Raw genomic sequence first — 72,089 nt, 5'->3', positions numbered from 1 at the left:
TACCACACTGTCTTCTTATTTTCAGGTGCCCTTGACGATGACCTTTGATCACCATATTTCTCTAGAAACAATATCTGAGTTCACATTTGAATTAGACATGGTACCGACAGTCAAAGAAAAATAATTCCCAGGGAAGTCTGCCTCTTGGTTGAGTACATGATATAAGTCTTGGTTAGAGGCATTGAGAAAAGAGAGGCTTTTCTATTTCACTTGCAAATAGAAGAAAAGTGCAAAAATCAGATGTGGCATTCAAATTACGTTCTTCTTTAAACACTGATGGGGTAGACTAATTGGTATATAATTTCATATGCCTTGCTAAAATTAATATGGGTTAAAGAAAATCCATGTGAGTTTTAAATTGTGTGTGTGTGTGTGTGTGTGTGTGTGTGTGTGTGTGTGTGTGTGTGTGTGTGTGTGTGTGTGATAGGGGATTTTTATACATGTTTGCAAGTGCCCATAGAGGACAGAGGAGGGCACCAGATCTCCTGGAGCTGGAATTTCAGGCAGGTGAGAGACACCTGATGTGGGTGCTGAGAACCAAACTTGGGTTGTCTGCAAGAGCAGCCTGCATTCTTAACCTCTTACAAGTTGCAAGTTGAAAAAGAAATTTCAGGAAAATGCCCCTGCTTGAGCTTATTCAAGCAAGACACATAGCCATCCATACTGGTTCACCCACTCACTCAATTTGCTCTCCTGTATTTTAAGAGACATGTAGTGAATGCCTTTGAGCTTTGTCTCATAAGAGAATAAGTTGTAAATTATCCATAAAACGTTCTGACACTTAAGCTAGAGTTATCAAATTGTTAATAAATCTAGTGCTTATTATTTGAAAGGTAAATTATAAGAAAATGAATGAACTGTTTTATCACAACAAAACAGCATTAGTAACTCCATCCCCATAATGGCCTCTAATAAAACCTGTTTAATCACCTGCTGAGAACAGGAATTTCCTTTGGGCAATTTCTACTCAGAACAAAGGAACTATTTTACTTTCTCCTTTTAATACCTTCTGTCAGCCTGTCCTCCCATCTTGTAGAATTGGCAGCCAGTGACATAGGTGATTTGGAAAGGGGAGCAAAGCTATCCCTGCCTTGGAGCTTGGCCCTGGGCTCTTGGCCCAGGTCACTGAAGAGTGGTCACGGCTGCCTCCCTTTTGTCTCTAAAGTTCATCCTAAAGAAAAATTCAGAGTCTGGTGGTTAGAGTAAGAAGATCACGTATATTCATGGGCATTTTCTAAAGGGGAACGGAAGAAAAGAGGAAAAACCTCAGACTAGCTAGGGATTTTTCCAGCTTGGCTTTCTTGGTTCATTTCCTGGTAGCATGGTTTACTTAGTTATACTCTGTTGAAGGAGAAAGAAGTTGTTGTTGACCTAAATTAAATAAGATGTAGACTTAAAATTGTGAGCTTACTCAAGCCTTAAGAACCAACGAGCAAAGGGCCAGGGATATGGCTCAGTACGTAAATTATAAACTTAAGGACTCAAGTTAAGATCCACAGAACTCATGTAAAGCCAAACACAATATCACACATCAGCAATCCCAGCACTCTTACTGAGAGATAGCAGACACTCACAAGAGAATCTCAAGGGTCTCTAAGGCTAGCTGGACACTATAGCCTGAGCAACAAGAGACCTTGCCTCAAAAATGTGGGAAGTGGAGACTGACTTCTGAAGGTTGCCTCTGACTTCCATTTGTGTGCCATGGCAATTGTGTGCCTAGGCTCACACACAAAATGATGGAAAGAAAGAGAGAGAGAGAGAGAGAGAGAGAGAGAGAGAGAGAGAGAGAGAGAGAAATGGTCAGAAAGAGAAAGGATCAGAAAGAAAGAGAGAGTGGGGAGAGAGGGAGGGAAAGAAATAGAAAGAGAGAGAGAAATGGTCAGAAAGAGAGAGAAACAGAAAGAGAGAGAGAAGGAAGGAAAGAAGAGGAAGGAAGGAAGAAAGAAAGAAAGAAAAGAAAGAAAGAAAGAAAGATCCAAGCAAAGGGGCAGATGCAATTGTGTGCTAGTGGGAAGTTATTCTAGGCAGGTAAAAACCCAACCATGTCCAGTTGGCCTCATGAAAACATGTCCAAATCTATAACTTTGTCCAAAAGAGTCCTGAGTCTATCCTTTCATGAGTGTTAATGCCAATACCTCTAGAAGAAATCTGACTCAGCTTGATAAATATCTTTGGCATCCAACTCCTTCATTTTAATCACTTAGGAAATTGAGATTTTTAGAAATGAAATTAATTTTCTATCTCTAGGAACAACAACAACAACAAAATCCTAAGACTAAAACACTCATTTTTAGGCTCTTAGTCAAGTATTCTGTTCTGAATCCCTGATAATTTTTCTTCCAATAAATATAAATGATGGCACCCCCACCTCACCCTCACAAAAATTTCCTAAAACTGGTTGTTTAAAAACAAAAGATAAAGAAATAAAGAGAGTGGTGGCTTATACCTAAAATCCTAGGACACATGAGGCTGAATCAGATGAGTCCTTAGGAGTTCCAGGCCACTTGTCTCAAAACAAACCAAACCAGTTTGTCACAGGTCTAGGTGACTTCTGTGAAAGGGTTATCTGTCCTCCAAAGGGGTCATGACCCACAGGTTGAGAACCACTGGTTTAATTGGAGGCTTGCTTACAGTTTTAGAGGATGAGTAGGGTTCATGACAAGGAGCATGGCAGCAGGCAGTACAGAGTCAGGATAGTAGCTGAGAGCTCACATGTCAAGACAACAACCAAGAGGCAGAGACACAGTCTAACCAGGCTTTTGAAACCTCAATGCCCACCTCAGCGACATTCTCCAACAATGCCTCATCTTCTAATCCTTCCCAAACAGTTCTACCAGCTTGGAACAAGCATTCAAATGGCCCATGGGAGCCATTTTCATTCAAACCATACAGCTACCAACAACAATACAAAAAAAAAAAAAAACAACTAAAAAATAAAGGAGGGAAAAGATGGAAAGGCTCAATGCCTATACATTGTGAGTTGATGGGAACTGGTAAATAGATGAACATCATTTATTTCTTGTTTGGTTTGCTTTTATGTTTTTTGGGGGGCAGGCAGGGGGAGGACAAGTTCTCATATAAACCCTGGGTACCCTGGAACTCACCTCTGTAGCACAGAGGCCTCAAACTTGCAGTGATCTTCTTGCTTTTAGCCTCTAGAGTTCTGGCTTTGTCACTGGGCACCTTCATGTCTAATACCCACATCTGTTGGGCTTATGTCCTGGTTGGATCCTCTCCAAATCGGAGCCTGAGCAAAAGTGGACATAGGTAGTTTAACAGGAGGCAACTTCAGGAAGCAGATGTGAGAGAGAAGAGGAAGGATGGCAAGAGGGAAGAGGAGCCACCTTGTATGTCCAGTGGTGCATTGCCTTGTGAGCAGGGATGCTCCAAGGTGGAAGAGAACAGACCATTCTGGGGGCATTGTGTTCTCAGAGGACAGGACAGCTGGTCCTTTACCAAGACTCCTATCTCCCACTGGGGTAGGACTCTTCCTAGGGCATTCATCCTCTGGTCTGGGTAAGCTGAGCCAGCTGCAAGTTCTATGGCCTCTTGGGGCTAGGGAGACAGTCTTGAAGTCTCAGAGTAAGCAGAAGGATTCATGTCTTTGTTCTTTAGCTATGAGTTCAGAGTTTCCCAGGACCCTTAAGGTGAACTCAGATGGGCTCAGGAGAATAAACACCCTGGCTCACAACCATCAGTACAGCCAGGTTCTCAACTATGGCAAACAATCAGAAGACAGTTTTATGAGCTCTCTGTTGAGTAGTAATTCTTGTGAAATTGGAATTGAGTATCTTCTAGGCCCCTTTGAAGTAGTTTGCGGGTTCCTAGCAAACTAGACCATTAAGCCTATGCATTATTCATTGACAAGATGCAAAACTCCAGGAAGAAGATGCAATCAATACCAATAAAGTAAAGCTGCTTTGAATGTATGTGTCCTTTTTACTTGTCTCTTAACCCTTTCTCAGGCACCATCTCTTCTTGTTCTTCCATGCCTTTCGCTGTTGTCTGAACATGCTGTTTGACTGTTTGCTTCCTTTCTCTTGCAATATATCATTCCTTCTTTAAATTCCCCCTTTAAAGACCAAGAAATCCTATACATTAAAGGGGAAATATTTATTCCTTATAAAGTCTCCACTATCCTTCCAGGAAAATAGGGATTTTCTTTGTTTGTTTGATCTTTTGTTTGTTTGTTCATTTGTTTTCCAAGAGACAAATACAGCCTTGGTTGTAAGTGTTTAAGTTCAAACAAGACACCATTTAGTCACTACTACTTTGATTAACATTGATAATTGGAATGAATATCCAGTACATCACGGTAATACAGAATACTTGAAATACTCTTATTGGTTAGAGACAATGTTGGTAAGAATCTGATTATCTGAATGATATACAGGAGCCCATCATAAGATGCCCTGGACTATCAAAATATATATAGAGTAGCCAGCCACATAAAACTCCTAAGATGGGAATAAACCTGGCATATTTGTGGGAAAAAAGAAGGTTGAAATTGAATATAGTTTCTGATGTAAGGTGGAAATTCAGCAGTTTCTGCCCTACTAGGAAGAAATTAGGAGATATTTATAATTCTCTATCACCAAGGATAGAGGTATCAAGAAGCAGGGGTAATGTAATATGTGACTTTAAAGATAGGTTATGATCACATATGTTCATAGACTGAACCATCAATAAGAAAGGAACTGGTTTGTGCTAGGATACCAGACTTATGAAGCTAAGGCCTCCCGTCCATGGGAAGGGATATGTGTATTTGCAAGTGGGATGTGAGTTTGGAGTGAGGAAATTTCATTTATTTGTGTGTGTATGTTAAGGGCTTGAACATGTTTGCACATTTGTGTGAAGGGAGTCACCCATCGTATTCTTTGAGACACTGGGACCTGGGCTCACTGTGTAGGCTACATTGATTGACCAGTGAGTGAGTCCCAGTGATCATCTTGTGTCTACCCCGCTAGGTTACAAGTGTGTATCCCCTTGCTTTTTACCTAGATACTGAGGCTAGGTCTTAGGTTCTCATGCATGCAGCACTTTATAGACTGATCCCTCTTCTGAGAACCATTAGCAACTGGATCCTTGGGACTGATTCCACCCTACCAGAAACCAAGCTTAATGGAATCAAGAATTTCAAGTCTTTCCCTATAGAAGCTGAACCACTACAAAGAGTAAAAATCTTGACAGCCCTGAGTGGTCTCTGAAGACCACTGGTCATCTCAAAAGGAAGCCCACCAGTGGGTATATGCTATCACTTACATAGATCTTTATAGTAGCTTTTCTATATAAATGGATAGTTAAGTACTCAAAACTTTTCGAGAAAAATCCCTCAAACAAGAGGAGGAAGCCAACAAATAGACACAAGGGAACTCAGAGGGTCAGAGTTGGTATTGAAAGCAAAGACATTGAAATTAATGTGCTCAGAAACATAAGAGAAGATTCTGGACCACAGAAGAAGAAGAAGAAGAAGAAGAAGAAGAAGAAGAAGAAGAAGAAGAAGAAGAAGAAGAAGAAGAAGAAGAAGAAGAAGTGCTGAGAAGAAGGAATAGAGATCCCAGCTAGAAATCCAGGTAGTCTGAAATGCCATAATTCCTAGCTTCTAAACAAAAGCAAACTGTTTTGAGTGCCATCACCTTCGAAAATGGAACAATAGCAAAAACACAACACAACAAAACAAAACAAAACAAAAAGCCTGATGGGAGGGAGGGAGATTGAGAAGCAAGCAGATAATGTCCAAATACTAGAGCTTCCAGAATGAGAGACAGTAGATAGAGAGATAGAGGGCTAATACAGAACATACTTCAAAGTAGACATTTTGAGTTTCTTGATTAAAGTCAATCACTGGGTATTTGGAGTTATGAATTAATCAGAATAATTAAGTAAGCCACATTTTGGGGGAAAGTCTTAAATATCACATTGTAGATGTTCCCAGAAGGAAATGAATGTCTTTTATATGGTGTACCTGCTAGAAAGAGACACCTGGTTTCTCTGAATTGACATTTGAAGTTAGAGCTGAAGAGTTTAATGCATTTGAAATTGTATATCTAAATTTCACAAATTAGTATGTTAATGGGGGCAAAGGAGGGAGGGAGGGATGAAGGGAGGAAGAGAGAGAGAACTAGAGAGAGAGAGGGAGAGAGAGAGAACAAAGCTTCACTACACAGGTCCTCACGTACTGTGTCATTCATATATATATATATATATGAATATATATATATATGATATATATATATCACAACACATCTGAACCTTACTAAAGACACATCTTTCCTGTTCCAGTGATCAGTATTCAGAGCCTCTTATCTGTGATGATTCTACTTTTGTCATTTTTCTCTCACTTTACTAAATAGTTCTCCTCAGCACACAGAAAAAACTGGATATGACTTACTTTTAAAAGACTGTAAGAGTCAGAGATCAGGGATTGTGCTGTGAGACTGTGTCTTCTAGTAATGTCAGAAGCTATACCCATAAAATCTCACCAACATGACATCCCAAAAGTTAGCTGAACAAAAATGACACCAATAGACATGTCAAAGTGAACAAGCAAAAGCCCATCAGGCCTCAATCCTACCCAAAGAAATATAAGCAGTTGAGAGAAGCTGGGAGTTTGGAAGAAGTGGTCCTCCCCAGAGAAGAGCACACCAATTGGATGTCCAATGCCAAATTGTTGGCCCTGAAAATACACATACAGGTAACATCTTACAGACTGAGCAGGTTATATTTAAGAATATATATGCATATACATACATACATGCATGCAATAAAAACTAATGAAAAAAGAAGCCATAAATTTGAAGGAGGAGAAGGGTATATGATAAGGGTTGGAGGGAGGAACAGGAAGGGGAAATGTAATTATATTATGATCTCAAAAATAAAAATAGATGAATTATGGACAACAGCTCACTCTCTGTCTCTCTTTGTCTCTCCGTCTCTATCTCTGTCTCTCTCCCATTCATTTAATTTGCTTTTCTTCATGAGAAGTCTCCTAGAGGGTTTGCTAAGATCTATTTTGCTCTTTCCCCATTCTGTCCCTTTTGAGGCAGGGTCTCATGAAGCTGATGCTGGCCTAGAACTCAGTATATACCTGAGCCTGACCTTGAGCCTCTCATCCTCCTGAATGCTGGCATTACAGGAATGTGTTTGTGTAGCCTGTGCAGTTCTGGGGATGGCTAGAACTCAGGGCTCCATACATGCTAGGCAAGTGTGGTAACAATTGGCTACAGACACAGACACTTGACTTTTATTCTCCTTTCATTCTTTTTCTTTTCCCCTTTTTCCCTCTGTCCTTCCTTCCCTCCTCTTTCTTTCTCTCCATGTCACACTATCCTCATTCTACGTGGACTTTCATCACTACTACTACCACCACAGCATATAGGTCTCGTAATGGTTATTGCAGGATGAAGTGTCCTGTTTTCTGCTCACATCTGCCTTGACCTCTGAGCAGGGTTGGACAAGTGGAACCCTCTTTGTTCTCTGAAGCATTGTACTTTCTTGGCTTCTGCGGCAGCACCCTGTACTTGGTCTCCAGCAGTTTCCTAGTCTTCTTCTTCCACGCCCTTGGCCTTATCAACATGAGTTTTCTGTCAAAGAGTCTATTTGGCTATTAACAGGCAATTCAAAGTGCCACGTGGTTCGAGATCAGAATTCATGTTTTCCTGATCTAACTGTTGCCCTGACAGCCTTCCTCATGCAACTGAAAAGCCCTATAATGGCCCCTTTACTTGGGGTACTAACTTGCAACACCCCAGCAATGGCTCAAACTTTAAAATAAAGTCTGAAACTACTTTCTTTATCTTTATTAACCCCACTCCTGTCTGGGCCATCTTTAACCATAAATTTTACATTTGGTTTTTCTCTTAGTCTTGTCTTTTCTCTATACAACAGCATTGTAATATCATTAGAGGGAAAAATCAATCATATTATACATTATAATACTGCCTTAGAATCATTTACATGCATCCCTTTCTACAAATGAAGCCTCCTGTTCATCACATGCAAACCTCTTTATTAATGTTGTCCATCAAACATATGGGCCATATGTGCTTTTTCCTAAAAACCAGATTAGAAAAAATAAGGCAAGTGAATTCATAATAAATCATTTTCAGTGTTGCACAAAGTGTCAAAGATCATCATTTGATTATGTGATCAGTATGACAATTATTTACAAGACAATGCTTTTTCTTTAATAGAGAATAAAGTTCCAGTGGTATTGGTTTTATATTTCTAGCACACCTTAGTTGAGACTAGCTTGGTTTCAGACCCTCTGGAGCTGCACATTTGGCATGCTGCTCCCATACTGGACAGTGCAGTTTGGCACAGCATAACATTATTTGCTTCATTTCTCAGTTCCAGAGCTTTCATCATACCCCAGTGTTGCATAGATCTTCCCTCCATGTTGAAATATTTCCCTTCCTGAAGGAAGAGAATCTCAGGAGGCTCATGAATTTCCCAAGAGACTTGTAAGACCCAGGAAGTGTAGGGAAATTACCAGGCTCACAGAACCCTCCCTGAGGCTATGGAAGTAATGAACAGCCACTAGAAGAGAGGAAACACTTCAGTAGGGGAGATGTTTGGAAGATGGGAAAGGGGTTCCCGTATACAGCTTTACTATGTTCAGCTTTTTATGCTGAGGTGGGACTTTCGGGAATGTAATTGCCTAAGTTACTCACCCATTACTCTATGTAATAACTCACCCATGTTTCTTCAAGTACATCCCTCATCCAAACTCCTCTAAGTAACCCTTCACCCATGATTTTGTAAGCAACCTCATCCATGCTCCTGTAAGTAAACCCACCCATACTCTTGTAAGTAAACCCACAAAAGGAAATGTCTCACCAAGTGGAATCTGGTGGAATTATTTCTTTGATTTGTCCTTGCCTTCTCTGTCTGGATTGAATAGAAATAAACTCTCCAGATGAAGAACACAATACCCAGACAAACTGACTCTCCTTCCATTCTTGAAGTATTCCAAGCTTAGTCTCACTGGAGATACTTCTTCATGGCCAGTTACTTTGACTAGAGTTTGATTCTGAAGCATCTTAGGAGAGATTCCTTGTTATCATCACTTGGATATTAGCTCAAAATCTACCTTCCTGGAAATGATTTCCTCTACCATTCAATGGAAAGTACCATTCCTTCTGCTTATCATGTTTGATCTTGTAAAAAAATTCTATTTCATTGTAATCTACTCTTCTACACCCTTACGATGGAATCTCAAGCTTATGGAACTAGTTCACAGAGTTTAGAGTAGTCCCTGACCTTTTTGCTTCATAGGCAAATGAATTACTAATGATAGGATAGTTATGGAAATTATAACAGTAGTAACACGAATAATGGAATTGTTGTCACCGTGTTGTCTAATTCGCTGTTATAATCACACATTACCTTTGGCATTGCACTAAACAATTTTATTATAAAATTAAGAAAAAATCTTGCAAATCCCCTGGATACCGGGTGATATAGAAAATCACTGGAATACAGAAAGAACATCTATAACCTTTTAGGTAAAGTGAATGAATGCAGTTCCTCCAGAGAACAGATGCAGCTGCTTTACTATCTACATTCTGATATTTGATTCTGAGATAAACTCATCTCAGAGTATGCAGCAGGGAGCTAGAGGAAGGGCTCAGTAGTTGAGAGTATTTGATGGTCTCTCAGAAAACTCTTGTTCAGTTCTGAGTACTTATATTGGGCTGCTTGTAACTGCCTGTGACTGGAACTGCATGGAATTCATCACCTTCTTCTGGTCCCATAGGTACTGCAAGTATGTGGTGCACATACAGACAAACTCCTGGGCATGCATACATATCAATACATAGAAATAAATAAATTTTTTTTTTTTTTTCGAGACAGGGTTTCTCTGTGTAGCTTTGCGCCTTTCCTGGTACTCACTTGGTAGCCCAGGCTGGCCTCGAACTCACGGAGATCCGCCTGGCTCTGCCTCCCGAGTGCTGGGATTAAAGGCGTGCGCCACCACCGCCCGGCCATAAATAAAATTTATAAAAGAATTTGCAACAGACACATATTGATCATTATTTAAATCTATTTGCTTGACATTTAGAGTCCCTGTAGGAAGCCTACCATCAAGTATTTGAGGGCTATAAATCACTCTTTAATATTAGCACAGCAAGGGAGCATGATGATATTAAAAAAAAGTTTGACTTCTTTAGATGAAAATGTTGTTATTTCCACATCTCAATCTTAGAAGCTTGTTGAAAGCATGCATTCTTGTGCTTGGTAAAGTGTTTGCTGTGTAAGCCTGAGGACCTGAGTTCAGTTCCCAGGTAAAAATCAGAGCACTGTGATGTGTGCCCTCTTGTAGTCTTAGTGCTGGCCTGGGGAGCTCAAGATGGAAGGATCCCTCGTGCTTGCTGTCCAATCAGTCTAGCCTTCTCAGTGAGCCTCGGGTTCCAGTGTGGTGCCCCAGAGTCCTGCATTTCTATTTTTATTGCATCTGTTTATTTATTTAGCTACTTATTTGTTTATTTGTGTGTGTGTGTGTGTGTGTGTGTGTGTGTGTGTGTGTGTGTGTGTGTGCTATGCCACAGTACATGTGCAGGCCACAGGACAATTTGGAGAAGTTGATTTTTCTCCTTCTACATTGTGGGTCCCAAAGGTCAAACTCAAGTCATTAGACTTGGATGTAAGTGCCTTTACCAGCTAAGGAATGCCACTGGCCCATGCAGTTCTGAAAATTCACTCCAGAGCCTTCTTCTGCCCTTAGATAGGGCGCACTGACTGTGGTCAAGGATTCCACTACCTTTTATAATGGAAAGTCTCCTGAGGGAAGTCAAGTGAAGCACTGTGAGCTACTAATGGTTTAGAGGGTGAGCTTTTTATTTATTTTTTATTTATTTACTTTTCTCATTGGCAGCCTGCTGAAAGTAAAGTTGGAAGAGAAAGGGGTGAAGATATTCAAGAGCTGCCTGGGGAGAGCCTATTGTTGGGAATCCTCTAAGCTTCCGTTTTCTGGGTAGGATAAAAAGGCACACATGAGCAATCTGGAAGAAGATGGAAAGGCGCCAAAGGAAAAGTCTTCACTGCACAATTCGACAGATACGCGTGGTTGAATGGATGTGTAGGGTGTGTGTGAAGGGTTAAACACAATCAGACATAGTCGAAATTTAAAGAAAAGAATGAGCGAACATATTGGCTTTCTGAAGTACATGGTAAGAAGTAGCAGAATCTCTAGACCCTGTTAGCAGCTCATTTTGGAGATTTACATATCTGAGGAGTGAAAAGATGAATGAATTGTTTGGCATGAAACTCTAGAAGCCTGTCAGTGGTGAGAAATGAGGCCTGCATCAGGGCTCTTAAGGACCCTGAATCACCTGGCTATTAGCCTAAAGTGGAATCAAGATGCTCCCTTCCCTCTTGGCATTAGATTTAGTGAGCGGGTTTACACCTACTGAGGATGAATCATCTTTCTAATGACCCTGCTAAATCATACACAGTTAATAATGGAGAGTTTAGTGCTGTGTTGTGTGTGGGATGGAGATTACCATTGCCTGACCACATCCTCAGTCAGACCTTAAACTGTCACCAGAACACAAACAAAAGAGCTAAATGCTCACACCCTGAAGCTGAGGAAGGGAAACTTGAGATAAACTTTCGGGGGATATGGCTCTCTTCCATATTGAGGCCTTGCTGTGCCAGGCTAGCTTAGACATTATTATGGTTCTCTTCTGTATGTTCCTACAGATTTTATTGGTATATAGCCAGTGTATATGGTGATGGGTTTCATAAAGTCATTTGTCACGTGCGTGCATGTGTGTGTGTGTGTGTGTGTGTGTGTGTGTGTGTGTGTAAAGTGTGTCTATAAGTGCATATGTACTTACAGTTGCCAGAGGTTGATGGCAAATGCCTTCCTTGATTACACTCCACCTTGTTTTTGTTAGGCAAAGACTCCCATTTAACCCGGAGCTTGCTGATTTTGGGTCATGGTCTGGTCAGCAAGCCCCAAGGCTCTGCCTGACTTTAGCTCCCCAGTACTGAGACTGCACATGCATACTGCTGTGCCTTTTTATGTGAGTGCTGGGGATGGAACTCCAGACCTCATGCTTGCACAGCAAGAGGTCTACCAGCTGAGGCAGCTCTCTAGCCTTTATTGTATACGTGGACCACATTCATCCTCTCTCCTTTTTGGTTCTCTTCCTCCTCCTATTCCCATTAATAACCCCATAGGCTCACCTCTGTATTCATGAACAACACACATATGATTTTGTGTAGCTGTATAATGTTGAGGAAACAGAAATGAAAAAAAATGTGATATTTTGCCTTTCTGAGTCTGGCTTTTATTCACACAATGATCTTAGTTCCATCATTTTTCTTAAAACAATATGATTTTTTCCTTAGGGCTGACTGCGCACATACACCACATTTTTTTTATCCATTTATCTTTTGACAGACACCTAAGCTGGTGCTGCAATAAATGGGTATACAAGCATCTTTGCAGTATGTGTTATATTTTAATCATCGGCATCTGAGAGTAAAAATGTGCTTATGGCTAACAAAAACACCTCACTAAAGAGTCAATAAATAAATAAACCTAGTCCCAGTAAAAGAGAATTAATAAGAATGAATGGAAGTTTGCGTATCTAGAGAAAAAGATCCAAGCAAGCCATCCAAAGGCAAATAGTTTCTTCAGTATTTATCCTGGAATAAAACATCTTTCTATATCCAACAAAGTCAAAGATGTTGCTACTCAGTATCACATATCTGAAAGTTCTGATTTGGGAAAAAATTCATATCTGCATTAAAAAAAGATGCCTACAAATTACTCCTCCAAGAATTCACATTACAGTTATATTATTTTATATTCATCAAAATGTAATACTAAATTACTTTAATACTAAAATACTTAATGAGGAAAAACCCTTTTATGGTATTTTATATCCAAAAAAAACCCTCTTTAGTCTGGTTTAGAAAATACATTTTAAAAGCCCTTTAATGCGGGAAAATGTATATTATTTTCTGTTTAGCTATAGTCCTAACAAGTTTGTGTGGAGTTGTACTGGAGAGTTGGGACAGTTTTTAGCTGTGAACAACATATAAAATTAGACGCTCACAAAGCTGGCTTTCTATCATTGATATTTTAAAAAGCAAAATGTTTTAAAGGTCTGTCTGTCATTGAAGAAAATACAAAATATAGTGCTTTCCTTTCATGAGCTTAAATGTTGAAATAATTCCAAAATAATTTTATCTGAATTGCTGTAATTTTTATATGCTTTGTTTTAATTGCCAATTTGACACAGTCTAGAATCACCTAGGAAGAAAGTCTCAATACTGATTGTCCAAATCAGATTGGCCTATTGGCATATCCATTGGGGGTTGTCGTGATTATGTTAATGGATGTGGGAAGGCCAGCCCACTGTGGGTGGTAACCATTCATTCCCTGGGCTTGGGTTCTGGACTGTATAACAGAGAAGGGGAGCTAAGAATAAGTATGTATACATTTATTTCTCTCTGCTCTTGACTGTGGCAGGATGTGATGGGATGGTTTAAACTCTTGCTGCCTTGACTTCCCTACTATGATGGACTGTAACCTTCAACTGTGAGTTGAAATAAATACTTTCTCCCATGCATGGATTTTTGCCAGCATAGTTTCTTACATTCACAAAAATAAAATTAGAATACATGTTTAACAGAAAATAGCATGTATCAATGTAGAAAGAGTTAAAACTGGAGTGGCAAAGCCAGGCATGATGGCACATGCCTGTAGCACCAGCACTTGGGAGGCTGAGGCAGAAGGATTCGTAGTTTAAGGATGTCCTGAGCTGCAGAAATGTGATATAGCCAGTGTCAATGTGACAAGAAGACCTTTTGTTTGTGTGTGGGTGTGTAGGCTGGAAGTTGATGCTGGTAATCACCCTAAATGCTTTTCTATTTTATTGAGTCAAAGTTTGTCAATCAAACCAACAGCCTAGCAATATTGCTAGGTACCTTGCTGTGGGGAATCTACTGTCTCTACTTTCAAGGACTGAAACTACAGATGGGCCACCATGCTCACCCTGCTTTTCCTTGAGTTTCTGGGAATCCAAACCCTAGTCCTCACACTGGCTCTGTAAGTACTTTAAGACTGCACCTTTCACCAGCCCATGGTGATGTTTTGTTAACCTTAGGCATGGTGAACTGTCCTAATCATACTCTAGGCTTTCAGACATGGTCAGCTTTGATCTCTGCACAATCAACTCTGCTTGTTCCTTTGTATTTTGCTATAATTATTTACATGTTTCAAGACTCTTAACCCAGTGTCTGTATATTCAAACACAGCACCATCCTATGACATATCTCAAGCAGCACATTTTCTATTTGCATGTGCTTCTGCATGCACACAGTTCTTTCCCATCGATATGTAATTAGCTTCCATAGCCTTTATGTCACATTGCAGGTCTCAACCTGGTGACTAGTGCTTTTTTTCACTTAGCATCATGATTTTCAAAAAACTAATTCTGATCATTCGCTGAACATCTAGTTGATTATTCCTGAGTTTTGGAAAATATTGTAATCAAGTGATCTTTATTTATATACAATTAATTTCTTTTTATCCTTTAAAACAGTTTGAGCTTAGACAAAATTAATAAAGGATATCTCCATATACTACCTCAGCCTTTCTAATATGAAAGTCTTAATAATCATAGCAAACTTGGCAAAGCTATTACATTAGACTTCCTATAGCACTGTTAACTGACACACGTGTTTGTTTAGATTTCACTAGACATTTTCCCATGCTAACCTCTGAGTTCCATACAGTTTTTGAAATGCAGCTCTGTCCACAGTCATGCTGACAGAAGCATAGCTTTATCATTATTTTCATCCCTGTCTCAAAACAAAGTGATTATGTTGTTTATATTATCTTACTGATTTTGCAAAAAACAAGCAAACTATCAAAAAACAAAAAAGACCAAAACATAGCCAATCAAAACACAACAACAAAAATCACAACCTTTTGGCTAGGATTTAGATTATTAGCTAGGATTTAGATTATTCCCAAAGCTGTTTTATCACCAACTGCACAGGAAGTGTGGGAAACCATGGTATAAATTTTCTGTAAGAGATAAACCAGCCAACGCCCTATTTTTAACACTCTGTGAAGTCATTAAAGGACAAGACTAAGATGTTATTTGTACTATCTCTGAGCCCTGCATCTGGTTTTTATGAATAGTGTCAATAGTGTCTAACGGGATAAATGCTGTCACACTGGGGAAGCCCGGATATTAATCTGTAATAAACATTAAACACATTTTATTGTTAATGATATTTTACTTGACTTTTTAGACCCTTTATCTAAACTATATAAACATTATGTGATTTATAAAAACAGAGAAGCATTTTAATATCTCAAGGATTCAGATCTGGAAAGTGGACAATGTTCTCTTTTCTCTCAATCAGGAAGACAGTGTGTTAAGACTCTGGGAGATCTTACTCTGAGGAGCAGGGGCCCACTGGCCTCATGGCTCTTGATAATCAATTATGGCAGGTGCTCAGTCGGCAATTCTCCCAGAACTTCTGAGGGCTCTAAGCCTCCAGAGAGATATGAGGAAGGAGATTTCCAAGGAAGTTTATTTGAGTGCAGGTTCCATTGTGTAAATAAATACCTTCCTGTACTATTACCTTGTGTAATCATTAACATGTAGATGTAAACCTTCCTGGTCTTCACACCCGACTCTCACTATTCAGAGAATCAGGAATGTTGACTTTCTCTTCCATCAACCAATCTTCTGTCCCAGCAAGAGCTGAGCTCTGTGGCTCAGAGCTCACTGGATTTGTACCTTCCTCTTCAAGGACTGTTCTCAGACAACAATACTGCTGCAATCGTTTCCACCAACTGAAATAAACAATAAGAATAGTCAAACATACTGACAAACTTCCCTTACTGTTGCTACCTCTTCTGACTTTGCTCTGCCTCTCTTCTTTCTCCTGCTGCAAAATCACTAACAAGAAGAAAACATATTCCTAATTCAGGGGATCCCCTCCCAATCTCCCCTCTTAATTTTGTCTCCAAGCACTAATTCTGATGTCCACTTCCTGGGCTTCACCGTTTTAAAGCTTCTTATCCAGTCCACGACGAAGTGGTCCTTGCTACTGGGGGATAGATTATGAGCAAAATGGTACTAGCGATTCATGCTTCTCTCCCCTCTGGTGTCCCTGGGCTTTCCTATGCATTCCCTATTGACTGGACAGATGCAGTCAGTCATGCATAGCCAGGAGATATTTGAAAAGGGTTTTTTTCTAAGGCATGCTTGTTCTCTGTTGCACTCTATAACATGAAAAATAAACACAAACATAAAAATAAAATCAAAATGCAAGGAAAAAAACAGTCCCTTGAATGTTCAGAGGCCCAGTGGGCAGAGGGAGGGAGCTGGAGACTCTCTGTCCCCACTGAGGGCATGACTGAGTACCAGCATTCCTTCCCAGCAGAGCCTAGTGGCAATAGCCTACACACACAGACTCATGGCCAAATAAGTGGCTGTTATTTTAGGTCATTAAGTTTGGGGACAGATTTTCTCTCTCAGATGAGATCGCATCAGTGCCCTGGAAAGATAACTTCCTTAGATTCTCTTCTCTATCACCACATGTGCTGGGTCTGGGTTGGGATATTAGTGGTCCCTCTTTCTCTCTTTGTGTTTTACTGCTACCTTAGGTTACTAAGGTAGCAAATAGGATGTTGAGCTGGCGAAATGATTCAGTAGGTAAAAGTCCCTACTGGCAATCCTGATAAGCCCAGTTCCATTCCCAGGACCCACATGGTAGGGAAGAACTGACTCCAAAAAGCTGTGCTCTGACCTCCATGGGAACACCATGGTCTGCATGCATCCACACACAACACATAAACAAACAAACAAACAAACAAATAAATAAATCCAGCACCCAGGCCGGGGGATCGGGATCTGTTCCTAGTCTATGGGCAGGCTTCTGGAACCTGGTGTCTGTGGTGTGACACCTTGCACAGCCTTGGTACAGTGGGAAGGGGCTTGGACCTGCCTAGGCTCAGTGTGCTGGGCTCTGCTGACTCCCCATCAGAGACCTCGATTTGGGGGATGTGGGGATGTGGGGTGGCTTGGGAAAGAGGGCTGGGGGGTGGGAGGAGGGAGGAGGGGGGATCTGTGGACAGTATGTGGAGTGAGTAGAAAATTTCTTAATAAAGAAAAGTGAAAGAAAAAAATTTTAATTGGGGTGGGAGAGGTAGCTAGAGAGATGGCTCAGGGACTGGTATAGTTGCATATAATTTTAATCCTAGCACTTAGGAGGTTGAGGCAGGTAGATCCTTATGAGTTCAATCCCCAGCCTGGTCTATATAGTGAGCTCTAAGTCATCCCAAGGCTACAAAGTGAGATTCTTTATCAACAAAAAATGAACAAACAAACAAACATCCCTGTCTGCTCTTCCAGAGGACCCAGATTCAATTTTCAGCACCTGCATGGTGGCTCCCAAGTGGCTGTAACTCTTGTTCTATGTGACCCAATGTCCCTTTCTGGATTCTGTGAGTACCAGGCATGCATGTGGTACACAGACAGATATTCATATAAAACACTTCTACACATAAAAGTTTTAAATTTTTAAAAATTAAAAAAATGAAGTAGGATGTACTGACTTTATTGACACATCACTGAGATTAGGTCATAATGTTTGAATAAAGGTGAGGACCAGCTCCCATTCTTTCTTGTTTCTCTCACCTCCATGGAGAAGTCTGAAGGATCTGTGTCTTCTGGATATTGAGAAACAACGACTCTTTGAATCCTAAGCTTGCAGTGAGGAATGCTTGCCATTATCATTATCCTTGTGTGGCTTGTGGACCTTAGACTTTCCTGTGTTCATGCGTAAGGCATCCCAAAGGTTTTAATGTGTCCTCTGTATAAATTATTGACAGTTAGTGCATCCAGAAAGAGTGGATGGTTGGATTCTGATTTCTCACTCCTGATTTGTGTCATTGGTTGCTAGTAAAGTGGGCAATGTGACACAACCAAAGGCTAATTATAAAGCCGTGGTCAGTCACTACACAGCACGTTGAATTTCTTACATGGATTTCCTTATGATTTTGTGCAACAGTAAAGAACAGAGGTTTGTACATTGATTCATGATTTTGGGTCAACATATACTTGCCCTGAAGACTATTTAATGAAATGGATTGTTTCAGTCCACTGAGAGGGTTGGGTACTTTTCTGGCTTGGCTTAAGTCAGACTGCTGGATGAACTGCTGTTAGCCAGCTTCTTGTTGCTAAACAAAATACTTGTAAAAACTTATAAGGAAAGAGAGGTTTATTTATTTTTTTATTCTATGCATGTGTAGTCTCTCTGTGTATGTCTGTGTATGGGATATATATGAAGAGAGAGAGAGAGAGAGAGAGAGAGAGAGAGAGAGAGAGAGAGAGAGAGAGAGATGCACATGTGCCAGATATCTGGGTATTGATCCTCACTTACCATTTGTTTGAGATGAGGTCATCTCCACTGAATAAGCCAGCTAGCCTCTGTAGGCTCTTTTCTCTGCACCAGCCTTCTCACCACAGGAACACTGGGATTGTGGAAATGCAATGCCTGGTCTGGGTTTACGTGGATTCTGGGGATCTGAATTCCATTCCCCATGCTTGTGTGGCAAGAGCTTTTACCTGCTGAATCATCTCCCAGCCCCAAAGGTTTATTTTATTGCATGGTTCTGGAGGCTCCAGGGGGTCAGGAAACCCACTGTTTGGGATTTTTGGCAAGGGCAACACATCCTTGGAAAGAGTATGTGAAAGAGAAGAAATGCTTGCATCAGAATATGGGAAGCAATTATCCTAGAAGATGCCTGGATTTTCTAATCTCCTTCAAGAGCAGACCCTCAATGACCTAAGGGCTTCCAATAAGGTCTCATTTTCTGAAAGTCCATAGCACTTTCTCAAGCATGCCACCCTGAGGACCAAGTCTCTTACATGAGCCATTTGAGCACACTGTCCAAACAAATAATACTCGCATGTCTTTAGCAATGCAGTAGAGGCCTTTATAAGGACAGGCTTTTTCCAGTTGGTTTATAAATACCAATTAGTATTTATTCCTGACATTATTTTGTAGTTACTTTAAGATGCAGGAGCTCCACGGTTGGGCTTATCCACATGAAATATTCCATGGTTCTCATAAATACATCTTACTAAATACATCATGGTATACTCCTATTTTGTGCATCCCTAGTTCATTAAGCAATGTCAGTGTTCCTAAATAAGCATGGCAGAAGTATTTGTTAAGGCACAGAACATATGAACATGTTAGATTAGTAAGACTGTTACTCATTCTGGTTTTCCCTTTAATTTCCACGTGCATAAATGGCAACAGAGCATGTTTTAACTAGTGTTACATAAACAATAATTCCAAATTAAAAAAATCATCAAATAGGAAATTTATTTAATTTTTCTTTTTTGTGTGTGTGTGTATTGCTTGGGGCAGGAAGGAGTTAAATGGAATTTTAAATGACTTGAATACAAAGTCACTGAGAGAGAGAGAGAGAGAGAGAGAGAGAGAGAGAGAGAGAGAGAGAGAGCGAGCTAGCTAGCTTGACTATGTTCATGGTAAGTCAGGAATAATGCAAATGTGATCTAGCACAAAACATCTCAGCTGGCCAGCATAACAGGTGGGGACCAAACCTCCTTATCACTTCTCTAGATTTTAACTTTTGGAGGCTTTTGCTATAATTTGCTTTCCTACCCGCAAAAGCAACCGCCAAACAATTGAAACTTACCAAGGACTGATTTGAACTGCTGACTCCAACAGGTGCACTCCTCTCAGACATGACTACTGCCGAACAAATGATGCCTCTCTCTTCGCTCAAATTCTTGGTTGTCATGATTTTAATTTCCCTTCATTGTAGACCTTTAATAAATAATTTAACTTCTCCAAAATTCTTTTGTATAACTTTTTTACTTTATCTGCTTGTTTACTTAATTCAATATCAACTCAGAAAGAGTTGTAATTGATGCTAGAATTGAAGAGTGAATTGGCTTATTTTATATTTTTTCCATATATTTGTCATGGCAGAAGTAAAAGATACAAACTGGATAAAGTTTGTAAACTATGGCAAAAGTCTAATGTGAAACTTTGAATTGTAGATGATGGGTGTGAAAAATTGCGATATTGATTATGAAGTGAACCTATGTTAGATATGACATCCAGCATTATGATAACAGAGAAAAAAGGTCTGAGTGAGTTAAAACTGTTTCATTCCTCTAGTTAAAGATGTCATACTACTGATATTAGAAAAACCAAGGCAACAGAACCTGAGTAATTATGGACAAAAGCTCTCATGAACCCATGTTTTGGAATTTTTAAAAAATTAATGTTATGATTTAAAAGTATATATGGAAAGTCCAAGTGTATTAGGATCCTAACATTGCTGATCTCATCTTTGTGTATGTGCATGTATGTATGAACTTATGTGTATACTTTTTCTTACGTGTGCATATATATTTTCAGGTGTGTGTGCACATGTATGTGGAGGAGAGAGGTAAATGAAGATGTCTTTCTCCACATTGTTTTATTATTCTGCTTTTATGTCTACGGGTATTTTGCCTGCAGGTCTGTCTGTGTGCCATGTGCATAAGAGTGCATCTGGTTCCCTGGGACTGGAGTTATAGACTGTTGTTAGCTACCATGTTGGAGCTGAGAATCAAACCTAGGTCATCTGGAAAAGCACAAGGGCTGCTAATGGCCAAGCCATTTCTCTAGTTCCTCTTCAAATTATTATTAATATTAGTTTTTGAGTCACAGTTTCTCACTAACTTGAAGCTCACCATTTTACCTAGACTGCATGGCTGGCAAGCCTCAGAGAGTCTCCTGTCTCTGTCTCTAATGTTGCTGTCACTGATGAATGCCACTGGCTTTTACATGGGTGCTGGGAATCTGAATTCATGTCTTAATGTTTCCATGGCAAACACTTTACAAACAGCTATTCCTTCAGGCCAGTGTGTGCATATGTATAGATGTGTGTGTGTGTGTGTGTGTGTGTGTGTGTGTGTGTGTGTGTGTACATGAAATGAGCCATCTCTCTAGCCCTTCCTGATCTTTTCTTCCCTCCTCAAAAATCCATAAAAGTCAGTATATTCATCTTCTAAAAATATTTAGTACATGTTTGTTTCATCCTCACCTGAAAAGTACTAGCTTGAAAGCTAGCTATACTGCTGGGAAGATGAAAAGCAATTTGAGACCCTGAGATGCTGACCTTTGCCTGGAGTTCCTCACTTCAGCCTGAACAGTGGTCATTCTAGAATGTAGGTACAGGTGTATGGGTTGACCTCTTAGCTGTATGATGCAGGGTTCAATGCTGCTTACCTCCTGTGTTTCTGAACTGTGAAAAGAGCTGTGAGCACCCGATGAGTCAACATGAAGGTGTATGGACCATTGCCCGGAATGCAGCAGGAGCTCCTTCACTCACTAACCTGTGAAAATGACTAACTTTCCAGTGGTTTGTTCTAAGGGATACATTAGGACAGCAGCTCATCAACAGCTTGTCTTTAGCAATCTTGTTTCTTGGGGAAGGAACAGAAGTAAAGGGCTGCATGGCTGATGGGCCCTGTGTACCTTTCCACCAGACCACATGGGGCTAAAATAGAATTACACCTCTATTAAATTGAAAAATGGCATTTCCTTGTAGGATCACAGGAAGGCTGAAAGCTTCAGCAATAGTTACACAAAGTACAGAAAGGAAGCCAACTTCTATAAACCAAACCACGCACTACAAAGAACATGCTGCCTGCTCTCCACCCTTGTCATTTGTGTGAGAGCGAAGACAATTATGTGTCTTGCTTTGTTATGTAAAAGTCACTGACTAGTTCAGCAGTTATGGAGGGATGCAGGCTTTCCATTAATTATAGGCCAAGGAGATCACTTTCCTAATTCAATTCTCATATGTAATTAAAGTGATATTATGACAGTTTGTAACAGAAAGCACCAAGACAAAGTTCCCACCAGAAAGGAGAATCTTTCCAACAGGAGAATGCTGCAGAGAAATAATCACTTTCTACCTTACTCTTGGGGTTCTCATTCCCACATGTGTGCAGCACATTTGTTCTATATGGGAGGAAAGCTTGTTGTTCAGGTTGGCCTTCAGATACATAGGTCAGTGTTGTCAATACTGACCACAGAAACAGCATCCTTCATATCTGAGTGTAGAGTGAAGTCTAAGATCAGCATTCAATCCTGAAGATCAGCATTCAAGCTGAAGAAATAGGATTCAGCAGGTGTATTCTGTCACTCAGTATTCCTCTTAACCAGTGGGAGAAGTGTGGAAAGCCCTCTAGCTGATCTAAGAGGTCTGGCTTACAGATCTTACCAGGGCGTCAATGACCTGGTCTTTAGTGAATGAATGACTCCTCATGTCTTTACCATTATCAAGAACACAGCACTGTTTTCTGAATTGATCAGTTACTTTAATTTTCTTTGCTACATTTGAAAGATTTTGGCTATGATTATTATACAAGAAATTTTTTTCATTGACCATTTTCCTTATTAACTTTCCTTAAAATTCTCTTAAAATACGCCCAAAGAGCATGGACTTCATTTCTGAGGCCACTTTTGAAATAACCACATGTTCTACCCATGTCCTTGTGATGTCAGCCCTGTTTTCAGACAGCAAAATTTGTGGAAACATTGTATTTTTTATTTTATTTCATTTCCCTTTGAGTTATACTTAGCTATACTTAGTTATACTGATAGATTTACACTTTGGGAAGAAATTTTTGACTCCTATAATCTCATCAATTGTAAATTGTTTTGTAATACATTATGGATCTCAATCTTTTAGCAAGTAATTCATTAGATTTTTTTTCTATCCTGTCAATAATACTATGTCTTTTAAGGAACAGCATTTAGAACTGAGAGGAACAGATTTTCCCAGAAAACTCACTGAAATTAACCTTAGGAAAAAAATGTATGGGGGACAGAGCTATGGCCCAGTTGTTAAGAGTGCATGCTGCTCTTGCAGAGGACCCAAGTTCAGTTCCAGCACTCATTTTAGGAAGCTCTCAACTGTATATAACTCCAGGGGATGCAACACCTTGTTCTGTACTCCACAGGCACCTGCACTTCATAGGCATCTGCAGTTATGTGCAGTAAACACCTACACACACACACACACACACACACACACACACACACACACGATTTTAAGAAAATCTTTGAAAGCGTGTAGTACTGCCTACTCCTTAGCAAACTGAAATGTAAGCCATCCTTCATACTGCTAAAGCTTTACTTTGTTACTAATTTTATGAACAACATTGGCCTTAGTAGTTTTAAGGTTTATATAAATTTTCCTCTCAACACAAGGTGGTTGGATATAAGACTTATAATTAATATTTAGGATGGAAATAGATTAACTTTCAGTTTTTTCTTTCATTTTTCTGTGAGTTTTACTATGGCTAAGCTTTAACCAGGCATAGCATGGTTGCCTAGATAAGGAAAATATTTTGTGAGTATATTTATTCAGGAAAAGTCTTAAGCATATCATTTCTGTTTTGAGATAAATTATGGTCACAGAGAATTCTCCATGTTCTAATGACTGATTTTTCATTGCATGTAGTTCTGATATCAGCTACAGTCTTGGCAACGAGCCTCAAGGCTTCTGATAACATTACAGCAGTGACAAGCCAACTACATAAAGTGTGCTTGAGCCCTGCGGTATCTCCCCCCTCACCAGAGAACCTGAGCATTATTAATGCAATCCTAGTGTTTGTGTCTTGAATGCAAAGAGCCCCAAGACAGCATCTAAAGTATGTGGGCTCAGACGGTGGAATGGCAGGGATTTGTGGCTTTTGTGTTGTTTTTACTTTTGAATTTTGGGTTGAGTATATTTTATCTTTGAATGTCATAATTAAAGATTCATCAATATCAAGGCACCTCCTACTTTGTCTTAAATCTAGGTTTCAGAACAAGTATTTGTTCTCAGCTTGAATTTTCCTTCTGCCATGGCCATTTCCCCACAGTTTGCATCTGTGTCTGGGGTGAAACATCAGCTTACACACTCCGCTTAACCTGAAGGTGGGCAGTTCCAATTGTGTGAGCACACTAAAGAAATGAGCTCAGAGGCTTCTAGTAGCATCCCCTGTTTGTAAGTAAAATGTCCTACACAGCTCCTTATATGTTCCATTGAAAGCAAATCGTAACTTAAATGTCTGGCAAAAATACTTAATGGAATGTGAAACTTTACCTAATGAAAAAGACTTGTGAACTCTTCATCTGGAAAAATAATTTGTTCTGAAAATATCATGAAGTTTTAGGATAAGAAAATTAATATTTTTTAATTCCTCCAAGGTATGAAAAAGAGATGAAGTGTAGGATGTAAGCTCTCTTTATCTCTCCTAGCCCCATTCTATATAACTCTGACATAAGGCATTAAATTATTTTAACTAGAAGGAAACTGTCATACAAAGTAAAGTGATATTGTCATGGTCTTGAATCTTATTAGTGACAGACTTGGTATTTAAATTCAGTTTTAAATTCTACTTTTGATCATAATTGCTAAGAACCTCAAACTATTTGGGGGCATGTATGTATGGGTGTGGTGAGCATGTTGGTGTGTAAGCATGTTGACATGTATATGGGCGCATGTGTGTGCAGCTGTACGTGCATATGGAGGTCTAATGTTGACACTGGGTGTCTTCCCTAGTTTCTCTCCACTCTATATACTGAGGTAGGGTCTCTCACTAAATATGGAGCTCATTTTTTCTGCTAATCTTGCTGGCCAATTTGCCCAGGGGATCCTGTTTATTGGCTGGATTCTAGGTGGCTACCACATTCACTTGGCTTTTTTTCTTTTTTTAAAAAATTTTATAATTAATTTAATTTTACATATCAGCCACGGATTCCCATCCTCCCTCCTCCTGCCCCCCACTGACCTCCCCCTAACCCACCCCTCATTCTCACCTCCTCCAAGGCAAGGACTCCCCTGGGGATTAGGCTCAGCCTGGTAGATTCAGTTGAGGCAGGTCCAGTCCCCTCCTCCCTTCACCTAGGCTGAGCAAAGTGTCCCAGCATAGGCCCTAGGTTCCAAAAAGCCAGCTCATGCACTAAGGACAGGTCCCGGTGTCACTTGGCTTTAAATGGTGTCTCAAGTTCTGAACTCCAGTAAGTACTTTAATGGCTGGGTCACTATCCTCAGAATAATATTTTGGTTCCTTTGACAATTACTCATTCAACATCGTTCCTGAGAATTTATACTAAACTGTTTTGAAAGTTATAATAAGCACTCCAGATATGATGCTGTTACAGGTGCTTAGCTATCCCATTGTGCAAATCTATATACACAGTGTAAGTCTCAGGGTCTAAAGCATTAGGTACCTCACTGTGTCAGTTTTTAGAAGATGATTTTTAAGCACTTTGGGCCTGGCACACTGAGCTTAGCACCATGATGTCGGTAACTGTACTTGAAGTTATCCTGCAGTACATGCACCTGACTATGAGCATGTCAGCCAGCTATTGTTAGCATCTTTTATCCTGAGTAATGATCAATTCAAGTCCTGGCTTTCCTAGGAAACTTCTCACCCTTGGGGCTCTCATCTTTTTTGTTGTGTTATCTCCAAAGCACATGTAACACTGTCACTTAGGGTTCAGTTGCTTATCTAACTTGTGAAATCCTTGAGGGCAAGGTCCAGTCTAGCTACTGTTCTCCATCTATAGCATAAAATATAGTGTTTGCCACAGAATGAGCCTGCAATGATAATTGATGGAAATGAATAAACAGGCCATTTATATTATGACTTGTTTCTCAAGGATGTTAAGGTGATGATCCTTAAGCCTAAATTCACTTCCATTTCCCTTATTTCAACAGAGTCATTAATTATTTAAGTTGTATTGTCTAATTAAAAAATGATAGTGTGATCACTTTGAGTAAGGAAACACAGAAATCTGACTGGTAGCATTGTGTACCCATGCTAGAACTTAGCTATACAATGGTTCAACTCTGGTGTGTTCCATCCTATCTTTATTCTTGTAGAAACCAGTATGTGAACAATAATCTCCAAACTCCATGTATTCACCACCCCCTCACTAATTACAGTCAAGTACATAAAAAGATCATTTTGTGTTATCAAAACCAATCCTCTTGTTCAAAATCAGACATTTTATTAAGTAGTTATCCTGGATGGAGACTCCTGGGTTCTAACATATAAAAAGCAATGGGAACATAATGATTTTATACCAAACTCAGTGTCTTAACCAGTGTTCTATTGTTGTGAGAGTCACCAGGAGCACAGCAACTCTTATAAAACAAAGTTTTTGACTGGGACTTGTTTACAGTTTCAGAGGTTTAGTCCATTATCATTATGATGGGGAGCACGGCTGCACACTGGGAGACATGGTGCTGGAGAAGTAGTTGGGAGTTTTACATTCAGATCTGCAGGCAGCAGTGGAGAGAGACACTGGGCCTGGCTTTGGGCTTTTGAAACCTCAAAGCTCACTTCCAATGACACACTTCCTCCAATAAGGCCATACCTACCCCACTAAGGCCATACCTCCTAATACCTCTCAAGTAGTCCCATTTCCCAATGACCAAACATTAGAATATATGAGCCTCTGAGAGCCATTTTTATTCAAACCACCACACTCAGGATGAAGCAAAAATGGAGATATAAACCAAAAAGAACTTCTAAGTGAAATATGCTGCTCCTGCTTCCTGATCATGGACACAATGTGATCAGCAGCCTCCTGATTCTGCTATAATACTTCCTGTCTGCCATGATGTACTATATGCCATCAAACTGTAAGCCAAAATAATTCCTTTATGACTTTGGTTGCTTCTTGCCAATTATTTTGATCATGCCAACAAGAAAAGTAATCAATAATACCCAAATTGAATTTAGGATCTTCTTTGCTTCCCATGGAAGTGTAAGGAAGTCAGGTGAAAAACAGGTGTCAGTCCTCAGGTAGCTTCCTCATTTTGTTTGGGACAAGGTGTCTCATTGGCTTGGAACTTCACCAAGTAGGCTCAGCTGATTGGTCAGTGAGTTCCAGAATCTGCCTGTGCTAGCATAGGCAGATAACAAGCATGTACCAGGACACCTAGCTTTTTAAATAGGCTCTGGAAATCCAAACTCAGATCCTCACACTTGCAATGCAAATAATTTATCTGTAAGCCATCTCCCTAGCCTTTAACTTAATATTGCAGAATCAAATAGTACCTTAAAAACAGCTTCTTAAGATGAAGATGTGGGGCAACATGCCTACCATGCACTAGGTTCTGAGTTTAATCCCCAACACGACAACAACAACAGCAAACACTAAAGTAATGCAAAACAAAAATTAACCAAGGTTACTTATGGCCAAATAAATAAGTATTCTGAGAAGCCAGGAAGCCAGTCCTGGGAATTGGGTTCAGGATTTGGTCCTGACTTCCTGTCTGATTCCATTTTCATCAAACTGACATCCTGACAGTCAAGATGAAAGAAACATCCCCAAAGTAAACATCATGGAGAGAAGAAGACAGGAAGATTGAATAAATACATGGAATGCAAATGCTTCGAGAGAAAGTCAGAGGAAACAAAACAAAACAAACCAAAACCAAAACCAAAGGGCTGTCCAGGGATCTGCAGATGGAAGTTACAGCTCATGGTCATTGGATTGGGTAATGCAAATACTCAACAGTTGGAAAGCCAAAGATGAATTCTGATTGAGAGAGATTATAAGAGAATGAGGAAACAAAGATGTCAGAATTTGTTAATCATTTGAAAATAGAAAGACGTTCATTAATTTATCTTTTGCAGAATAATACAATCATGGGACATTTGAGGACATAGAGAAAGGAGCTCAGCTAGTGAGGGAATTAATGTTAGCTAAATATGGAAAGTTCTGGACATGGGCATGTTCAATCCTAGCTGAGAAGGGCCTAATGAAGCATAAGTGAGGTTTAGCCAACTAAGGAATAATTTAATTAATGACCAAAGGGAGGAGTATACAGACAGGTGTCATCACACGTATGTAAACACTGAACTGGAAACAAAGCAAAGAAGGAATGTGCCTATAAAACATTTATTGGTTTCATGATGTGCTTGTATTCAGTAATGTCACCTGTAAAAATGAGGTAATTTAAACTGTTAGTACTTTAAAAAAAGGAAAATATCTTAGAAAGTAAAGTTAGTAGGTGAGAATTAAAGAGACTACGAGAGAGACACTATATTAGAAAACTGTAGGGTCAAAACCAACTGGATGGCTGACTGGGAGTCTTCTGCCTTTTTGCTCCCTCAGGTTACAAAAAGCTCAGAGCAAGCCATGCTAACACTGGATCAGCACCTTAGTCACAACCAAGTCCTGGTTCCATCTCTGTGTTTTTCTTTTGTTTTCTCCCACAGCACCCAGTGAGCTCACTTTCCCAGGGCAGTAACAGGAGTTGGAAGAGAGAGACAGTGAACAGAGAACATCACTTTATGTTGTTCCAAGTCATACCATCCCTCACCCCTAGCTGTCTTTGCATTCTATCACAGTTATGCAGAACTGGAACATCAACTTAGTAAATAAAATTCAAGGCATTCCTGCCTGGTACTGTAATGAAATGGTTATCCTATCAAAAGAGCAGTGAGATAGTTCAGGAGTAGGCAAAGATCTATGTGTGACATGCATGTTACCAAGAAATAGCAATAGGCTGAAGTGTTGAATATACCACCATCATGTACCCAAAGATGACAGCAGAGAAATTGGGAAGAAGTAAGGTTGTGTGGAAGTCAGAAGAAATAAACTTATCATGCATGTTAGCCTACTTGAAAGGAAAACAAAAAATTTTGATGTGTCACAGACTTGCGGACAGGTATGGGAGTTTCTCTCATTTTTATGGTTTCCCAGGAACAAGTTATAGGGCCTGGTAAGAAAGCATCCCGGGAGCATATGTTCTAAGTACAACTTAGACATCTCACAGGCAGACAAAGTAGAACTGTCTTGCATGATCAGAGCCCATGAGAAGAGTAGATGACATATTAGGTAAACCGAAAACAAGATGAAGTGTGGATGGAGGCTAAGGTCACACAGAGGTGAGAGCAACCAAGAGATGCTCAAGAACTTCCAAGAGAATATATGTAGCCAGTTTATGTGTGTACATAGAACTAGATGTGCTCTAGCTATACCTTCTCCGACAAGAGATCTATAACCTGAAAAATATAAGGGAGAGAAATATTGCAATGAAGAATGACCAAACTAGAGTGTTCACATGGCTGGAGAGTGGGTAGCAGGAAAATACTAGATCACATTTCTGGTCAACACAGCCTAGAAGCCTTGCTAGACCCAGTCTGTGGACTACCCAATGTAGGTCCGCTGGTCCAAATTCTCAGCATTGATTCTTGGCCAGAATGGGCCCTGAAAAGGTTCCTGCTGACTCTGCAGTCAAAAAAATCTCTGCCTCTGCTCCAGTAGAATATTGTTATCATCATCAAGTTATCAGATCTAGGTCAAGTTCACAAGCTTGGGGCCAATGACTGAAAGAGGATCTAGGAGGGGCCAGGAAATATCCCCATAGAGGAGGATTCTGGCCAAATGCCTGCAAATATATTTGATAAAAATGAAGTCATGGGAAAAAACAGTGATTCTCACTTGCTAATCTGATATTTTAGAATTTACTGAATACATGACATCTTGAGAAGAAATAAAGCTTAAAAGATTTTCAGCAGATGGACTTAAAACCTTTGTAAAGACAAAAATACAATAGAGAAAAGAGAACAGAGGAATTGAAGGACTATTAATGCAAATATGAGTTTAAATTGACACCAGGACACACAATGTCCTGTCCTTACCCTCCTATGTGAGAGGAAATTAAGAACAGTTATGGCTAATTCCAACTTACAGTGGGTCTTAAAGGTCTGTGAATATAAACCCTTTCCCTGGTACTGACAATATATTTGAGGTATATAAAATAATTGACAGTATGGATTATCTAGTACTAGTCCATGGCTAGAAAAGCAAGAGAAGATTTTGCAAGAAGGATCAAGTGATCCAGTTCCTCCTCAACATAGTTGATCAGAAGGAACACCACATTCCAGAAAGAATTAGAGATTAGATTAGTGCTGCCATTAGTAGTTAACAATGTAGTTCTTATGGCATCAGAGTTTAAATAGAGGAACAGATAATCTAAACTACCTGGTGAGAGTGTTGACTGTGACCAGAACATAGGTTATCTCTTTGAGGAAGGAAGAGTTAAATTACTGGACAACCTGTGGAAAGACAAAGACACAGTTCGGGGTATTTACTAGCATGTGAAAAGATACACCACAGAAAGAATTCATCCAGGAGGAACACAAGAACTTAAAGGGTGGGAAGGACTCATGCCAAGGTCAAGCATGAAGCCATGTCAATTTGAGGCCAAATAGGAGGAGGCCAAATTACATGAATAAAATGGGTTATATAATTTTGAAATAATGAATTTTTAAGACTCACCCAGTCTTATGAAGTCATTGAAAAAATAATATTTAATTTTTAATCAGATATTTTTGCATTAGTTGTACATCTTAAAGTGATCAAAAACTTGAGAAAAACAAAAAATCAACTGAATATATTACACCCAACCTTTAAAAACAGATTTTTATGTGTATGAGTGTGAGTATGCATGAGTTTATGTGCACCATGTGCATGCAGTGCCCACAGAAGCCAGAAGAGGCCATTGGATCCCCTGGAACTGGAGTTACAGGTAATTGTGAGTTACTATATAGTGCCTGGGAACAAAAGCCAGGTGTTTTGCAAGAGCACTGCTATTAACTGCTGGGCTACCTCTCCACCCCCTCACATCTTATTATAATGCAGTGTATAGTTTTGATTCTCTCATTATTAATTATTAATTACTTGTACATCACATGATGGTTAGTGTTGACTATCAGCTTGGCAGATTCTAGAATCATCTGGGAGACAGGCCTCTGAGCTGCCTGTGAGGGATCATCTTGATGTGGGACAACCTATCTTAACTGTGGGTAGGACCATTCCCTGAGCAGGGGCTCCTGGACTATATAAGTGGGGAGAGTAAATAAAGCATTAGGATGGATCCATTCATCGCTCTCTGTTCCTAACTACAGGTGCAACATGAGCAGCTACCTCAGGTTTCTGCTGCTATGATTTCCCTACCAGGATGGACTATACCAGGATTTCACTACTTGGAAATGTGAGCTGAAATAAACTTTTCCTAACTCTAGCTGCTTTGTCAGGGCATTTGACCACAGCAGTAGACAATAAGACACATTCATTTATAAATTATTTACTCTTCATGTGGCACACAAGCGTATTAAAACAACAAGCAGAAGAAACATAGCTGGGACAAGAACTTAACAAAAATAACTAGACTTTGTGCCATTTTTCTCAGTCTTCTACTCTGTTCCTGAGCCTAATACTGCATAGTGGGCCGAAGAGAAAGTCCTTGAAAAGATATGTCTTCACTCTCCCCCACAGAGCATGTGAATAATAGCTTATTTGGGAAATAACCATTAAATTGAGTATTTTGGGATGATGATACTGTCCAGGATTATCTAGATATGTGCAATGACAGTTTGCTAAGAGGAGGCACAGAGGATAAATGTCACAGAAGAAAGGATTTTGACATCTAAATGTGGTGCCACATGCCTGTCATCACAGCGCTAGGAAGCTGAGACAGGAAGAACATGAATGTGAGGATAGCCTGAACTACAGAGGGTCATTCTGTTCCAGTAAATGAAAACCTACTAACCATTAACAGCAAAAAGTGAGAGAAAGAAAGAAAGAAAGAAAGAGAGAAAGAAAGAAAAAAAGAGAAAGAAAGAAAGAGAGAAAGAAAAGGAAGGAAGGAAAGATGGGAAAATAAGGAAGTAGGGGAAAGAGGGAGGGAGGGATGGAGAAAGGGAGAGATGGAGAGGGAGGAAGAGGTATAAAAGTGAATAGATCATAGATAGATTATAGATAAATAGATAGATCGATAGATAGATGAATAGATAGGTAGGCAGGCAGACAGATAGATTAGACAGACAGACAGACAGACAGACAGACAGACAGACAGACAGATAGATAGATAGATAGATAGATAGATAGATAGATAGATAGGTAGATAGATAGAGTGAGCAGTGGATCACACAGAATGGCCTCACAAGCACAGGAAGGCTGGCAGCTGACAGCAAAAGGCTGATTTTCCCTGGAGTCTCTGGAGGGAGCATGGCCCCCTCAATGCCATGATGTTGAACTTCTAATCTTCATTAACTGTGAAAGGATAAGTTTCTGTTGTCCCAGGCTGTGTGGTTTGTGATAATTTATTCCATCTATCCTGGGAAATTAACATGGCCATGATCTGAGTTGTAGAAAGAATAACAAGTTGAAATCAAGGACCGAAAACAGTCAGTTTGGGGACTAGAGGAAATGATCTAATTCCAGCAAAATAAAGACTGATAAGGACTAATAACCTGTTCTCAGTTTCAAATATGAAGGAAAAATTAAAATTGCTCACTCAGTACCAAGTGGAAGATTTCCTTGTGTTCTTAATTCTTAAAACACACAGGGTCTGTAGCCTAAATCCCATTTTGCAGAAGCAGAAACTGAAGTTCAAGCAAAGGTTTACTAATAAGTAACAGACACAAAATTCAAGCCCAATCTGTCTGCAAAGACTGTATATATATATAGTTTTTTAATTAAACAAAAAGAGGCATGAGTTTGAGAGGGAATGTGGGCATGGGCAAGGATTGGAAGGTGGAGAAAGAGAAGAAATTATGTGAATGAAAATTTAAAAAGCCAGGCATGATGGTATGCACTTGTAGTCTCAGAGCCAGGAAAGTAGAGACGGGCAGATCCCTCAGGCTTGCTTACCAGCCAGCCTAGCCTACAGGGAAAGCTCAGGTCAGTGACAGACCTTGTCAAAAACAAAACAAAAGAAAAACAAGCAAACAAACAAACAACCAAGGTGAATGGCTCTTATGGAATGACATGCAAAGTTGACTTCTGATGTACACACATGTGCTCCTGTGCACTCCCATGTGAATGCACACACACACACACACACACACACACACACACACACACACACACACACACACACTGACTGGTCCAACTCTGCATGTTCTCCACACAGTGTAGGTTTCAGAGGACTTTGCTTAACGTAGACACATTGCTGCTGTCATTGAAACCTACACATTAATACTTATTCTCTCTCTTATTCTCCACATCCCCAGTCTATATTCCTCTTCTTCTTTCCACTCTTCCATCCTGCTCCTCTATGATTACGCTGCTTAAAGGAATCTCTAAATGATCAGCATGTACCACCATACTATTTTGATGCTATTTAGAAGAAGCCTACTTTATGACTCAAGGCATGAAGAACTGGTGCCAAGGTTCCAGTTTTACTCATACTTTCTAAATACTGAAACATGGGATAGTCTGATTTGGTTTCGTTTTTAGCGACTGAAACTGGAGGAAGGTGCATATATTAGTGATTTTTCATTTCTGTGATAAAACACCATGACCCAAAGTGACTTTGTAAGACAGAGTTTATTTTGGATTGTGATTCTGGAGGGAAGAGTCCATGATGGCAGGAGAGGCATAGAAGCAACCAGAGTAAGAAGCTGAGATCACACTTCCATTCATAAGCAGGAAGCACAGAGTGAAGTAGAAGTTGGGTAAAGTTATAAACATGATAAAGCCCCACATTCAGTGATGTATTTCCTCTAGTAAGAAGCCCCTATACTAGAAGCTCCATATACTCCTAAGCAGCACCACCAACTGGGGACCAAGTATTCAAAGACATGAGCCTATGGGGGACTTTTCTCATTCAAACCATCACAGTGTGTAAAATATGTTACTAATTGGCCTCATAATTACCTTTAGCATCTTTAGTGTCAGACTCTAAGAATTAACTCATTCACACAATGTCAAAATATTTTATTAAAAAATGTTAAGACCTTTTCAACCTGCATCCCTTTGGTGATGTTTTGTTTGTGCTCTAATAAAGCTTGCCTGGAGATCAGAGGGCAGAGCTAACCACTAGTTAACCATAGAGGCCAGGCAGTGGTGACACACACCTTTAATCCTGGCACTAGGGAGGAGGAAACAGGAAGTGATATGACTGGGTGGAGAGAGGAATATAAGGCGGTAGAGACAGGAGCTTGGCCCCTTTCAGACTGAGGAGTTGGCGAGGTAAGAGGTGGCTGTGGCTTGCTTCTTTGTCTCTCTGATCTTTCAGCATTTAACCCCATAGCTGGCTCTGGGTTTTTATTATTAAGACCAATTATGATTTTCGTTACACATTCCCTTCTCCCATCTAAAAATCTCATGCTAAATTTCACTCCTGAAGTTACTGGGGTCGCAGGCAGATGGGTATTGGGGTAGGGTGTAGGTTTTGTAGATTGCAGGGTCTGATGGGGGGTTTTGCTGGGGGAGCTAAATTTCATCTATGGAGTTGTGTCAGCACCAAGCAATAGTGTGACTTGCTGATTTGCCAACAAAATCATGTTTGAAGGAGAAAGTGGGGAGAACATGATGGTAATCTTCAGCCTTATTTATGGTGGAGGGAGGTTAAAGTATAGTTTCTCTTGTGTTGAATACGAAAATGAGCCATTGATTATAATGTAAAAATATATCAGCAATAGATGTTTAGCCCAAATCAGCTAAAATTCTTCCAACATTTAAGGTGAAAAAAAAAAAAAACACTTAATAATTACAGTTTGTCTAGAGGGTGCTATTCCTATAAGATCTTTACAAAATAGACTTATTACTTTGATTCAAAAGTATTCTTCAATGTTTTATGCAACAAGCCTACAATAATACATAACCTCTGGGGTACCTAATATATGAAACAAATCTCCATGGGCTGGAAAGATAGTTCAGCAATTAAGAGCTTGTATTCTTGCAGAAGACCTGGGCTCAATACCCAGCACCCATGTTGGCAAGGGATGGGTAGTCATTTTCTTTATTTCTGAAGCCATGGCTAAGCTTCCCATGTTCCAGTGAACTCAACACCAATGCTCACACAAACAAACCCACTTAAACTCAGTTATACATACTGCACATACACACACACACACACACACACACACACACACACACACACACGTACACATTTGTGCACACACACCACAAAAATAAGAGGGGTTTGTTGGGAACAAAAAGGGGTTCATTGAGACTTGGATAGGTATAAGAGAGGGTGATAGGAAATGAATATAATCAAAATACATTATATACAGGACCAGAATTTTCAAAGCATACGTTAAAAATATTGAAATAGTTCCGTAAACAAATTTTTATAATTGCCTAGTAAATTAAAGGACATTAGTAAGCAAGAAGTATCAAAAAAAGTCTTCCATGTATTCAGACACTCTGCTGTGTGTGGGAGAGGGCTGGTCTACTTGGTTGATGGCTGGTTGACCGGGTTAAGGTGGAGCCAGAGAGCAGCAGGCCTTGTCCCATCTGCTTCTCTGCCACCTGCAATGACCCTTTCATTTCCTCATGGTCCCCCCTGTGTCCTCTTCATGTGAGTCCCCGCTGCAACCAGAAAACACTGTTCTTGTTTTTGTCACTACACATTAGTTTTGCTTGTTCTGAGTTTATATGAAAGCTGCCTCACCATACACATTCTTTACTAACTTCCTCCAATCAACATTAAAATGAATTTTGCCCATACCCCTGATCTATTTTTTTAAAATAATTGACCGAGTGATTTAAAAAGTCTTTATTCTAATCTGCAGAAGTATTGTAGGAATAGTTCAAAAATTCTGTGGCTTCTCTGAACTTGACAGCAAGCAGCATTTTCTGTTTGCTTTGTTCTCTTCCTGACCCTCTGAGGTGAGCTGCAAGCTTTGTGCTTCAATGCTTGAAAAGTGTCCAAGTGCATTCCCCCCAGGCAGTCTCAGAGCGTTGTGATTATGGTTCAAAGGTCACCATCTAGACCAAGGCATCTCAACAACTCATTGAAATCTCAGGGATGTCCCAATATTGCCCTTCATAGATTTTTTTTTGATTAAGGATTCTAAATCCAACCATTGCCTTTACTTTTCACATACCTTGAAAGATCACGGAACTAGGAATGAATAACTAGTCTTCCTTTAATGTTTATAACCTTGACACCTTTGAAGAGTTCAGGTATCCTCTAATGTTCTTTATTTTGAGTTTATTTGCTATTTCTCAGTATTGGATTCAGGATAAGCATTTGTGGGAATAAATATTATATCTAGCAAACAAAAATAAGGGAATTGAAAATTAAGTGTTACATGCATAATATTTATTAATACTATTGACTATATTGATAACTTTTTATGCTTTCATAGATAGGTATGTAGAAAAAGAAAAAGGGTGTGAAAGTAGAGGGGATTGTTAGAGAAGATAAGGCAAATCATGAGAATGGAGAGAGGAATAAGAACATCCCAGGAAGTGATGAAACTCAAAGTACAGTATATGCGTGTATGAAAACATTATAATGATTAAGTGAATATATACAGATGAGTTATAGTTGGATATATTTGTATTACTATCTACTACACTTGTTACTGTTTTCTATTTCTTGCTTCTGTTCTTTATTTATATTCTATCTTCTCAATTGTGTGTGTGTGTGTGTGTGTGTGTGTGTGTGTGTAGGTGTATGCATGTTCATGTGTGTGAAGTATGCATGTTTGTGTATGTGCACATATGTGAGCAAGCACATGGAGACCAGAGATCAACCACCTTGAATGTGGTTCCTCAGGATTTATATATTGCTCCAGTTCTTCATTTACATTCTTATCTTCCCAATTTTTTTTTTTTTTTTTTTTTTTTGTGTGTGTGTGTGTGTGTGTGTGTGTGCAGATGTATGCATGTTTCTGTCAGTGGCCTAGATCTGGGCAATTTGGCTAGACTAGGTGGCAAGCAAGTCTCAGGGATCCAGCCTCCTGGAGTGAGCAGCAATCAGTTTCCCAGCCTCTCCAGTGTGAGACAACCATTGTTGAACTACCCAGACAGTACTGGTTAAGTCAATCTAACAAACTGCTTTCTAATATAGATTCACAGCAGTGGTTCTGTCACTCTAGAGAATGCTGAGTAATACAGGCTCTGCCTCTACTGAGCTGTGTCCCTGGACTGGGAATGTCCCTTGCAGGTTTGTCTTTTCTCTTGGGTGGGTCAGAATGACAGAGAGGAGTTTGAGTTAAGTCTTTCTCTTCTCCATGAGGAAGGCTACAGCTGGCGGGAGTTAGATAATTCCTTTCTCCCAGGCCAGGCAAATGCTGATAAACTGCAGCTGAGGAGACTCTGGGTACTTGTTTTTCCTGCGGGCAAACGTGGTTAAGAACACCGTGTTCTGGTGTGTCACTAATGTATCCTTTCCCTCCACCTGCTGGAGGCAGGGGGAAGGGATGCTTTCTCCAGTATTCATTGTGAGAACCTGTCTGAGCTGCTGAAGCTAAAACTCTTTATAGTGCAGAATCACCCATAACTGGGGCCTCCCTCCTCTTAACTCTTAAGTGCTCCACAGTAGCTCATGTGGATGCCATCCATCAACGATAGTTCAGATCTTCCTGATGCTGCCCTGCCTCTTGGAAGTTCTAGTCAAGTGTTCTAATAAGTAGGTGAGACTCTTTGTAGTCATCCTTTTCTCTAATTCTCAGAATGGTGGTTTGCCCTGTGACTCATTTTCTCTGATGGATCTATGAAGAGGCATTTGTTTGCTTTACTTTTGCTCAACTCTTCTTGCTATGATAGTGTCTAAGCTTTCTTGCTGAAATTTCTGGATGAAGGGGTATTTTTTTTGGTTGTTGTTCTATTAATATTTAAATATTTTGATGATTAAATAGGGACTATGTATATTGTATCTGTCTCCATACAAATTTCTTAAATATAGTGGGCACTAAAAATGATCGAGGTTCTTATCCACGTTTTTATCACTCAAAGGTTCATTGCTATGCTACTTCCTCTTATAACAGACACAAAATACATTGCAATCATACAAAATCCTTCCATGATCCTTTGGCAGCATAGGCTTCTCTTCGCCACTCTGAGGCAGCGCATGTTGTAGTTTGCATTGCCTTTTAAAATCCTATCCACTTTTAGATCTATTTCTGTCCTTGCCATTAGGCAGGGGAGCTACTCCCTGACTTTAAGGACCATATTCTGACCATCTTTGTACCGTCAGAAGTGAGGACATTTAATTTATATACAGTATGTGGTTGTTCCTTGATGTGGCATTTCACTGTTTGGTATGACAATAAAAGACAACCTCAAACACCCTGCTTAGATTGTCAAAGTGTTTGTAGTTTAATGGGTAACTTACACAGGCACAGGCAAACTTCGAACATGTACTCATTACAACAATAGACGCATAGGCAGAGTTCACAACTAACACTATTGAGCCAGCTGAGGATGCTGGGAAGATCTCTTGAAGTACTATGTAGCAGTTACCAGAGTGGCTGTTAGGAACTGAGCTGGGAAAGGCTGGCAGAACGGTGCTAGCAACAACAGAGAGACAATGAAATGTCCAAGTGTTGAGTGCAGGAGTGTGCAAGAGGTGGCCTGGCAGCAAAGAAGAAATAGACACCTAGACATTCTAGATATTTTAGAGATGTTTGTGTGTTTGCCATTGCTCTAAGCATGCCCCCTAACGTATCTGATAGCCAGACTCAAAATACATGGTCAGGTGGGAGGTTTTACAGAGCTGATGTTAAATACATTGAGTTTTGAATGGCTAAGTTCAGAGAAGACAATTCTATAATGGTATCAGAAACCTGCTATTTGAACAATTATGGATAAGGCATAGTTACTCATTTCTTTTTGATTGTATCTAAAGATAGAAAAGGCAAGCTAGCGAGGAAAGCAGTAGAGAAAAAGTCAAAGAATGAAATTTTATTATCTCTTTGGTGGAGGATGTACTCAAAATATCTCTCTTTAGACAATGAAGTTATAGATGTCATTGACAAATAGAAGGAATATCTAGCTATAGGGTCCTAGAGTACTGTTTGCTTACCAGAAAAATCCTACATTCAGAAAAATGGAGTTGTAGGGAAGTGTAGACAGCATGAACTTTGAAGCAGAATATAACTTCATGGGAGAGATGAGTACTATTCCTAGAATTGAAGTTGGCCTAGAAGAGACTCACAGGACTTCAGTGGGCCCAAGTAATTATAAAGAAGACTTTGTAGGAGAGACCCATAATTTTTGCTTCCATGGGATACAGTCCATTGCAGGAAAGGGGCTTTGCCACTAGAGGCTCTTGGGAAATGTCTCCATAATGGAATTTGATAGAGTGTAGGGGCTGTGCTGTGGGATGTTGTTCTGTATGCTGTGAATATGTGTTGCTCTGATTGGTTGATAAATAAAATTCTGATTGGCCAGTAGCTAGACAGGAAGTATAGGCAGGGCAAGCAGATGAGAAGAAGGCTGGGAATAGGAAGGCAGAGTCAGAGGTCGCTAACCAGACACAGAGGAAGCAAGATGGCAAGGCAGAACTGAGAAAAGGTACCAAGCCATGTGGCTAAACATAAATAAGGCTTATGAGTTAATTTAAGTGTAAGAGCTAGTCAGTAATAAGCCTGAGATAATGGCCAAGCAGTTATAATTAATATAAGCCTCTGTGTGTTTACTTGGGGGACACAAATGGGAGAGAATTGTCTCAATGCCGGCCAGTTGGGACACAGAAAAACTTCCAACTACAGGGCGGTGCTTCAGGGTACAGACAACCACCCCTACATCTTATCTGCTGTCTACTAGGGTTGGTGCTTCAGGGTACAGACAACCAATACAGCTTTGCTCCTCTACACACATAGACTCAGCTTTTTGTGCTGTCTGAGCTCTGGGACCCAGCTGGACCTAACCTGCACAAGAGACAACAGCTGCAGGAGGACAAAGAGACTGTACCAAGACTCACAGCACTACTCCTTACAACAGGACCAGCTCAAAAGCTCAGACCCTGTCTTTTATCTTCAGTCACAGTGGACCATGGAAGACCACAGCTGACCACGGAACGGGGAAAGAGAGCAGGAGGTAAAGACCTTCAGGCAGAAAGGAAGCACAGTGCTATGGGTAGGGATGGAAAAAATACTCTGATTTGACACATATTTACCCAAAGGAAGCTAAGTTTTAAACTAAAAGTGAGAATAATGCCAGGAAATGTTAGGGTTTTGTGCATTCTTGGCATAAAGAAAGAATAGGAGCCCAAGAAAGAAAGCTAAATTCATACCAATCAAAGTTGCATTTTTAAATTCTTCTTTCTGAAAAAAAAAAATGATTCCACCGTCTAATTCCTTACCTGTTGACAGTTACAGGTCAGTAGTGCACTGATATTCAGGGTACTCCCCATGGAAGCAGTATGTGTTCATTCCTATGGCTGGGGAACACAAATAGTGACATATGAAGATTGTCATTCTATGTTATTATGCTGTTGTAAACAGCCATATAACCAAATGGGGTGGATGGCATTTACAGTTCTTATCTGAATAAACAATTTGAAAATTCTGTGACTTATGAAACCCCGATCAGTGATTATTCTGTTACCCCTTGCTGCCCACTAAGATAATTCCCTCCATATGATAGCCCTCAATGCATAACTCAGAGACCCCCTGTATCAGAGTCAGTTGGAATGTTTTATTAAACACTTAGATATTGGCCTTCCTCCTGATTTACTGGAGAGCACATGAGAGTGAAGCCTAGGGTAATATCACCCCCACCATATCCCATGGTAAATGTTCTATGAAATAGAAGTGCTGCTTTAGGTTGTTTTGCCTGTATGGTGCTAATGCAGCATGGAGTTGAGTCTAAATAGCTTAAGAGGCAGCAAATCTTAGTTTTGATTTTGCTGATTAAGGATGCATTTGGGAACTGTTTTCTTCCTTAAATGTGTGCTGCTATGGTTTGAAATTTGAATGTTGATACCAAATCACAGCATCATAAGCTTAGAGTTTCTTGTCATCATGGTATGAAATGTTCCAACAGGTTCATGTGTTTGAACGCTTTGGTTGCCCTACTGGGAATAGTGCTGTTTGGGAAGATTGTAGAGCCTTTAAGAGGTGGATCCTCACAGAAAGAAGTTGTTTACTGGGGGAGGGCATGGAGGTTTTGCAGACTGGCTCCACTTTCTGTTCTCTCTCTGCTTTCTGATTGTGGACGCAACATGACCAAATGGCTCCTGCCACCATGCCTCCTCTCCTGTGATGGACTATACCCTGTGGAACTGTAAGTCTAAATAAGCCCTTCCCTACTGAAGTTCCTTTTTTCCTTCCTTCCTTCCTTCCTTCCTTCCTTCCTTCCTTCCTTCCTTCCTTCCTTCCTTCCTTCCTTCCTTCCTTCTTTCCTGCCTTCCTTCCTTCCTGTGTAGCATATGTACATGTTTGTGTGGGTGTATGCACCTGTGCTTATTACATGTGCCTGCTTCTGAAAATTAGAGGTTAATGTCAGGAGTCTTCCTCAATCAATCTCTACCTTACTTTTTGGGGACAGGGTCTCTCACTGGAGCTCATTGATTTGGCCGCACTTAGCTAGCCAATAAGTTCCAGGGATCTACCTATATAAACTCGTTTCAAAAACTTTCTAGGGAATCTCCTTGGAAGAGAGTTCATAAGTGTTGTATGCACCCAGCAGTGCCTGAACATTAGGACTTGTTTCCCTATATTCAGCTGTCAAGAGGCTCTGAGGCTGCTATAACTAAGAGTCAAGTAATTAGCTTTGGTGGAAACCCTTGACATTGTCTGTGTGATACTTACAAAATGAAAGAATCATAGAGGCTTCCAAAGAGATTTCGAAAGGATGAGCAGCAGAGTTGCATTCCCTCACAAGGCAGTGTGTGGAACTGTGGAAGTGAAGCTGAGGCCTCAGTTGTGACCCCATGAAGATGGAGCTTCCAGCAGCATGTAACACTTGAAGGAAACTGCAGACAGTGGGCAAACTCTCTGCAAGGAATGTGGACCATATAGGCTGCAATCATCTAACCCAAAACAACTGAGCTGCCCAAGGACTTGGGAGACCCCATGTTGTCATAATGTGTCCTGGATTCTGGACATGAACATTTAGAGGTTAATATTTGCCTTGTTGTATTTTAGTCTTGCTTAGGGTGGATTATTATTTATTATTTTCTTCTTTCATTCTTTTAAAAAGCATTTATTTTTATGGTTATGAATCTTTGCTTGCATGTACATATGTACATCACATATATGTTTGGTGCCTATGGGACAAGAAGATATATAGACTACAAGAGGGCATTGAATCCTCTAGAACTGGAGTTACGACAGTTGTGAGTGGTTACCATGAGGGTGCTGAGAACCAAAACCAGGTCCTCTGCAAGAGCAGACAGTACATTTAATCAGTGAGCATCTCTCTAGCCCCTCTACCACTCTTTTTTGGGGGGGCATGTTTACCCTCTAACCATCCAGCCATCATATCTAAGAAGTATGAAAATTTCTTTTAGGCTTACAACTGTAAAAAGTTACAATTGAATTTGCCTTCAGTTTGGCTCAGATTTTGGGTTTTGAGTTTCAAGTGGTGCTAGAAGATTTTAGTCTTTGGAGAGCATTGATGATGAATTAAATCGCATTGAATTGTGAGATGGACTGCAACCTTTGAGGCCAGAGTAGAATACTATGTCTTGGACTTGAGATGGTCTCCAAAGACAAATTATACATTTAGTTACCTGCAAAATTCCTGAAGAGAGAGTCTGTAGAAGCAGCTGGAGCTAGACTGTTGTCTCTATCTGCTCAGCTCCTACTGTTGAGAACTTTGCCTCAAGGCCCCAGAGGCACATTCACAGGCAGGCTAGCTGTTATTTTCACAGGTATTTGGGTTGATGCTTTGCCCACTTCCCAGTCCCCATGACATTTCAACAGTGCCTCTATCCAACATTGTCTCACAAGTTTGTGAACAACCTCAGGTGTACCTCCCCCTAATCTGAGACTTTCTAAACCCAATCCAACTTAAACATCCAAAGCCTGAGTCAGAGTCAATAGTGTCTATATGATAGTCTTAGACTGTTTCATATGACCTCAGAATGGTCTCCTTTCATTCCATCTCATAGGAATAAGATGATAATGTTTGCCACCAATATGGATGCAGCAAAATTCATCTAAATAAAAAATACTTAAAAACAAGAAGAGAAGAAAATAACAAGAACAAGAGAATCCTTGTTAGAACACTCTAAATGCTGCATCTCCTGCTTCAAATCTTTGATTAAACACTTAGATTCCTTCTGCTCAGGAAGACCTGTAACTCCTATATTCCCAAGTGTAATTCCTCTTTAACCCAGCTTCATCATTTCAGCCTTGCCTGCTCTGATTTCTCCACAGCACTAATTCCTCTAACGTATTATGTGATGCTTGTACTTGTTCTGTATATTGCTTGTCTCTTCTCATTACCATTAGAGTTTCCACTTAGACACTTCTAGTGGGGATGTAAATTGGTTCAGCCACTATGGAAATCAGTATGGATGTTTCTAAAGAATAACAACAAAAACTAAAAATAAAACTATGATATGATTCAGCTGTAGCACTTTTAGGTGTACACCCAACAAACTCCAAGGCAGTATACTGCAGTGATACCTGCATGGCCATCTTTGCTGCAGCAGTTTTCATAAGAGTGAATTTATAAAACCAATCCATGAGTTCACCAACAAAGGGGTGGAGACGTGGTATATAGACCCAATGGAGTTTCATTTATTTATTAAGAAGAATGAAGTTATGTCATTTGTGTGTGTGGGGGGGGGGAGGTTGAGATCATTTTATTAAGTGAAATAAGTCCTAAATAGGAAGACAAATTCTTACATGTTTTCTCTCATTTATAGGTCCTAGAATTCTTCATAGATACATAAACTATGTGTGTGTATGTGTGTGTGTGTGTGTGTGTGTGTGTGTGTGTGTATGTGTGTGTATGTGTACATCATATATGAAAATGGAAAGTATAATAGCAAGAGAGAAAAGGAAGGAGTAGGCAGGGATAGGCAGAGTCAAAATATATGCTAGTCATGAAGGAGATTTTCTATATTAAACCCAATACTATGTGCAATGAATATATGCTAATAGAAATAGGCAGTAGGTTATAAAAGTGCAAGCATGCATATATTTCATGAGAATTGTTCCATCTTTAGTGCTCTGACCAGCATTTAACCAGCAGTAGATGCACAATAGCTGTCTATTAGAGCATTGAAATAATTAGTGAATAGTCAGCAAGTGAAAAAATATTTTGTTCACTGAGAGTGGATAGCTTCAGAGTTTGCTCAGCACTCAATAGTCAACATATCATCCTGTTGTGGACTCTACGTGGCAGAGTTTATCTTCTTTGTCTTTTGTTTCTAACATGAAAGGGACATTCCTTTGTTCCCCAGCCTGTATTGTAGTCTGATGTAGATTTCTACACTTCTTAGGTTGGGTGAGGTGTGGCTTAGTGTGTGTTTTCTTTTTCACCATTATAACAAGATTTTAGTGATTTCTTTTTGGTAATTTTAGTTTTAGCACTGATTTACTATTGATCAGCACTCTGCCCATGCCCATTAGAAACCTTTTTTCACAGCCTGTTTGGAAGGTTGGGTGCACTTGGTTTTGTGAAATACCCTGCAGAAGTTCTGGAATCTTCCTCAGCTTTCTGCACTATATTATGGCATTCAGAGTCCAGTTAGTCATCAGTTGGGAGATTGCCACTCATGGATCATGGGGGTCAGAAATTCATAGCAAGCCTCAGAACTTTCTAATCTAATTTACATAGAATCAGTCTTCAGTTGGGTCATGGTACTGATCCAACTGAAAGTGAAACAAAACAGAGGAAGTATTTCTACAAGCTACAGTTGCAGCAAAACCTGCTTAGACAAGACCAGTACTGTATCAGCAGCCCAACCTCTTCTGTTTGATTCTAACTAGAAATGGAATATGTGTCATTTTTCACTATTCATAATTCAGACCCATGGTTAGCTCATTCCAGATAGTGCAATGAAAATAAATAAGGCCACTTGCCACCTGGAAAAACTTTGAAGTTACTATCTTCCTATGTCCTATCCTTTCCTTCCAGTTCATTATTATCTTTTATCTCAATCTAAACTCCAAACTCCGATTCCTTTAAGACTCTGTTTATGGTGATATCTCATGGTGTTTGAAACTTAACATGTCCATCCAAAACTAAACCCATGCTTGTCTCTCATTTTCTATTCCTCTTAGTATTTCCCATGGTTTTTACTATCTTGGAGAATGGCATCCTTGTTTATCTGGACATTAAACTAGCCTGGTTCCTACACTTTGGAAGAAACTTGCTTATAAGCCTTTCACATTTGTCTTCAGAATGTTCTCTGAATTTAACTCCCTTCTATCCTTCCCTTATGCTGTCATTCAAGATCCCATCAGTCTAGTTTTTCCTAGAATATGGAAATGGCCTACTGAGTTTTCAATTGCCTGCTGTTGGTGCCTCCTTGTAGTTTACAGAGCATCTACAAAGGTGTGTCAATCCAAGATTCCCCTCCAGAATGCCCTGCTATACTCTGGATAAAGCACAAACTTTCTTCCTCAGTCAGACCAGTTCTTTTTGACATAAAAATGTGGCTTTGCAGTGATGTGTCTTCATTTTATTTATCTATTTTTATTAATTGTGTGCATATGTAAATGTCTGCATATGAGTCTGTGTACATGAATGTAGTGCCAACATAGGCCAGAGAGGATGTTGAACCTCTGGAGCTGAGGTTATGAGGAATTGTGAACTGCTCAGTGTGGGTGTTGGGAATCAAATTCTAGTCCTTTGTAATAGCAATATGCTCTCCTAACTGCTAGGCCATCTTTCTAGGCCTCCAGTGAGTTCTTATGCCCTTCCCCCTTTTATCTCATCCATGCTCCTTGCCTTGGATGCCAAGCTCTAATGTCATGGGTAGAAGTCCTTCCCATCCTTTTGTTAAGACTCATGCTCTCTGTGGGTATTCTTCATATTGTTCAATCAGAATTTATCTTGCTCTGTCTTCTTTTTCTGCATTCATATATATATATATATATATATATATATATATATACACATTCATATACATACATATATGTATATATACAATATCTTGGGGGGGTCTGTCCAAGTGTTGATGGACAAAATTTAGTTTCCATAATATCCAGTGTAGACCTGGAGGTCTGGGACTATGTTTATGTTTCTTTGTCTTAGAGTCCCACAATGAATGTCTTATATAGAGCACATACCTCAAAATAATCAGATATAGAAAACAATGAATAAGAAAGGCTGTAGTTCAAAAATAGCATCCACAAAGCCCATAATGGGAAGATCCATTGTAGATATAAGACATGAAATTCTCCTTCATCTTTACTTCTGTCAGATAGTCACATGCCAGTTAGAGCAGAAGAATTAGAGAAGGGGAAAATGATTCTCACTAATAGTAGCAAGAATTAATTAATTCTTATTATTGGGCTTTGGTGGAATATTGGGCTTTTTATGGGATAATTTTTATTACCAAGATACCCTAGTGAATAGATAAGTGCTGAAATGAGTGGTCAATGAGTATATATAGTGGTTGTACTCCAAAGATAAGTAACCCATTTTACAAAAGAAATTATTAAAAAATATGAAAAAGCTTCATCTGTTAGAAACCAGCCTCTAAAAAAAGATTATTCTCAAAAACATTCTCTCTTTTGTCATTCTTGAGAAAATAAAAAGACAACTTAAAATAAATAAAATGTCATCCAACTTCCCCTCCAACAGGCAGAGCAGTTAAAAAAATAATCTAAGAACAAATGTATGTCTTGCTGGAGCCAAGTGGAATGTCGCCTTTCCTCTAGACCTCTTGGGCTGGTCTCACAATACAATGTTGACACAGTCTTTGGTGTAGCAAAAATCTAGAAGGTAGTATGTGTACCAACAGCACATGCAGGGGTGGGGGGTGCTTCTGCATCATTGTCACCAAACACGACATAGAAACAGAGGAGGAAGGGTCAGTATACCAGGGTGAGGAGAGGTTGACAACGCAGAGCATTCTATGTCAAGCTATCAATGTCAGGGCCAGCCAGGAAATAGAGAGCAGGGGCAAGGCTCTGTCTCTGTCCCCCTATCCCCTTTTTATTATTCTGAGGATCCAGAATCCATTATAGGATGATGCTGCCAGTAAATCTTTTTTTCCCCTTTTTTGATATGTTTTTTGTTGTTTTTAAAGACCTGGTTTCCTTGTGTAGCCCTGGCTATCCTACACCTAGATCTGTAGACCAGGCTGGCCTCTAACTCACAGAAATATGCTTGCCTCTGCCGTCCAAGTACTGGGATTAATACAAAATACACCACCATTGGCTGGATGTAAATCTTTTCTTATTGGTTAATTCTCTGGGAACACATGCACTGACATCACCAAGAGCAGTGATTTTTATCTCCTAGGTGATTCTAAAGCCAGTCCAGTTACCAGTGGCAACTAACCATCTCACAGCAAGATACAGACACATGTATAGGGTTACAATGGGAGAATCAAGAACAGCTGCCAGTCCTCTGCCATCTCTTTTGTTCATATGGTAATCCAACCTCAGAGTCCCTCATGCAGCCCACAGGACTTCCTTCCTGGATCAGCTAGGTGGAAGGTTGTAAATCTCTTGGATGTAAAGGAAGGGAATGATCATGGCAGACTTCTCAGCAAAAAAGTGCTTTCTTTATCTCATGTGGACCTTGGTTGGGAGATCAATTATTTGTAGGCGTCTGCTTCCTTTTACATAAGCTCACCTTTGCTCGCCTTCCTGATGTACTCTGATAAGATTTTCTTCCCTGACTTGGCTGCTGTTTGTATGACCTTGGATAATTGGTTCACATAGTGTTGATATCTGAGCTGGTATGTATTCACTGGGAACACAAAACTGAAAAGTCAAGTCTTCAATGATGAACCCAAGTGTACTAGAATAATAAAAGTTCAAGGACACTGGTAATTTGAACAAATTTATTCAAAAGGAAAAATATATTTAGATTCTATGCAAATATGGTCATTTGCTTATTTCCATCTATAGTATGATTATATATATATATATATATATATATATATAAGCAAAGGTGACTTAATAAGTCAAAACAAAAATCTCAGATAATTCCCAATCACTTTCTTCATCACTCTTTAAATTTTTATTGTTGTTTATTTATTGTTTTTATAAAAACAAACGCATTGCCTATATGGCTAAGTGGATTCACCTGACTCATTAGGTATTAAGGGCAAAATTATAAATAATAATTACCACCATTGACAGAACACAAAGTGTAGTGTTGATTTTGTAATAAAGGGATAGAGTTACAAGTTTTAGTCAAGGGAAACTTAAACACAAACAGCTAATTTCAAGGAAGTGAAAATACAATCATTAGCCAAGTGTGGACTGATGTCTGATACTAAGTCTCCTGATAATTGCTGTTTGGTTCTAGAAACAGAAACTAAAATTGTCCCTGGCAAGACTCAGTGAGGATCTCTAACTTGCTTCAAAGTTCAAATAAATGCATGAGTTCATATGTGTGGAAGGGTGTGACTTCTCAAGTTGTTGGTGTATAATAAAAGCTAGTTGAATGAATAAATCATAAGCCATAGTTTAATTATAACCTCTATAACACAAATGTCTAAAATCTAACAGAACAGCCTTTCATCACCAATTATTCTATGAAATACTTACTTAAAGAAACCTATATAGAGTCAATATTTCACCAATGCTCATACTTCTAGAAATATCACTATTGATTTAGCAAAACATTGATCATTTATATTTATTTTGTTTTTAATTATGTATATGTACCTAAATGTGTGTATATTTATGAGTGTGAGCACCTTCAGAGGTCAGAGAGGGCCTCTGATTTCCTGGAGCTGGAGTTACAGATGGTTGTGAACCTACTGATGTGGGTGCTAGGAACCAAACCAGGGTCCTCTGCAATATCAGCAAGTACTCTTAATAGCTGAGCCATCTCTTTAGGTCCTGATTATTTATACTTAAAAGATCTCTTCTTCCTCCACCCATGTAGCTAGCATTACAGAAAAAAAAACCAAATATATTTTAATAACATATTAAATTCAGTTTTTGATAATTTATGCATGTATATGTATATATTTCTGATTATACTTACCCCTTAAAACCACCTCCTAATAGTTCTTTTCTCATAATCATATCTTTTGTTTTATTTTGTTTTTGAACCACTGAGCTTTACCAGGCCAGATGTATGACCATGAGTTTGAAGTGGGCCCTTGGTACATTTTTTTTTTAACACAGAAAATCAAAATATTAATGGAAAGCATATTTTAATGTTTTTGTTTGTTGGCTATAACGCTACCAATAGTGAATTATATATATATATATATATATATATATATATATATATATATATATATATATATATATATATATTTTGGGTTTTTCGAGACAGGGTTTCTCTGTGTAGCTTTGCGCCTTTCCTGGAACTCGCTTTGGAGACCAGGCTGGCCTCGAACTCACAGAGATCCACCTGGCTCTGCCTCCCGAGTGCTGGGATTAAAGGCATGCGCCACCACCGCCCGGCTGAATTTTATATATTTTTGCTGTGAAGAGACTGATGCCTATTCAAACAGTGTTCTACCACTGAGTCACACCACAATCCTCTGCAGGGCTCCAGGCTGCAAGGAAGCCTTCAGATTCCAACTCAAACACATGCTGGGACATTAATTAGAATCAGATTTTATTATTATGATATCATACTCCCCTTATAAAAATATAATAAAATTTGCTTCTAATAAGAAGTGGGTAAAGTTTCTTGATAGTCTATGAGTAGATATAAATTGTGTATCCATAGGCCTTCCCTAGAACTCAGATGCTCAACCTCTGTGATTGCTCTCAGTTGAGTTCACAGGGTACTATGGATGAAGTTGGACTGATGGTGTAGTAATTCTATCAGGTTCAGGAAAACCTTGTCCATCCCAGGCTCTTGAAGCAACAATGGATTTTCTTTCCAATGTCCAATTAAGAGGGAGCTAAAGTGAGAAGTTGCATCTATGGAGATGTCTTCTTCCTTTTTTTTCAGCACTCTCCTGGAAGTTTGCTCAAGAACTTTCAATGTCCAGGGTATATGGTTTAATTATCTTTCTTTGTCTTTAGCTCACAAATACTAGCTGCTCCTTCTCACAAATGTCATGTAACTGATGACTTTCATCAAACAGCTCCCTCTTTTCAAACTGTCAAGAGATTCCTAGGATTGCTTTTGCTCATCTTATCAAAACTTGTAGTCTGTAGGCTGACCACTGCTCTGGGGGCTCCTATTAAGCTCAAGTCAGGTATGTGAGTACATAGGAACAGGAAGTTGCTCTGTACCTGCCCTTGTGTGACTATAGAGAATGGAAAGGTGCACTGTAGTGAACAGACAACAAGTCACTTCTGGAATACAGAACCCTGTGAGTCAGCTAGATGGATAATTTAATTCTGTTGCTGAAAAGTCTCAGAGCTTGGTCTGCTTCTTGAGATGACCATAATATAAATAATCATAAGTATCAGACATTATTGACTAAATGTAATAACTAAGTCTATGCAAATTTAGTTATATTTGTCATATGCAAATATCTGGAGAGTGACTATCATTTCCAAATACTATTGCTTAGAACATAGCAATGAATAAGATAGGCAACATGCAATGTAGAGTTAACTTACAGTGTGAGGAAATATGCTCTATGACACAATGCATACATTTTATGAAGGACTAAGTCTTATAGCAGTGAGTACAAAGAGGGAGAATAAAACTCAGCAATGGGCAGAAAATGGTGCAGGGTTCTATTTACATACGAGACCTGAAGGAAGTATTTGAGTGTCCAGCTGTGAGAAGAGTGGGCCAAATGGAAGGGCTAGCAAGTGAAAAGTCCGTAGTGAGGACAATGTCACCAAGTGTCCTTTAGGAATCCATGGGAAGCCTGTGTGGCTGGAGCCTGGGACCTGACAGGGGTAAAAAGTCACAGTGGAGGTGTGGTAAGAGGGAACAAGGTCAAGTTCATGATTCTGTAGGCTACGGTGAACATTTGAACTTTCTTCATGTGTGATTTCAGAAGCTCCAGAGAATGAGTGACATTAGTTCTCATTTCAAATGTGTCCCTCAGGCTGCTGGTTATACTATGGATAGCAGCAAAAGCATGAAGACTGTTTAAGAAACTCTTATGGTGTGCATGGTTTTGACCTTAACTGAGGTGGTGATGGGGAGAAATGAAAAAAAAATCTGTGGATATAGGGATGATTTCAGTGAGAAATCTGGCCTTTGTGATTATTTGGATTCTGGCCATGAACCAAAGAGTGATTTCAAGCATGGCAGACCAAGTGGGCAGGAGTACAGTCGTGCTAGTTACTGAGATGAGAGAGAACTAGAGTGCTGGCATGCTCTGTGTGGGGAAGCAAGGGTTTATGTTTACATGGATCTAAGTTTTATTAAATCAAGTATTGTGTACACATATAAAGTAGGTAGTTTGGTGTCTAATTGGCATTCCAGGCAGAGAAAAGACTGGAGATCTTATGAGAAGGTGCTATATTTGAAATGTCAAATGCCCCCCTGCACTCTGTGTGTTTGATGCTTGTTCCCAAGATGGTGGTGATGTTTTGAAAGAAAGTGGGGGCTTTAGGATGGGAAGCATTGGCCACTGGGGCAGGCCTTGAGAACTGGTACCTAGCACAGTTTCCAGTCCTCTCTCTGCTTTTCTATCCTCCACCATGTGAGCAAGATGTGCCACAAGCTCCTGCCACTAGGAACTGATCCATTCTGTTCCAGTTTCATTCTTTCCTTGCCATGATAGACTGGACTCTGGATCTAAGAGCATAAATAAGTAATTTCTCCCATGAGCAGCTTCTTTCAGGTGTTTTGTGAATAAATGATACATCGGGTATCTGTGTAATGAAGTTGAGACATATGCAGATGACTGACATGTGGGAACATTACTTGGGGAATATAATCAAGGTAATTACCCACCCTTGGATTAAAGTTCACCTCATTCTCTCTAGTAGGAGACTTATCACCCTTTTCTCATGACTGCAGGCATGCTGGTGTTGTCACAATGAACTTATTGATACTGCATTCTCTGCCAAACTAGGATTCCATGTCTATCACCTTCTTTAAAATTAATTTGGCAGTCACTTCTCACATTACTTTCAAGAGGCGCTAGCCCATCCTTTTCTTGGTACTCATCTCCACCTGCATTTCTTTTGAAATTTCACAAGAATTTTATGCTTGATTTGATAATATCTTGAATAATTACTTTATGGTAAGGATTGTTGCCTCATTGCTTTTTCAATGCTTTGATTCTTTATAATTTTGCTTTTGCTGTGTGTGTGTGTGTGTGTGTGTGTGTGTGTGTGTGTGTGTGTGTGTGTGGTGTGCACGTGGTCATGCATACATGCACTAAACAAGAGAGAGAAAGAGAGAGAGAGACAGAGACAGAGATACAGAGAGAGACAGAGATAGAGAGAGACAGAGAGAGTGCAAGCTTGTGAAAGTCAGAGATCGACACTGAGCTATCTCCCTCAGTCACTCTTTACTTTTTGAGACCAGATCTCTCTCACTGAATCTGGAGCTCATTGATTGGCCAGACTGGCTGGCCAGTGAGCCCCCAGTATTCTCCTTGTCTTTACCTCCCAGCACTGGGATTATTAGCATGTACCACCATATCTAGCTATGTGCATAAGTCTTAGGGATATGAACTTAGGTCCTCATGCTTGCACAATAAATCTTTATCCCATTGAGCCACCTCTCCAGCTATTTATTCTTCTTCTATTAATCACAACATTTGGCATAATGTTATGTTAATAATTATAACACTGCTGGTAATCCATATGAGTATGATGATAACAATCCATACCATTTAACAGAGTGCCATTGTTTGCAAATAGAGCTCACATAAATTATCTCACTTTGGCTTCTTGATAAGAGCTGGAGGGGAACATTTGGATTCTTCCCCCTTTACAAGGGTTTCTATTCAATTATCGTTGTGGCACCTGAACCAAGAAGTAGATATGTAGAGACACCTAGTCCATTGCCTTATAATTTGAAATAATATTTACATTTAATAAGGTAGCAGATGAGAACAGACCAAAGGTACAGTTGTGCAGTAATCAAAGTGGCACTGACCTCTTTTATATGAGCAAACACTGTTAACTATGATCCAAGAAAGAATTCTATCCACTCTTTATTTATTAAAATAACCAATTGTGGATGTTTTCTGGTGTATTTGAATTATAAGTTTGGGCGATTTTACTTTCTTAAAAATTATTGAGCATTCTGCTTGCATGTATATCTGTGTATTGCATGTGTGCCTGTTGCCTGCAGAAGGCAGAAAATGACATTGTATCCCTTGGAACTAGAGTTACAGACAATTGTGAGGTACCATATGGGTGCTAGGAATTGACCATGAGTCCTCTGGAAGTGCAGCCAGTGCTCTTAACCCCTGAGCCATATGTCTGGCCCTTGTGCCTTTCATATAAAAAGGTTTATAATTTTTCACTTGCACAGAGAAACATCCCTGCTGTTTAAGATGGCCAGGATTGTTCAGGAGTCAAAGAAAGTAAATGAACGGTTCTCTCCTTTCTACATAAAATATTCCCAAGCAAAAGATGGAAAGGATTCCTAAAACTCTGATCCATTGAGCTCTCCCTCCTTGGTTTTCTCCTTTTCATGGAACATTCTCTTATGTCTGCTCCCAGCAAGGACTCTTTGTCAACTCAGAAAGTTCCTTCCTCATTAAGAAAAATCACAGGAAGGAAGGGGCCTGAGAGAGTTCCCTCATTGTCTATATTAAGAAATTATTTTTAACATTCTTTAATGTCCCATGACCAGAAATTGCTGCTTTTGTTTAAGGCAAGGTTTCTTGTCCTAAACGTATTTTCTCCTCATTTTGATGAGCGACAGGAAATAAGTGGGGAAGCTTTAAATAAGCCATCTCATTCCTCAGTGCTTAATTGCTTTGCTATGAAGGGAGGTAGTTGAACTGTGTGATCTCTAGTCTCCTAATTTAAAAATTCTGAGTCAATGTCGTGCACAATGGTCTAAATATAGCACTCTGCCTGTCCTGTCAGTCATATGTGGCATTCCTTTACAAATTCACTTCCTCCCTTCATTGTGTCCAAGATAAATTTCTCTCATATAGTCCTACAAGCTTAATTACTGCTAAAATATTGATTGTTCTCAAATGTAAATCTACAGCTCATCATTCTCGGAACTGTGTTTCTGGGATGTAGGTACAACTCACCTAAACACAGCTCTACAGGGAGTAAAGGTGGGAATCCCCTTACTCAGTCCACCCATGTGAAGGACAAAAGAAGTACTCTACACACTGTAAGTATTTTGGAGAATCTTACAATAAAGAAAACTGATTCTGACAGTGTTTCAAAGACTTATTAGGTACTAACATGGTTTTTGTGTACCTACCTACCTGCCCTTGAGTCCCTCGTAAGCACCATATAAATATCTTCTGGTTCATGGATGATCCATATTGAGTTAGTGTACTTTTCTAGTTTTTTATGTTTCAGTGGAAGACTAACTACTAATATTTCTATTTCTCAATCCACACATACATTTTTCCATTTATGTTTATTTTTGGCAGTTAAATTTTTGTACTATAGGTCAAAATATTTAAATGATTCATATTTGAATGATTACTGAACCCAGACCAATAAGAAAAAGAATTAGAAAAGAAAACATCAGTGTGGGCAGTTCAGTTTACAAAAATACTGTACCATTTATGGTTTTCATTCTACTTTAATGTTAGTAAAAACAGGTGTCATAGGTGGTTGGAAATAATCAACTGAATACTTACTGTGGAATACAAAACAATGATTCTGGGAATGTAAAAATCATTTGAAGGCCAAATCTTGTAGATATGATTTGAAATCAGTGATGGTGTGAAATAGCAAAGAATCCTCCCATTCCCTAGAAGGAAGTACTTCAAATGATGCCATTTTATGAATACAAGCACATAAACTTCCTTACAAGCAGACTTCCAGCGAATAATAAGACTGTCTATAAATATTAGAATAAAGTTGATGAAGTCTCTCATTTTCTGTGTGCACATTGAGGACTAATTGGAGACATACAGCTGCTTTGACTTCATTGCTCATCTGTGAACTGGATTATTAAACAAGGTCACTCTTATCACTTGTCACAAACCCAGCTTACCTTAGTTAATTGTTAATAGCTCTGACCTGTGGCTTTCAGTAACTGAGTTATCAGGTCAGTACTGTGTGGGACAGTTATTTAAAGTGAAAGCAATTCCCTGCTTGCTTTATTCTAAGCATTAAACAAATGGTCTTTGATGGGCAAAGATGTAATGCTTAAATTGCATGTCAAGGGAATATGCTTTCTCTTATGAAGCTAAGAGCAGTAATTTAAGAAAATGAGCTTGTCCGCTCAGACATTATTCACAGTTGAAACTCTACTCCATCCCGTGGCTAACAGTTTATTCTTACCCCCAGGTTCAGTTTTAAAGGGGACAACTAGTTGTCTTATGATGTTTTTAGTGACTTAATTCAAGTTATGGGATGAATTCTCTACAATGAGGAAGACTTATGAAAACAAGGGAGATGTCAGTATAGATTTATAAGTCCAAATGGCATATTTAAAACACTTTATCATTTTTAAATAAAGTCTCAACCTTTACAGCTAACAAGGACAATGAAAAGTTTGCAAGTCAGAGGTGATGTGGCCATGGGAAATAAATGACTGAATGACATCAAGTAAATAACATGCAATAGAAAAGGAAGTCAAGTATGGTATATCTGACAAATCAAAAATATCTTACTTTTTTTTTTCTTTTGAGAGCAGAATACTCAGAGACTGGGTCATTTATAAAGAGCAAAGCTCTGTTTCTTACAGCTTTGGAAAGAGTGAAGCATGAGGACATGGACCAGGTGTGTCACAAGAGCCATCCTGCTGGGTCCCAACATAGTGGAGGATGGCCTGCAGTGAAAAGGAATGCTGGTGACACGAAGAAAATAGGTCACACTACTCTTTGATCAGAAACCCATTCCCATTACTCACAGTTAATGGTTTTAACTTATTCATGAGTATACTCCTTGATGATCTCATGATCTCTTAAAGTCCCCCTCTTAACATTGCTACAACAAGGATTCAGTTTCAACCTGGGCTTTAGAAGGGACACTCAATCCATCACAGCCACACATCATTACTTCATTTCCTGTCTCCAGACACATGCCTGAATGATGGATCTCATTTAGGAAACAACATGGGAACTCATAGTTTTTGAAATGTTTGGAGGGAAATGCTTTGATTTTCTTTGCATTGATCATTGTCCACTGTGCAAGGATAGAATTATCTGTATGGAAATGTAGGGGTCTGTTTTACTAAAAATAAATTCATAAAATCAGGAGACATTTCTATGGAGGTAAGGACAAAAACCCCAAAAAGGATGGGTATTATTTTAACACAAACTTAATACTAGGCTTTGAGCATTTTTAATCCATTCTTTTTGGGGCTCCCTATATGGATCTGTATGGCCCTTATTAGAGGCTGATACCAAGTGTTCATTGGCAATCATTTGTGGTGGACTCTGGTACCAAGGTGAAGGTTTCTTTTCTTCTAGGATGCACATTCATGTCAGGCAATGAGGAGTGGTCCTGCAGATGCAATGGAGAGAGCTGGTGTGGCATGATAAATTGGATCTCTAGATTTATTGTACTATAGCCTGCATTGTTCTTATTGTACTAACATAAACAACTCTATAAAGTTTAGCTGAGAAAATTTAGAAATTTGGAGGTGACTCACTGCTCAGGCATGAAAACTGTTGGGGCTCTTAGTTATAGTAAGAACAGTACTAGTACTCAAGGTCATAGAGAATCAGACATTGGAGATAGACCATTTAAGGTTCTTCCATTCATTCTCTACAGCTCATGTGACACGATGGAGATCTTACAGGGCATGAACGTGAGGAATTTAGTCTAATGAAAATCCAAGTACACTGCCTGGAATATCTCCAGTTTTGAGATATCCAAATAAATAAAAGTTATTCATTTATAAATAAATACACATATTGAAAATACTTGTTTCAGATTAAGAAAAAAATCACTGACACTCCCTCCTTCCTTTCTCTCATCTCTTTAACATTTGAAATCAAGGCCTATACAGATAGCACAGATTTTGTTTTCTCCATGGTTACTTTCCACCATATTCTATGAAATCTCATTCTTGTTCTTTTGATGAACTATTGGGAAGATTTTAAGACAGATTTTAGTTACTATATTAGTTAACATTCTGTCACTATAGCAAAGTATCTGAACAATTAACTTATAAAGAAAAAAGGTCTATTTTGGCTCATAATAAGAGAGGTTCCAGTCTAGGATCCACTGACCAAGTTGTGTTGGGTCTTTGCCATGAGGAGCACATGAAGGTGGGAGAACATAGTAGAGCTAACTGATTACATCATAATCCAAGAAGCAGAGCTGGATAGGAAGAAGAGACAAGGCCCATTGTCATATCCCCAGTTACCTAAAGACCACTTGCTAAGCTCTACTTCCTGAAGCTTTCACTATTTCTCCAATAGCAGCATCCAGAAGATCAAGCTGTGAATGCACAGTCAGATACTGGACACATTCAAAGCGTGGCAGTCATATATGCATATGTGGGGAGGACTCTTTCTCCAGATATGGAGCTATGCAATAGTTCTTTAGATTTTGTTTTGAGTAGGCAACTCTTTGGATTCATATTACTTGCTGTTTAAAGATTTATTTTGTATGTGTGAATGTTTTACCAACATGTATGTATGTGTATCACATGCATGCTTGGGGCCTGTAGAGGTCAAAAGGGTGCATTGGATCCCCTGGAACTGTAGGAACTATAGTTACAGAAGACTGTAAACTGCCACGTTGGTGCCAGAATTGAACCTTGGTACTTCAGAAGGGGAGCTAGTGCCCTTAACTTCTGAGATACCTCTCAGCCCTGGATTACTATTCTTAATGATGACACTACCTGCATGCCAGGCAAGGATTCATTTATCATCTCACTCATTATATTAATGTTTATGTCAATCCTATCAACAGTAGTGACTCATATTTCTGGAGAAGGAATCTTAACAGTTATGAGCTGGTTTAAAGAGCAAAGGGCTTAGGACTTGCTTGCAATTCCCCATATCCTTCCCTTTTGACTTTTAGATTATATAGACTTTTATTGGAAGTTTGTAGTAATGTAACTTGTATGTAGATTAAGGAAATGGTAGAAAACACAGTGAACTGAGGAAGAAATGACTCTAGAATGATCACTGCTGGCTGCTGCTTGCATGCTGCTCTTAGCTCTGTTTTGGGAGGACTCATTAGAACAATTGTGTTAACACTGGCCCAACAGGCTGTTAAAACCCAGAATGTGGACAGGCTTTATCTGTTGTGTAGGTAACTTGAATGTATTCCTAGGTGAAACTTTTCCCCCTTATAAACACAGTTTATGGAGCATTATACTAGCTACTTGAGTATTGTGGGTAGCAGAGAGTAATTCATATTTTTTTGTGCTCAATCAATTCATGGAATTTTGGGAGTTCTGACATACTCTCCAATTCAGGGCCAGGAAGTATCCCTCCATATTCTTCATTATCTGGTGTACTCATATGGCTGTTATATTCACCAAAAAAGAAAAAAAAAACAACTACACTGTTAATATAAAAAGTGTTTTAAGCATTTAGAACCTGTTTGTATCAAAATTATATGTGATTTTTGCCCACAAATCTATAGATATATTTGACTGAAGTTTCTGTTCTGATTATCTTTGACTGTCAAGTTGACATATCCTAAAATCACCTGAAAAAGGAGTCTTAAACAAAAGTGTTGCCTAGATTGGATTGGCCTGAGAGCATGTCTGTGAGGGATTATCTTCATTGTTAATTGATGTAGAAGAGTGCAGCCCCACCTGGGGGAGTTCTGTTCCATTGACAAGTAGTCCTGGGCTGTCTAGGAAAACTCAGTGTTCCTGCATGGTTTCTGTTAGTGATTACTGTCACTGTGTATTGTTGGTGATGAATTCAGATACATGTCTTACACAGGTTATTCATCAGAAAGTGAAAGTTGATTTGTTCTCTAGTAATAGTAAGTTTACTATTGAGATTTAATGGTGTAAGCAGAGAACCGTTTGTGCTCTAACGCTGTCTTTTCTGAAATGTATTGGGTCACAATCACAGTATTTCCTGACTGTGATAATTCAAGTGACTCTACTGTTCACACACTACTGAAAGTGGGAGGGTAAATGAAGGTCCAAAGGGTAAGGCAAAGGTGAGGTACCAGGGAGGAAATATAACCCCTTCCTTCGTTATGGTTTAATAACAACCATGGAGAACACAATATCAACAAGGAGGCATGACAGGATGTTGATTGAAGTGATGCATTATTCTTGTTGAAAAATGCTCTTGCGATCCCTCCAGAGGAATAAGCACAGTGCCAACACCACTTCTCTTGTGTGAATGTTATGGAGACAGTGAGTGCTGTACTTTGGGGCCAGTAACATGGAGATATCTAGTAAGGGACAATTTCTGCTCCTCACTGTTCTCACATGGACCAATGGCCCTAATAGATGAGTGAAGTGCAGTAAATGGTTCACAAACAGGGCTATGGTCAAGAGGTTGTTGGCTGCTTAGTAGCCAAAATCTTGATTGTCTTCTGTTAACTCTTTGGGTAAAAGTAACTCCAAATTCTAATGTCAGCACTACATAATATCCCAGTATATATGATCCTAAGAAAGACTGCAAGACAGTAGGAGTGAGCTCTTTACCAAGATGCCTCTCTTCATTAGTTATAAAATCCAGGGAAAACAAAGTTGTAGATACTGTAACCCTCCTTCAAACATCTGGGTGAGCAGCTGTAAGAGAACTGAGTTCATGAGATGGAATTGCTGAATCCTCTACTTCACCCAAGTTGAGCCTAGAATATTAAGGTACCAAGTATTTGTCCCAGTTAGCGGATCTCACCTTGGGTTTTTGATTGAATTAGACAGAGCAGACAATGAAGATTAAAATTAACCTTACATTAGTATGTAGGGGCCTCATGTTTCAGTTTTCTTAGTATTTACTTTATGGGAGTAAACTAGCCCACATGTATGTCTACCACTTGAACTAGAGATAAACCTGTTTCCTCTTCAGATTTTGTTCCCTGACCTTCACCACAGTCCCCATGTTGCCTTCTGAAAAGATGTGGTGCATGTGATGTCAAACAGAGATAGTTCTATCCACCAAAGAAGAAATAGCAGCAAGCCAAAAGAAAAAAAGAATTGTAAAGGAGGTAAGCTTTAGACAGGATGGTACCCAAAGCAGAGCTACTATAAGTCGGGCCTTGAGGGGATTCCTGTCTGCTGGACATTTATCACACCATAGGCTCTCCTCAGAGGTGCTCACACAGAACACCTTTGGTTTTGGTTTGAATCAGTGACTGTTTTGCTTAGAGAGGGGAGGAATGTGAACGTGGGTGGAGACTCTTGAGTGCCCTCTAGAGCTGGGAGCTTGCTTTTAATTCTCATCTTTTAAGTGCTATGATTTATCCTTGACTCCCCAACACCATGGTTTCTTTTTCTTTAAATATTTTTGTTACTTATAATCGCATAAATGTCTAAATACAGCCTGCTATGTATGTTTAGTGTTGCTTGTATGTATATGATTTCAGGGCTGACCACTTGGTATTGGATAGCCAATCAGGGGAAGTCTTTCTGGGCAAGGCTGTTTCTCCCTCCTTCAGCAGTTGTTAGTTCCTTTGTCAAGGATGAGGTCTCTTGATATCTAGCCCTGTGAGTTACTCTTAATCTTGTGTTGGTTTCCCTTTACTGTAAATCAAGAGATACCAGTAACATGTCATCAGTTCTTCTTAATTCTTCTTCAACCAAGACATAAGTTGACCACTGTTTTTGACAGAGGAAAAAAACATGAAAATCCATTGCTGTGATGATTTTTTTTTTAAAAAGCTCAGCTATAAAAAATTAGGACACTTGAAATATCAAAATAAATGTATGACTCATAAAGAAGAACTCTGATTAGCAATGCATCATGCACTAAGTTGTAAAAATTGAGGATTAATAGACTATATGAAACAAAAATTTTGATAATAAATATAATCATCTAGTAACTTTCTCTTAAGAACTAGACCCCTTGTTTAACTTTTTAGATACTATGTTTTTACTGAAACTTCAAACAAATGTGTTGTATTATGTTATTATAGAGATGTTTGAATTTTGTATGTCACATAATGAAGGTTTCTAAATATCCCTCAGGACTCTGAATAGTTTGTAATAATTTGGTTGGAAAACAAACTTTTAGATATCTATAGAAAGTGATGAAAATTATTGCCATATAAATACTTTCAACATTTTAACTCTCCTAATTTTTGAAATTTATTATTATTAATTATTATTATTATAATTGTGGTATGTGTTTGTGTGTGTGTGTGTGTCTGTCATCCTGCCTGCATATATGTGAGTGCAGGCATCCATATGCTAAGCTGTACATGTGAAGGTCAAAGGACCACTTCCTGGAGTTGTTCCCTCCTTCCATCTTGCTGAAACAGCATGTCTTCTCTTGTTTCTGCCTTACTGCTTTCTCTGAGAGCTGGTTCATGTGCTGACTTTCCTGTTTCTTTCTCCCATCTTGCCATAGGAGCACTGGAATTACAGATGTTCACCACTGCATTTAGCTCTTGGGTTTTAAGTCAAGCCTTCAGGTTTCTGCAGCAGAAGTCTTCACCCTCTGAGCAATCTCCACCTGTCTATCTTCAATACTAACAGCAAACCCATATATTCATCAAATTGTCTTAAACAGCACTGTATTGGTTATAACCAAGTATTACATAAGAGAAACATAGTTTTAGCAATTTTCTGCCTGGATTTTAATAAAAGCAGTTACGCATCATAAAACTGTGCAGCTGCACAATAATTTAGCTATTGTTAAACCAAGAAGGAAAAAGCTCTTGGTTTTAAATAACTAAGTTATTCTCCTCTCCTTGGTGGCTTGTTAGAGAAGCAGGTTCACTACTGTTTAACATTAGATTTCTCACTTCAAAACAGTTCTGCATCTCACTCAGTTCCGCTCCTCAGAGGAGCACCTGTTGACTCTGGGGCATAGAGGGTGCCTGGTCCTGTATTATAGCAACTATATATTATTTGGATCACCACCTACAAAACACCTTATAGGAATCAAATGAAGGGTCTTGGGTTTATCATTCACAGAAATCTTACATTAGTGGCTAGTGAGATGTTTCTCTGCATAAAGTCATTTGCAGCCAAGCTTGATGAGCCGAGTTCTCTCCTGGAATCCACATGGTGGGAGGAGACAATTGACACAGACAAGATGCGATCCTACCTCCACATGTGCACCCTGGCCTGGCCGCACTTACACACAGACAAAATAGATGTAAAAAATTTCAATTGTGTCAATAAAATACACTTATAATTAAAAAAGAAGAAGGCTTGGAAATGTTAAAAAATGAAACACTATAGAATTACAAGCTAATGCTCAGCTAAAATGTGAAAATTAAATTATGTTTTAAGAAATCATGAAATTCTGCAGGAGCAGAATGGAGAAAGTGTCAGATAAGGAATATATCCTGCTTAGGAAAATATTGGAGATCCATTTCTCTCCTGTGTTGTGGAAGAATGTGGGGAACAGACATTAAAAGGCCATTGCAGGAACAGTGATAAACTTGAATATGTGCACTGGCTAGGACATCAGGAACAGGGACTTGTGGGCAGGTGGTAAAGTGGTCTTGGAACACCAGGAGTAGTCAGACCAGGCTTGATCAAGCCCCCAGAGTCATCTGCACAAAGGAGGCAGTTGGCATTTTTTAGAAGGAATGTCCTTTAGGGAGGGAAGATCTAAGAAGATATAGGGGATACAGAACCCAGGGAATGCTGTTACCTAGTGGACCTCAGGAGAAAGAATGATGGACAGGGCAGAGAAATTTTATAGAATGCTATCAAGGAAAGGATAAATCTATGCAGAAGACTAAGGAAGGAATAGATGGAAGAAGTACTGACCACAGATTTGAAGATTGGGAAGTTGCTATGGATTGTTGAGCTCCCATTCAGTGGGCAAGTGAGGCAGAGATGCTCAATATGTATTTGGATTAAGTGCACCGTGTTTTGTTTCCTGCAGTTCACTAGGGGCAGGAAAGAGTTAAGCTATTTCATAAAAGGGTATCACTTGCCATTCTGGAGGAGGAATCTGGGCACCAAGAAAAATCTTGCTCTTTGTGTCTGAGTTAACTACCCCTCAAATATGCAGGTTAAGTCAAGACAATCAGAGCAAGAGTAAACTTCAGCTCTGTACTTCAGATAGCAGTCGTGTCCTAAGTTCCCAGGTGAAGGCAAGGAGATACATGTTCAGCAGAGCAAGGCACTCAACTGACACTTGAATGCAAAACAGCTTTCCAGTTCTTTTTTTCATTATAGAGTGAAAACGTGTTCCTGGGAAACAAATATACTTTTTCCCTCCACGAAAAGTCCTAATGCATTAACAAACAAACAAAAAACCTAACCTCATATAAAACCAAAGATTGAAAACACAAGGAAATAAAAACTAAATGTTCAGGTGTGTTTTCTCCAGGATGGAGTCTTATTTGACATAGCATTTTGTAAAAAAAAAACCAAACAAACGTGTTAAAAGCAGCTGTGCTCCCCTCATGCAGAGTTCTTTGTTCCCTACTGTAAATATGTTAATTGTTCATCTGTTTGACCAAGGTCTGCAGGGCCCACAGAGTGCCAAAGGTATTTGAGCTATTGATTCACCAGTAGATACAACACTGTCCCTAGCTCAGAGTAAGTTTGGGTCAGTGTGAGAGTGTACATATTCTAATCTTTCCTTAAGTGGTGACTTTTCCACACATTTTTTTTTCTAATATGAAACATGTCTTTGTGAGATTTATGGCTTTTAAAGAGACAGTATAAATATAAGTCCCTAAACAGGTAAGGAATTTAGTGAAGAGAGGGTTGAATCAAAGAGGCCTTGTTCTAAGTATGGTGTTGGAATGTTTCTGAAGTGAACGATGTAGCTGAGTTTTGTGGCACAAATGTTTTAAGTCCTAAGATTCTACATGTAACAAAAATGAGAAAAAAGTATTCACAATGAATGCAGAAAGGGTTTCTTAATTTTTATTACTAGCATGTGTGTGTGTATGTGTGTGTGTGTGTGTGTGTGTGTGTGTGTACATAAGTACATGCCACAGGTCACATACCAAGGTCAGAGGACAACTGCGGCAGGAGTCAGTTCTTTGTTTTTGCTATGTGAGTTCCGTAGATTGAACTCAGGTCATCAGACTTACATGGCAAGTGCTTTTGCCCACTGAGCCATCTTGTCAACCCAGGAAAAAATATTTTTAAAATAAAATTTAATATTTAAAAATATTTTTGAATGCTATAATAAAAATCATTCATGTAATTGGTAAGACAATTTTTTCCACAAATGTGATTACGTGATTTTTACCAGTTGTTCTCAAAATCTTTCCAAAGCTAAGACAAAATTTTCATAAGCTAAAACACTTTTAATGCATATATATATATATGTATATATGTGTGTCTATATATGTATGTATGTATATATGTGTGTATGTATTTGTGTGGGGGTGTGTGCATACGTTTGTGTGTTTTCATGTAAGAGAAAGAGATTAATATAAAAAAGTCCTATATTGAGCAAGAAAGACCAGAAAAGGGGAAAAATTAATTTTCAAATCATAATACAATCCAAAAGCTAAAAGTTGGGGGCTAGAGAGATGGTTCAATGGTTAGGAGTGTTTGCTATTCTTGCAGAGGACCCAAATTTAGTTTCTGCTTCCATGTCAGGCAGCTCACAGCCGCGTGTAACCTCAGCTTCAGGGGTCCCATGCCCTCTCCGGACTCCTTGGGTACTGTGTTCACATGTGGGCATACCTACACACAGACACACAAATAAAAACAAAAATACATCCTAAGAAAAAGAAACCAGAAGGTAAGTACCCTACAGCCTTAAACATTTTTTATTTTAAAACTACTGGCATTCCTCCAATGTTGAGAACCTTTAAGGTGAGTTGGGATTGTCTTTCTTTTGTTACTTAGCAACTATATAAATTCAGTCAATATCTTATTACCTAAGATTCAAGCACATGTATACAGATTTAATAGGAGTCATTATAATTTCACCTGTTTTGTTTGATTTATGGTGAACAAAACCTAAAATCAATTTGTGGTTTGGTTACCGGAATATATGTGTTTTATTTATGTGTATTTGTTTCCAATTTAACCATGCTTGGTGATATTAATTTTTCATAGCTTTGTCAACTGAGATAGGAATTCAATATTCATTCACAATAGTTCTGGATTGAAAGAAGTCTATATTTTACACTAATTATTTTATTTGTGTGTAAATATGTGAGTGTAAATATGGAGGCCAGACGTCAACTTTGTATGACATTCCTCATTTTACCATCTGTCTTAGAGTTTCTGTTGCTGTGAAGAGAAAGCATTACCACAGCAACTCTTACAAAGTAAAACATTTTAATTGGGTGTCTTACAGTTTCAGAGGTTTGGTCCATTATCATCATGGCAGGATATGGCAGCATGTAGGCAGACATGGTGCTATAGATGGAGCTGAGAGTGGAGAAGAAGGTACATCTTAATCTGCAGGTGACAGGAAATGGTCTGAGACACTGGGTGGGGCTTGGGCATATATGAAACCTCAAAGCCTGCCTTCACAGTGACACACTTCCTCCAGCAAGGCCATACCTACTCTTAACAAAGCCACACCTCCTAATAGTGCACTCCCTATGTGCTTATGGGAACCAATTACATTCAAACTACCACCTCATTTGACTTAATTTCTCTCTCTCTTTCTTTCTTTCTTTTTTTTTTTTAAAGACAGGGTCTCTCTCATTAGCGTAGAACTCTTGATTGCAGCTCTGGTGTTGCAAACGGCAGACTTTTTAATATATGTTCTGGGAGTGTTTATAAATTTTTCTGAAGCAATCGAAGAAAAAGCAACAGTTTTTGACATGAAGCCTACATTTTCCTACTCTGTGTCTCACACTAAATTCTGCAGATGGCTAAGAGACCATAAAGAACAGTCTCCAGTTGCTCTTACTGAGGTTCCAAGTTTTTAACTTACTTTTCTTTATATGCTTTGTTTCATCAGGTTTCTGCTGTTCAGTTAATATGCAGAGTGAATATGATGAAAAGAATGTATGACTCAAAGAAATGAGAAGTGCCCTGTCCTAAGGTATTAGGGAGAATAGAGAATTCCACATGACATTCTAAACATCAGTCAGCAACGTATTTTCCAAGCACTTCTGTGGCATTAGTGACTGAACCACATGCACACAGGTTCCTCAGAGTAAATGAAGCAGTTACAATTCTCTATGACTGAAAGGTAAGGATGGCCTTGTTATTGCATGTCCCCAAACAATAAATTTATTATAATTTTTCTTTTTATATACATTTTGTAATGGTACACAAAGTGGGGACAGTGTATTTAACACCTTCCTGGTCTTCTTGGAGGACTGGAATGACAGAATGGCTCACATATCTATATCTTACATAGTTACTCATTGACCTAATTATAGAACTGGGGGAAGTTTGGAATGTCAGACGTGAGCTAGAAAATGATGCTGGGAATACTTTACTCAGTGATATGAAGGCTATGTGCCAAAATGAGAGCATTCTTTCTCTCTCTCTACCCATCTATCTTCTTATCTAGCTACCATATATTACCTATTACCTGTCTATCTTTTACCACCTAAAAATTATCTTTCCATCATCTATTTAATATATATCAATAAATCCATCATTTAACTGTAAAACCATCTTATTTCTATCATCTTTCAATTTATCTGTCACCTATTTATCAATTTATCTTCTATTATCTATCATTTAGCAAAATGTCTTCTTTCTATCTATCATCTATCTATCTATCTATCTATCAATGTATCTATCTATATATGTATGTATGTATGTATGTATGTATCTATCTATCTATCTATCTATCTTATACTTTTTATCATCTCCTCTATCACTCATCTATTTATCTACCCATCTATCTTCTTTCTATAATCTGTCATTAACCTCTCCTTCCAACTATATTTTATCTACCCGTCAAACTATATTATCTATCTAGACTCTATTTTGAGCATAAGGAACACAGAACTGAAAATTTTGTTTTATGCATTCTATAAAACACTATATTTATAGAAAGCCATATACTGCTCTTCAACAATGTTTTCTCCTTACATTCTACATTCAAGTGGTGTCTGATAAGTTGCTGGGTCTCAGTGTTTTAAGTTATAGTAGTCTATTGTTAAAGCACCTTTATTTAAATTGTGTTTACTTTGGCTGTTCAAATGTTTCATACTTTATTCTTTTAGGATAATGTACGGTAAAAAATCTATACAATATATAATTTACTAGCCATTAAAATATAAAGCAATAAATAGCTGATAGTAAAAGATAAGTTTTCCAGTTTTACCTAATTTTCCCTTAATGCTTCTGTTTATAGCACTGAGGAATGTACGATGATCAGTTTATCTATCTATCTATCTATCTATCTATCTATCTATCTATCTAAATAAATAAATAAATAAAGCCTTATAATAGTGAGAAAACTCTAGCATATCCATTCTATTATAAGCCAAAATGTTCATACTTACTAGGTTTGATTAAAAATGAGCACTTATAACTGTACAAAATTAGATAGGATCGACTGAAATCCCCACAGTAATGACTGAATTCAGCTACCAAAAACAAAAAGTAACTAAAAGTCATTTGTGAAAAAATAACTTTGGTGCTGGGAAGATGGCTTAGTTGGGAAAGTGCCTACTGTGGAGCATGTGGACTTAGAATTTGTTCCCAGATACCCTTGCAAAAAGCTTGGCACAGTTATGTGCATCTATACTCCTATCACTTTGATGGGGATAGATGTTGGGTGGAGTGGGCAGAGACAGAGAGATCCCTTAATTCACACACCATTAGCCCAGCCAATGAATGAGCAGCTGCTTCAGTGGAAACCTGGTCTCAAAAGATAAAGTGGAGGGCTCATAAGGAAGACACCTGAAGTGCATGGCTGGCCCCTGTGCACAGGTGCACATGTATGCCCCCAACAAGAGAAAATGGTTGGTTGGTTTGTATTTTGTTTGGTTCTGTACAGCAAGTAGTCCAGAGAGAGACTGCCTAGGTCTGCTGTGCCACCTGAGGGTTTATCCTCAGATGACTTGTGACCTTCTGCTTGTTACCCCACACTCACTTCTGGTGTTACTCTGAGTTTGGGGCAGATGATATGAAGAAAAAAAGCATACCTGAGCTGGCTCATGTTTCTTTAAACAAAAATTTCCAGAAGCCCCTGATATGGTTATATAATGTTGCCAGCCAGTTTGCAGTTATTTTCAAGGACAAGGGAGTCTATATGTTGTCACATGTACAGAATGTGTGTCCTGAAGCAAATGGGTGAGTTTGTGGCAGGAGACAGGGAAGAAGGAATGCTGGGGTTTGATAGTGCTGCTTGTGTCAAGACCACTACTTCCTCTACCACAGGAGTCTCCTGAATACCACAGCATTCTTTTTTATTTTTAAACTTTATTTAGATTACTCGTGTGTGTGTGTGTGTGTGTGTGTGTGTGTGTGTGTGTGTGTGTGTGTGTGTGTGTGTGTGCGCGCGCGCTCATTTTCACACATGGGCTCACATGTCCATCTGTATGCACACATCTGAGCACATACTACAGCACAAGTGTGCAGGTCAACTTGTAGAGCTCAGATTGTGAGCTTTGAGAGCAGGCATTTTTACTAGCTGAGACCCCTCCCTAGCTGGCCCCAGGATCATTGTTTTTAAATCTATTCATATAAGTGTATGTTGTGGATGGGAACTAAGGTAGGGTTACTGGGAAGGGCCATGCTCTCCAAGATGTTCTCCATCAGCTTGAGAGAAGCATGGGATCTCAGACTCTGCACTTAATGGGAATACTGGTTTGTAAAGTGATGGTGTGATGTGATGCATTAACACAAACTGTGACACTGAAGATGGAAGCTGGGAATGAGGACAGCTGCTCCACAGAAAGATGCTCCAAGGGACCTGAGGAAAAATTATGTGCTGTGGTAGTCTTCTAGTCAGATCTTCAGAGGACAGCAGGTCCCCTTTTACATATACTTCTAAAAACTAAAATGTCCATATTTTACTGTATTATTCTTTGAGTATCATTGGTTGAATGAGTAATATTTAGTCAGAAGTCACAGCATACTACAAAATAGATTTATTATTGTTTTATGTATATAAGGGTTTTGCCTACATGTATGTTTGCAACCCACACACATTCCTCATTCTTTCATGGCATTGAATCCCCTGGAACTAGAGTTATGGTTGGTTGGAGCCACTGTGCTGGGTATTGGAAACAGAACCTGGGTGGTGGTCTTAACTGCCGAGTCATGTCTCCAGCCCCGTTAGTACCAACTTCATTATATGTACTTAATATATTACAAACATTTATAGGTTCAACTATGTATTTTGTGAACTCCATTGTCAGTAACAGACATTGGAAATCATATATATGAAAAATAAAATAATTAATGTAATATGATAGCATCTTGAAATCACTCTAGTATGCTCTCTTGTGAGAAAAGATCCACTATATAATAACACAGTCTTCCTTTTAAAACACATCTGGACAATTTGAAATGAGCCACTTTTATTTTCAGATACATCTTCACTTTATATATGTCTGGAGTTGGTAAATTAAAGGATGCTATGAAAACAGCATTTCTGTATCAATAAACATAATTTATTTAATAGGTTTGTTTTAGGCTTGAAAACTGAACTTTTTGAGCTGAGTCTGGGGGTGACAGACTATATTACCAGAAGGATCCTGAAGAGACTGAAGCAGAAGGATCACGAAGTGAAGGCCTGGCTGGACTGTAGAGAAAGTCAAAGGCCAGCCTGGGCAACTTCATGAAAACTTGTGTCTAAAAGTAAAGGATGGACTGGGGGTTGGATCTGTGCTATAGTGCTCTCCTAGCAATGCAAAGCCCTAGGTTAAACCCCCAGTACCAAAAAAAAGAAAAGCTAAGTTTTCCAGCAATCACAATATTATATTCCTATCTATTTTCCCCAGACATAATATCCATCTAAAAGAACTCATCCTGACTTTTTAGAGTCTCTTCTGCAGTGTGAAGCTGGACAGAACACCACAGTTTTATGACTCAACTTTTTATATATTCCCTGAGCAAAAATTCAATTTTGTCTCCTCATTTCCCTACTGCTAATCACACCTTTAAGAAAAACAAGACTAGTGCTGTGGCTGTAATAGCACAAATTCAATTATCTTTTGAAACTAGGTTTCTCTCTTTGCAAATTGGATTAGTTATAGACTTATCATTTGTGAAAGGTAATGAAGTTGTTTATAAAGGAAAGGATGGTTTTTTTCTTTTTCAGAGAGTTTTTGTTGCATTTTTATATTTCAATGAGATTGGTGGGAAGTTGTATTTACTTCGTAGTTTCTAGCATTAGGCTCTCAAACTTTAGATTTCTTTTCCTTTCCCATTAGTGGTCCAGAACAATGGTCTTGTTTAATCTTTCATTTGTCTAGGAGTATTTATCATTTGGCTGTAGGCACCTGAAGTTTCCTGAACTTCAGAGAATGTTCAAGGCCCAGCTCAGAGCTTTTTCAACATTCCACCTTGCCCCAGGCCAGTTTTTCTTTGTCACCACTACTTGCCAATTTTATATTCCAGCATGACAGAGGCCATTATTCCTGCCTATACAAGCTGCTAAAGTATTTGACTACATTTTTGCATTGTTTGTGTGTGTGTGTGTGTGTGTGTGTGTGTGTGTGTGTGTGTGTGTGTGTGTGTGTGTTTGTGCATGTTTAGATTTTCATATGCATCTGCCTGTGTGTGGAAGTCAGAAGTCAATATTGCTGGTCTCAATTGTTCTCCACCTTATCTTTCAATCAGGGTCACTCACTGAACCCAGCAATTACCAACTGCCTAGACTGATTGGCCAGGACACTCTGGAGATCTTCCTGTGTAGCATGAATCTTAAAAGGTCTTATTAATATAAACAAACCTGTAGCCAGGTATTGGGGTGAATGCTGAAAGATCAGAGAAACAGAACAAGCCACAGCTAACCTCACCTCACCAACTTCTCAGCCGATTCTGTTTCCTCAGACTGAAAGCTCTGAATCCTCATCCGAATGGATCTCAGCTGAACTGCTTCTAAAAGCTGAAACCTTAAAACGGCCTGTAGTTCTTGGTCATCATGCCTCATATACCTTTCTGCTTCCTGCCATCACTTCCTGGGATTAAAAGTGTGAGTCACCATGCCTGACTGTTTCCACTGTGACTTTGAACTCACAGAGATCTGGATGGACCTCTGCCTCCCAAATGATAGGATTAAAAATGTGTGTGCCACCATTTTCTGGCCTCTATGTCTGTCTAGTGGCTGTTCTGTTCTCTGACCCCAGATAAGTTTACTAGGGTGCACAATATATTGGGGGACACAATATCACGGCATTCTTGTCTCTGCCTTCTTGTGCTAGGGTTATAGATGTGAGTGACTCTACTAGCCTTTGTTTTACCTGTGTGCTAAGAATCCAATCTCAGTTCCTCAGGTATGAACAGCAGGCTCTTCACTAACTGAGCATTTCTCCAACTCCCATCAGTGAATCCTAGTACAAATCTATGTGGGAATCCGTCTGAGAAACTATCATCTCTGTGATTTCTTAAACAGGATTCTTCCCAATGATGCTGTTAATGCATGCCTCACTAAAAGCACAAAATCCACATGATAGCATTTTAGTTACAACACCTGGGGTCAAATTGCCCTTGGTATATCTCTAGTTAGCTGTGATACAATTTCACCTCACCAGAGGAAACATCTCTGTAGCATCTCAATACTCTTTATATCTGCACATAGCTACTTGTGTTTTCCTAGATCTATTCACTGATGGATTTGTTGCTTTTTTTCATTGCTGAACCAGTGCTTGAGAAGAAGCAATTTGAATGAGGAAAGCTTTATTTTAGCTTAAAGTTTGAGGGACTTAGTCTACTGTGGCCTAGAAAGCATGGCAGCAAGGAACTCCCTGGTGGTGGAAATGTGTGTAGATGGGACTCCTCACTGCCTCACAACTCCACTACACAGGAAGAAGGGAACGCATGTGGAACCTGACTATAAATCTCAAAGCCAACCACAGTAGCCCACTTCTCTGTTGAGGTCCAGAATTCTCAAAGTTCCACACTGAAATCTTATGGCTCAAACCAAACAAACAAGTAAAGTGTAGGCTTAACCCAATGCTGTAACTCTGAACATAAAGCTAAGAATGCACAGGAGGGATGGA

The sequence above is a fragment of the Peromyscus californicus genome, unplaced genomic scaffold (assembly GCF_007827085.1).
Source record: "Peromyscus californicus insignis strain IS unplaced genomic scaffold, ASM782708v3 Scaffold_8__1_contigs__length_139910024, whole genome shotgun sequence".
Lineage (NCBI taxonomy): Eukaryota > Metazoa > Chordata > Mammalia > Rodentia > Cricetidae > Peromyscus > Peromyscus californicus.
The sequence above is the reverse complement of the archived record's forward strand: the minus strand, read 5'-3'. Positions refer to the sequence as shown.